We start from the raw sequence: 72,089 nt of genomic DNA on the forward strand, positions 1-72,089 counted from the left end.
ACATGTGGATATGCATGAGTGTACGTGTGCAGGTACATACACACACACCCACACACACTCCAAGAGCCCAGAGGTTTGCTTGCTATACAAATGAGGACCCTGATTTTTATGTGAAGCCTTGATTTGGAAAGTTTTTGCTTGATGTGTATTTGGAACTCTGGACAGCACAGAATAATTACTGCTTGGAAATAATTCTCAGTATATGAAAAGAGTGAATAGATAAATGAATTTAGAGCAAGATATAGATACAATATATGTAGGGCTTTGTATGCCATGTACCAATCAGAAGAAAATTTTGAGACTCGGGTAATAGTGGAAGTAAGTTTGAGGTTCACATACAGGGTCAACGGATTTTTGACCAAAAACACCCTGGAAGCCTAGTAGTAGTAGGGGAGGACACTGTCATAGGAATATATTGTAAGTTGATTTATTCTAAATCCTTTAATTTAGAAAAGCTACCTACTTGCACTGGGAAATCAGAAAAGATAAACCCCAAAACTGAATCTTGATAATGGATTTCTTCCTGGATTTGTTCTCTTTTTGGACTTTTTCCACCATTGCTAATAACAAAATAGAGTGGAACAATCAAGAGGTCATTTTTTTCCCCCTCCTTTTATCTTAGGAAATAAGAGTTTATCAACATGCAATGTCTTTTTTGAACAAAGATGAATATATGCTAGTACAAGGTTTAAAAAATAATATGCAAGCAGTTTTGTTTAAGTTACTAGGCTTGTAATTGAATTTGAGGATAATCCTTTTGTGTATATAGCATATTTGGACATTATGTTATTAGTAATTACATCACAGGCTATGATGAGTAAAAGTAAATAAATGACTTCTGAATTTTGTGTGAGTCATTAAAACAGAGATAGTCTGTACATTATATGAGTAACTTAGTCATCTAAAACTTTATGGTTCAACATAAAAACCCAATTTGTTGTGTATTATTTTAACATGAAATCACAGTTGTTAGGGTAATTCCATAATATATCCTGGCAATAGTTTTCATGCTTATGATAATATATGAGCTTGACTGTCTACTTAATCAATTGTAATTGTACTTTATTGTACATATATTTTTCTTTTCCCCACGAGATTTCTCTTGTCAAGCTATAACAGATGTATGCTCTGTGACTTACCAATGAAAACTTTGTATGAATATATTATAAATATAGTTACATTTTTCCCTAATTTTAATGAACTAGAAATAAGAATATTACCTACATAGTGTATTGCTGTTTTAACTTGTTAAATTAATTATCTACCAATTTGAAAGAAAATGAATAGGAAGTAATAATACTGAGGTTCTTTTTTCATTTCACATTTATAATAACCCATGCATTTATGTTCATAATCTTTGGAATTCTGACATTAACATGTGAATTTTTAAAATGAGTGCATTGCATTGAAGTTTTTCTCTTCCTTTTCTGAGTAACTGTGATAATGGCTGGCACCTAGATTTTGTTAAGTGTTAAGTTACTAATCCTAGCACTTTACCTACATTTACAGGTTTAATCCTCATAACTCTTCGAACTGCTTAGTGTAGCCTGTAAGCATATCAGCAGCCTTTTTCACAAGCGTTTGAGGCCTACTGGTAAGGAAATAAGAGGATTATCAGAAATGAACCGATAACCTCGATTTAACAACCTTTGAGAAAGTGAGTCATGCCAATCATCTAATGTGTGAGCTTGAAATTGTCTTTTTCCAAGGTCAGGCCCGACCAACACTTGTATTAGATTTGTGGCAGTTTCTGTAGCAACGGGCCCACCTAAGCTGTGCCCATGTTCTTGGCCTACAGAAACTTGAGGATCAAAATATATCTTGTTTTAGGCCCCATAGTTTTGGGGTAATGTTTTATATAGCAAAAGTTAAATCATATATAAATCAACCCTGATATTATATGGGCGGTAACTACACAAGGACATGGATAATGAGCATGGAAAACACTGGGGGTCATCTTGATGGTTGGCTGCCACAGTTTGTCCTCTGTTTCTTAATTATTGATAATCACTCATATGCCAAATAAACTTATTCTCTCCCAAGTTCTCAAAAACCCCCCAAAACCTTCATTATAGCAACAACTCAAAATCCACAACCTTGCCATTTAAATTAAGACCAGATAGAGATGAGGCTTCTTGGATACAAGCCCCCAGGTTCAGCTCCATGAATATTCTCTCCTTACTTAAGAAACTGTTGAGACAGGTAATCTAAGCCCTGCACATTCAACATGCAGTAGAAGGACAGAAACAGGACAACTAAGGGACAGATTTTTGTTCACAAAAGGGGAAATTGGGTGCATAAAGGAGTCCATCACAATTTTGAAATTCATTGAGCGAATTTTGGAATGTCCTTGATTAGGTCTTAAGCCCTATAAATAATTAATTCTCCATGACTCAAGACTCTTCCTTCTTTTGAGCTCTTGGTTCCACTCTGATTCAACCTTCCTTTTTTTTTTTTTTTTTTTTTTGTAATAGGCAGCGTGTGTTTGCAGCTGAAGTATATTCTTAGCAGCTTCCTGCTGATAGAATTTGGAGAGTTCAAGTCTGGATTTTATTTTGTTCTCTTACTCTCCATTTCAACATCTAAGCTGATGACATTTCTGTGAATATATCTGTCTATTAGTGTGCTGGGCTTCTGTGAATCTTGTTATAATTAATTCCATTAGACAAGGGTTTTCAGCTTCAGTCCTATTGGTATGTTGGTTTTGGACTTGATATTTCCTTGTTGTGTTTGTGGGGACACTCGTGTATTTTACAAGGTGTTTGGCAGCATACTGGCCTCACCCCCTAGGTTTGAGTAGGGCTTCTCCAAGTTATGATAAGCCAGTTTCTTGACATTGCCAAAGTTCCCTTATGGGGATGGAGGTAGAGAAAATGCCTCTCCTTAAGAATCATTTGCACTAGAGCAAAATTCTTTAAGATCATTCCTTTTTACCTTGAATCAATGGTAAGGATCAATGCCTTTAAACTACTTATGAGCTTTATCGCTATTGTTTGGGGTTGGTGAGGCACATCCTTAATCTGTTTAGGGGACCTTTTATCTGACTGAATGGTAGTTTAGACCATTCTGAGATTTAACAGAAGATTTTATTTTATTTTATTTTATTTTTATTTCATTACATAAAAAAGTAAAATTTTTTTTCCTTAGGGAAAAAAGTGGGAAAGAGGGATTCAAAATGATCTGTGATCACACTTCTTTTTGCCTCTGAGCAAAGCAAGTATGGCAAACTTACTTTTCTTTTTTTTTTTTTAAGATTTTTTATTTATTTATTTGGCAGAGAGAGAGAGATCATAAGTAGGCAGAGAGGTAGGCAGAGAGAGAGAGGGGGAAGCAGGCTCCCCGTCGAGCAGAGAGCCTGATACAGGGCTCAATTCCAGGATCCTGAGACCCTGACCCAAGCCGAAGGCAAAGGCTTAACCCACTGAGCCATCCAGCCGCCCCAAGCTTATTCTTTGATTAATGTACCTGCTTGTTCCTACGTCACTCTAGAAATCATGTCATGGCTTCGCTACTTCTTAGCAAAGAAACAAAGTTTGCCATAACACCATCCCATCTCCAGTGTATAACACCTCTAGTGAGAAGCAAGGCTCTGGACTGCTGGGGAGAGACAGGGACTGAGGAGAGAGGGAAGGAGAAGCAGAACAGTTCTGTGACCAAAGTTTGATATCTGAATTCACCACTACATCATCTTAATATAGATTAGAGAGCATCTGGATAACCAATAGTATCTTAAAGGTAAAATTGCAGAATTTTGCTGCGTACCTAGATACAAGAGAAGTAGAAGGTAACAGGTTTTAACTAGCAGCAACAAAGAAAGTTCATTACCAATTTTTTGTTTGTTTTAGTACTATTCCTTTGCAAACTCATTAAGAAAAACTGTAACTTGACAGGGCATATGATATGGAACGATCTTGTTTGGTATAGTGCTGTTCATTGAAGAGAACCAACCTCTGCAAGGATTTCAACTGGGATATAACCAGTTTACACAGTGGGAGCTCCTGGTTTGAGTGGTAGAGTCGGTGCTGTGTGAGTGACATCCTCTTCCAAACAGTAATCTCGACCCTTTCCAATTTTTTCATCCAGTATTCTGAAGAATTCTTGTTGGCTTTCAGAGATGTGTGTGTTTGCTCTGAGTTGATGAAATAAGTCTGGAATTTCTTATTAGTTTTAAGTCTCACATTTGAACTGGTACTTTTCCCCAAGTTTTCTTGGTTCCTGTGGCTGCCTTTCTGCTCCTCTTCGGCCCCATTTTTCATGTATTTGACCTCTTCCAGCAGTTTGATCATATACTCATTCCATTTTCTGGATCCTGTCAATTCTTCCCTTATCAACAACTCACTCTAACACAGGATTTTTAGACTCACACCTTGGCATCATCGCTGGATATTTTCCTCACATTGCCCTGTATGTGATCTTTGCTTAGAAGCCATTTTTTAGCTGCCTAGAGAAACAGAGAATTTTTTTTTATAGAACTACCAAGTCATGGCTCCCTTTTTTAAAATTAGCCATTCCTTTAGTTTATCTATTTTCTCTCATTTTGCTACAAACAGCAGAAAGAAACCAGGTGGCACATTAAACACGTTGGTTGGGAGTCTTAGCAAGTTAGATCATCCAGTTCATTAGAGAGATTTTCTACGTAACACAATTTCAGAAGGCAGTGTTGCTAAACTTTATTCTGTTGGATAACAAAGCTCTTCTTTCTTTCAGTTAACAGTAGTATTATGTCCCTTTACTTGAAGTTGTCATCCACAGCCTTATCAAACACCAGGAGTGTTCAAATAACAGTTTTTTCAAGGCTCTTCCATCTTGCATGACACTCTCTGCAAAGCTGTCTTCTCGGTCCATGGAAGTGCTATAATTGTGGTTTTTGTTAGGATAGCATGCCACTTCCAGGTACCCAAATATTGCTTATTTATTGCTGTATAACAAATTACCTCAAGCTTAGCAGATCAAAACAACAAACGTTTATTATGTTAAAGATTCTTTGTGTCCAGTGTTTTGGAAGCTGCTTTGCTGATTGATTGTGGCTCAGTCTAGCATGGGGCTACAATCAGGGCATTAGCTGTTGCCTCAACTATCAGCCTAAGGCTTGAGACTGGGTCCGGAGGGTCTACTTCCAACCTGACTTCCATGACTGTTGGCAGGAGGCTTCCGTTTCTTGCCACATGAGCCTCTGCATATGACTGCTCACCTGATGTCTTCCAATGGAGTGTATGATGCAAAGGGAGAATGGGCTCAAGACAGAAGCCACAGTGTTTTATAACCTATTAATTGAAGTAGCCTGTCATCACTTCTGCAGTATCCTATTTGTCCTGCAGAGCAGTGCAGAAATAGTGTGTTGGGGTATTACACAGGGAAATGAATTCTAGGAGGCTGGTATCATTGAGGGCATGGTGGAAGTTGGCTATTCAATTAGTTGAGGGGAAAAACAAATGGGAAAAAATGTTAACTCCTAAGCCTAGAATTAAACAGCATTAAATAAATAGTTGTTGAATGAATCTTCAATGAAAAAACAGCCACTGGGAATTATGTTTTAATTTTTCTTAATACTTTTAGATAAAATGCTGTTAAGTGACATATTCTAATTTTTTTCTTTGAATGATGTATATTATTCTTACTACATCCCAGGATAGTAATCATAGTAAATTTGTGAGGTATGATTTCTTTTGTAGAGAATCTGTTATTTATTTTACAAAATTAGTTATTTTGGATATCTTGCCTTTTCCAAAATTCTTTCTGACATATATTTAAATATACTCCCAGATAGTCAAACCCCTATATATTTCTTTCTGTGAACTGAATTTATCTTCTGTGGTCTAAATATTAAACATAAATTATCTGATTCATTTCCATGTGTATGTATTTTATTTCTTCAAATATATTAAATTTTTTGAAGACAATGTCTATTTTATACAAGTTGTTATTCATTCATATATTTCCAAAATAATTGAAATCAGGCTCTTGAAGAGACATCTGTATTCCCATGTTCATTATAGCATTATTTACAATAGCCAAGATATTGAAGCAACCTAGGTGCCCATCGATAGATGAATAGATAAAGAAACTGTGGTTTATACATAAGATGGAATATTATCCAGCCTTAAAAAAAGGGAATCCTATCATATATGACATTGTGGATAAACTAGCAGGACATTATGCTAAGTGAAATAAGTCAGTCTCTGAAGGACAAATTCTTCATGGTTAAATGAGGCATCTAAAATTATAAACTCATAGACACAGAGAGTATAGTGGTGGTTGCCAGAGCTTGGGGAGTTGCTGCTCAATGGATATATGGTTTCAGCTGTAAAAAATCAGTTAAGTCTTAGAGATCTGTTTGTACAACATTTTGCCTATAGTTAACAATGCTAAATTTTGTACTTAAAATATTTCAAGAGGTTAGATCTCATTTTAAGTGTTCTTATCTCTCTCTCTCTCTCTCTCTTTCTCTCTCTCACACACACACACACACACACACACACACGCACACACACAAGTATACACAATGTGCATAGACATAGAATAGATAGACAAGTTCTTGGTTCCCAGAATCTAGAAATTCAAAATGTGTTTTCTTTTTCCTTGCATCATGAAACTATTGCCAAACCAGCTCCATAAAGTGCTCACATAAAATAAAAATATTAAAGATAATTTTACAAAGAACCCTAGGATTTTTATTCAAATATACCTGTATAAAATCAAGGGAAATCTAACTAAATAAATGACTTTTGGAAGGATAGCGTAAAAAAATTCCTTAACCTCCTCCAAGAGATAAGTAACATTTAGAGACGGTTGCTCAACAAAATAATCTGACCTCCAATTCTGATGAAATGTCAGAAGAGTCCTTAAGAAAAATGCACTTTGATATAGCAAGTTTAGTGATTTTTTAAAATCAAATTTCCAGATTTGTACCAATTTACACATTCATATACTTGGAGTAAAATTGTGACTTAACACTTCTTGTCTTCTTATCAGTTGCTGCGTTGATCATAAAGTGTTGCCCATTTTTATCCAGAGATAGCTGTACTAAACCCTAACTAGGATCAAATAAAAACCAGACAACCTTGAAGGTGGATGGAACAGAATTCTCTGTAACACAGGACCATGAAAATTGGATTCGACCTAATGGACCAAGAAAACACTTACTAAAAGTAAAATGGTATTGAGATGCTGTCTCAAAGGGATTAGTTAGATTATTCAGAAGATCCATTGTGTTAGACTAACATTTCTACATTTTACCAGCATCCTCTTCCTTATTTCTCAAATAAAATTTTGTTTTATTGTGATCAATTATTATGTATGTAAAACTTGATTTAAAATGTTTCAAAGTTAATTAGAATAATGTAAAATATTGAAACTCTAGTTACTTGTACAATACAAAGAAAATATGTATAAGCTCATATATAATATAGAATTATATGTTAACTGTGTACCAGTTATTATGAGAAAGAGTCTCACTTCTTATTGTTTACCAAGTGAGACGAATTCTACTTCCCCATATATCTGAAAGCAGAACATATCTGTGTCTTTTCCTATCAGTGCACTGAACCTTGAAGCCATAATTCAATAGAAAAGGGGATAAAAATCAATGGTGCAGGTATGTGCCAAGATAATATAACTACAGAGAAGTGTAGGAAAAAGTGAATCTTTTCTGTTATTTGTAAATAACTGTCAGTTTATCACAAATTTTATTTAATCATTTTTCCCAATAAAATATTTTAGGAAATTTTTTTAACTCATAAAAAGTTTTTGGGTTTTTTTTTTTTTTGTACATTTTATATCTTACCCAATGGTTTACCTATGGAGTATCATTTAAACAATTCATAAGGTGTAAAGGAAATGGCTCATAAAAATGATGAAATGCATTTTTGTTCTGTAAGATCAAATCTGTTTGAGTAGATGCATGTTAATTAATCCACTCCCTATTCACATGGTAAACTCAAACTGAAATTATTAAATTAGTCTACCACACAACTCATTGTACTATATAACATAATAATGAAATAATTAAAGGCCATCATTTGGTACTGATCATGGACAATTTACAGGGCAAAATACATATAACAATATTTTTACTCTTTCCCTTAATAGCAATGTCAGTAACCCATAAATGGTGATTTAACAGTTCTGCAGAGGCTCATTCATGAAGAGCAGGAGTAATGTACTAATAAGAGCTTGCTCTTTTAAAAGAATGGATTAAATGGCAATGCCTATGATTATATCATAATGATTAACTTAAGTGAATATAATGAAGCATGTAGTGAATTCTTAATATCCATTTCAGAGGAAGTGGGTTACCCTAGTCTACTTTGATCTCTCTGTGTTCAAAGAGTATTCAGCTAAAAAAAAAAAAAAATGTGTGTGGTTTTCGAGATCAAAATAATCAGGCATCATGTGGAACAAAACTGAAAAGTGTAGAATAAATGTTTGCTGGCATATTTATTAAGGTCTCCATGGTAGACAGGTTTTTTTCTTCTCTAGCAATTCTTTCCCACATTTTATCTTATTGAATCATCTTTTCTGTCAAAAGGCACATTTATATACATGAAGTGAATGGACATGGAACATCTTAGCTCTTCATCTCAGCAGTTAAAATGACTGGCATGGATCACTGTGTGGCTCATTTGGTTGTGGTAGTTAGTAACCACTGCGAAGATTTTTTTTTATTAAGTTTTTAATTTTAATTCCAATATAGTTAATGTTCAGTGTTATATTAGTTTCATGTGTGCATTATAGTGATTCAATTCTATCCCTTGTACTCAGTGCTCATTATGGTGAGTGTACTCTTAATCCCTTTACCTGTTTCTCCTCATGTGTCTCCCCTCCGGTAACCCTGTTCTCTGTAGTGAAGAGTCTGTTACTTGGTTTGTCTTTTTTTTTTTTTTTCCTTTATATGTTTGTTTTGTTTCTTCAGTTGCACATATGGGTGAAATCATATGGTGTTTGTCTTTCTCTGACTGACTTATTTTGCTTAGCATAATACTCTCTAGCTCCATCCATGTTGTTTTAAATAGCAATATTTCATTCATGCCACTGTAAAGATTTTAAAGGAACAGACTGGCTGTCAGGATTGCAGCCTGATTCACTTGCTATGAAGACATAGGTTTAGTATCATACTGACTCCACTAAAAAGATATAGCACTTCTGAGGTTCATGTGATTAAATAAAATATGTGGGGATGCCTGGGTGTCTCAGTTGGTTAAGCACCCACTCTTAGTTTCTGCTCTGGTCTTGATCTCAGGGTCATGAAATTGAGCCCTGTAGTGGAGTCTGCTTAAGATTCTCTCCCTTTCCCTCTACTCCTCCCACCCCCCGCTTGCTCTCTCTCTCTCTCCCAAATAAAATAAATAAATAAAATCTTTTTAAAAATTGGGAAATATTTTGGGTGCCTGGGTGGCTCAGTGGGTTAAGCCGCTGCCTTCGGCTCAGGTCATGATCTCAGGGTCCTGGGATCGAGTCCCGCATCGGGCTCTCTGCTCAGCGGGGAGCCTGCTTCCTCCTCTCTCTCTATGCCTGCCTCTCTGCTTACTTGTAATCTCTCTCTGTCAAATAAATAAATAAAATCTTTAAAAAATTGGGAAATATGTTGAATTATGCATGGATATATAGGTTTAGTGCTCAATAAAATATTAAGGATAAATTTTATACCATTCAAAGTGTGCAGTATAATGAAAGTTTTTCTGTCCTACTTTTCTTTTTCTGTAGCTGTATCTACTTCTGGAGTGCAGATTTTCACTGCCTCAAACTTGACCACGTTTTTCATGAGCTGGCAAATTAAGTCATGCTGTTTCTAACTCCATCAATAGAAATTGTATTAGAAAATTCTCGATTATCTTTTCCTTCTCCTTTCTTCAACTTTCATATTCACTTTTACTAAATTTAAACCATCTATTCTAAAAACAGGACCAAGAAGTAAAAACACAGTCCTTTTCTAGATTGGGATTTTAAATCCAGAAGGTGAATGTATCTGTGTATTTTGTTTGGCCAACATAATGTTTAAAAAACGTCGAATGTATCAAGGGAAGGGCATGTATACTCCAGTTCGGTCTCTGTATTTACATTTCATCTGGTCCGGAAATCTTTATGTTACATCACGTGAGCTGCTGCAACTAGCCTCATTTCAAACAATGACAGTATCATAGTCATTAAATATCCAATTCAAATTTTACTCTTAACTGCCAAAGAATGTGGGAAGGCTAATTTCTGTAGCCAAGTGATTTGCTACTTAAAATAAGCATAGGATACAGATGGGAATAGAAGTAAGGTTAATTTATTTTTTTCCTACTTTGGGAAATTATATTATTTTGTAGTTGTGCAATATGTCCTTTTATAAGAAGCAAAAACAATTATGAAACAATGCCTGTACAACACAAGACTAAAACAGTACAAAAAAGAACAAAAATTGTCTTCATAACACACTAAAACCATTCCTTCTGTAGTTTACAACAGGTACAATTCTTGTGTATCTTTACAGAAATATACAGATAAATATGTATATATGTATATAAGTTATTTTTTTAAAGATTTTATTTATTTATTTGACAGAGAGAGATCACAAGTAGACGCAGAGGCAGGCAGAGGGGGGGGGGGAAGCAGGATCCTTGCTGAGCAGAGAGCCCGATGCGCAACTCAGTCCCAGGGACCTGAGATCATGACCTGAGCCGAAGGCAGCGGCCTAACCCACTGAGCCACCCAGGCGCCCTGTATATAAATTATTTTAAAGACAGTATGTTATGCATACTTGTATGCACCTCTCTTTGTCTTACTTTAACAGTGTCTTGAAGATCATTCCTTAGCAGTACAAATAGATCTAGCTTGTTTCTATTACACTGTTTAAAACAGTTTGTTACATGGCTGTACCTTGAAATAGATCTTTCTTGATTTTATAGGATTCTGCTTAGTCTCTCTTAACATTGGAATCCTCCTTGTCCTCCTTAGCCTCCCTATTCTCCTCATCGCCAATACGTTGGTTACAACCTCACAATTCTATTACCTCACTGTGACAATAAGAGAAAAGTGAGTTATTTTCATTTATTTTTATTGTAGGCTTTATCAAGATAATATACAGATAATGTTAAAAGAAATTTATTTTGCCCAAGGGAATGAAAACAAGATATTTTGCTTACTGTGTATTTTGTGTATCCGTGTCTACACACACACACACACACACACAGGGCAAAGAGATTATAAGTCCAGCAGAGTGGAATGTTTTAAGGATGCTCTCCAGAGCAAGGCTTTGATAATCCTGAGTAAATGAAGGGAGGCAAACAGCTATTACCCTTAGAGTTACAGGACAGTGCTCACTGTTTTCACAGAGGAACATCCATGTGGTATATGGTGCCTGGAGGACGTGGACAATGGAGGGAAAGTGCAGAATCTTAACAGAGATGTTGGTAACTGATAGAGTCTGCAGCAGCCTTCAGTAGTCATTAGTGCCAGGAAAATACCAGCTTTGTAGTGAGAGGAGTGTTGACACAAAAATTAGTAGTTTTAGGGACATTTATTATCAGATAAGACAGGGCTTTTAAAATTTCTACTTCAGGTAAAAATTAAAAGTTGCATTAAAGCAGATTTTTATCCTGAGAAAAATCACTTGGCTTGATCATTTTTGTTGTTCAGATGGAGGAGTAAGAAAAATTACTTTGCTGGAAAGAAAAGAGAAAGAATGTTCTGTGCCTTAGACTTATATCGAGTTTGGGAGACAAAATGAACCAATTTGAAATCTTTGCTTATTCCAGGGACATGATAGTTTCCTGTGTGTTCTTCTAGAGCTTTTAGAGTTTAAGTGTTCAATATAGGTGATAATCCATTTTTGAACTGATATATTTATAAATAGTGTGTACCAGTGATCAATGTAAGTCTTCTGCCTTGAAAGGTGAGTTATGACTTTCAATGAATGGAAAAATGTAAGTGGCCCATAGGTGAGTAGGGGGAACCATGTATTCTTATTTGCTTGGAACCGTCTTGGGCTTATGCCTGCTATTTGTGCAATATATCAACAATACCCACTTTTACTCTCTAATATGCTGCCATTTGACACTAGGTGTCAACACTACCTAGATTTACCTTTGACAGAAAGAGATGTGGAGCTGCTGATTGATATTTAGATTAAATAATAGATTGGGCTTAACAAGAATCATCTGAGGTGAAATGGTAACATCAGTATAGGGTTGTCATACCATTGTCAAAGCAAAAAATTAAAAAAAAAAAAAACAATTGAGTTAGTAGAATGGGAATCTATTACTAGTAGCATTTTTTGTGTACTTTTTGTTTGTTAACACAAATAGACTGATTTTTTTCTCTCCTGTGTGTGACTATCCTCAATTAAAAAGAAATAATAGTTTAAGCAAATAGACTTAATATCTAATAAGTCAAGTAATATTGTGATTTGCAGTGTTTAGTTAATCACAGATAGTAAGCTGAAATCAAAATCTCACTGTAGGTGAACTCAGTCCTTGGTTAAGAGTGGTCAAACTATAACCTAAGGATGTGTAACCTTGGAAAAGATCCTGAATCAATTTAAATTTTTGTGCAATGGAGATAAAAATGGTCAATGACTTATAAGTAGTTCTAATGATTATTGGGAATATTAGCGAATGTAAAATGTTTACCAGTATGTGATTTACTTATATGTGGTATAATTATAACACATATATATATACACATATATTATATGTATATACACATATATTATATATACACACATATATACACATATATTACACATATATACATATATATTACACATATATTATAATTATACATGGTATAATTATAATGATGGGACTTGCCTCTGCCATTTTTGTTTTTTTATATAAGATTTATATATTTTTTGTTTCTCTATTCCCTTAATTCTACCTCTTTTGTATTAAGTAAATATTTTCTTTTGTACTTTTATTTCTGTTGTTTAATTAACTATTTTGAAGTTATTACCTTAGTGGTTGCCCTGGGTATTAAAGTTAACATCTTAATTTAAAACCACCTAGTTTAGATAAATACCAACTTAATTTTAATGGTATGTAAAATTAGAGCAAAAACTTTGCTCTAATATAACTCTATTGCCTCCCTCTTTTTTATGTAATTATCGTACAAATTGTGTCTTTATAGATCATAAGCCCATGAATGCTATTTTATCATTATTGCTTTAAGCGGTTTTCTTTTAAAACAAGTAAGAGTTACAAGAATGCATTTATATTGTCTTATATTGACCTATGTAGTTATTTTTATTGATGGCCTATATTTGTGTGGATTTGAGCTGCTGTTTAATGGCCTTAGAGTTTAGCTTGAAGGATTCCTTTAGGTGTTTGTTGTAGGGCAAGCTGGCAAAAAGAAGCCCTCGGTTTAGTTTATCTGCAAATATCATTTTCTGTCTTCGTTTTTGAAAAATAGTTTTCCTTTATATAAAATTGTTGGCTGACCTTTTTTCTCCCAGTAATTTGAATATGCCATCTCTGATGGTTAACATTATGTGTCATTTTGAAGATGTTTTTGGATGAGAATAACCTTTAAATTGGTGAACTTTGAGTAAAGCAGATTGCCCTTCATAATCTGGATGGGCTTCATCCAGTAAGTTGAAATCCTGAAGAGAAGAAAAGACCAGTTTCCTCAAGCAAGAGAAAAATTCTCCAACAGACTGATTTCAAACTTCATCCGTACCATCAGGTCTCTAGAGTCTGGAGACTGCCAGCCCACAGTGCAGATTTTAGGCTTCTTGCCTCCATGAGTCATTTCTTGTAATTAATCTATGTTATGTATGTGTGTGTGTATTATATATACACATACATATAATATATGTATATAATATATAATACATATATACACACATATATGTGTACACACATGTATATATGTGTATATGTATATATGTATGCATCTATGCATGTATACACATATGTACATATACATATATGTATGCATGTGTGTATATGTATACACATACAAACACACACACATACATTCTGTTAGTTCTGTTTCTCTGGATAAACCTAAGCTTAATACAGATTTTGGTACTGAGAATAATGTCTCTATTTCCAGTAGTAAATAGTGTGATAGGCAATAGAAATACACAAGATATCACCATTGAATATTCTTAATCAAACTTTTATAAGAAGCATGAGTGACCATGTATATGAGTGACCATGTATATGATACTTTCAAACATTTTTTATCAAACTAGCCATTTTTTTTCATTTATTTATTTTTAGCATAGCAGTATCATTATTTTTTCACCACACCCAGTGCTCCATGCAATCTGTGCCCTCTATAATCCCTACTACCTGGTACCCCGACCTCTCACCCCCCCGCCCCTTCAAAACCCTCAGATTGTTTTTCGGAGTCCATAGTCTCTCAAACTAGCCATTTTAATGGAATTGTGTTGCTACGGATATCACCACACAAAGTGGGGAAACGAAAGGATGAGCTCAGGGATTAAAATTACCAGCTTAAGCACCGTATAAATGTGTAGAAAGCTTCTGTGTCTGCACTGAAAGATTTTCCTATAGCCACAGGGCTGAAATTGCTGAAAACGAAGCCCAGAATCTTATCTTGTAAGTAGCTGATCTACAAAGCACATTGAATTCTCAGCCTGACGGGATGTCTACTGTTTAGTTGAGAGCATTGATTGGGAAGGAATGGGATCTTGAGATGCAGAAACAGCATATGTAGAAAGACTTAGAATGAAGTTGAGAATACTGAGCCCCTACATTCTGAGGAAGCTTTGCCAATAGAAGCAGCCTCTCCACCCCTTTGTGAGGAGGTTAAGTCTACATTCCCTGAGGAAACTATAATGGCCTCCCCTGAGGCACTTGCCATATGAGACAATGCGGATTCTCCTCAGGAACCAATACCACCACCTTCTTTGCTTTTAGATATATGACTAGATTCAGCAACCATCAGGTCCCCAAAAGGAGAAGTACAAAATGTGACTGATTTATGAGAAGGGTGAAATACACTCCAAAATAACTACTGAGTTTTCTAATTTATACAGACAGAATTCTGGGGGATGTGTGTGGAAATAGATATTAAGGATGTGGCATAATGACGGAAGGAGCATAAAGTTATATGAGGCCAAATTTATCGATATGGGCCTAGTAAGCAGAGATTCTAATTCTAAATTTAATGGTGTAGATTAGGGAACTCAAAGGGGCTGGAACAGTTTGCTTGGCTTAAATAAGGACTGAAATTTGGCCCAGAATGAATGAGCTAGAAATACCAGATCTGCTGTGGTTCATTATAGAAGTGATTCAAAGGCTTTGGGATATTAAAGTGTGAGAGTGGATTTGTCATTTAAAATCTACTTACCCAACTGACAGAGTCTAGAATCATACCTTTCACCATGCCTGTAAAAACAATTTGTAAAGGAAGCCCCAGCGTCTTTGAAGAGTTCTATGATTGCTCTTTTCTGAAGGAGAGACCTTCCAGTGGGAACTGTGGTCACTGAATTGGGAAACCTAAATGCCATGGGAGTAGTTGGATCCTGGGGTGATAAGGGCCAAATGGTGGTTCTCAGTGCTTGGTTACAGTAGTAGACAACAGAGTCAAAGCAGCAACCAGAATAGTCCAATTCATGTGGAACGAGGGGATTGGTTAGTTGATCCTGGGGTTGCTAGAAATGGGATAGATAGAAAGCCTCTTAACTCTTACCTGATATATAAGCAGACAGTTCTAGATTGAGTGAACCAATCTAGAGTATGAGGAATGCCAGGAATGAGTATGAACCATAAAAACAGATAGTGATGATCCCATCAATCAATTCCTAGACTCAAGTCAGTTTGTATAGCCAGGACCCCTTGAATGAAAGGGGAATGAGAAAGAACCTTGCGTATACTGCCAGAAGTTTACTTTTAGTCCTTCTCTCAACTTTTCCCAAAGGAATTTAAGACCAGGTTAACTGTATATTGGGAGAAAGGGCTACTGGATACTGGCTCTGAAGCGCCTTCCAGGAGACACAAACATCACTGCTGTTTATACAGAATAGGAGCTTAAAGAGGTCAGGTGATCAGTGCAATGTTAGTTTAGATCCATTTCTTAGTGGGCCTGTATCCCCGAGTTCTGAAAGGCATAATTGGAGTGGAGATATTCAGCTTCTGGAGGAATCTCCAGATTGGTTCACTGACCTTTGGAATAAGGGTAGTATGACAGGGAAGGCCAGGTAGAATCCACTAGAACTGGCTCTGTCTAGAAAAATAATAAACCAAAAGCAATGTCATATTCTTGGAGGGATTACAGAGATTAGCATCACCATTTGAAGGATGTAGAGGTGGTGATTCCTACCACATCTCTGTTCTAGTTGTCTATTTGTCCTGTGTACAAGACAGATGGACTTGGAGAATAACAGGAGATTATTGTGAGATTAATCATGTGGTGACTTCAGTTGCAGCTGCTGTACCAGATGTGGTTTCATTGCTTGAGCACATTAACACTTCCTCTGATACCTGATATGCCACTATTGATTTGGCAGGTGCTTTTGTTTCCCCCCCCCCCTCCAATCCCTATTTATAAAGACCACCAGGAGCATTTACCTCTCAGCTTGCACGGCCAGTTATGTCCTTTCATTGTCCTACTTCCAGAGTATATCAACTCTCCAGACTATGTTATAATTTAGTTTGCAGAGATTTTGATCATCCTTCTATCCCACAAGGTATCATGCTGTTCTATTACATTGATGACATTATGCTGATTGAACCTAATGAGGAAGAAGTAGCAATTACTCTAGACTTACTGATAAGACTTTACGTGCCAGGAGGTTAGGAAATAAATCTGACAAAAATTCAGGAGACTTCTACCATACTGAAATTTCGAGGGTTGCAGTAATATGTGGTAAACTGGCATACTCTTTTAAGGTAGAAGTGTTAAAACTGACCCCTCCTACAACCAAAAAAGAGATGCAATGTCTAGTAGGCCTCTTTGGAGTTTAGAAGGAACATAGTACTCATCTGAATGTGTTACTCTGGCTATAAACCAAGTGTCTAAAATTAAGGCCCAGAAGAAAAGAAGGGTCTGCAGCAGGTCCAAGGCGGTCATGCTATGGGCCATATGACCCATCGGACCCAATGGTGCTTTAAGTGTGTCAGTGGCAGGTATGGGTGCTCTTTAGACTTTTTGGCAGTCTCTTATAGGTGAATCACAGTGTAGGCCTTTAGGATGTTGGAGAAAGTCCCATGATCCACAGATACTTACTCACTCTCCTTTTGAAAAACAGTTCTTGGCTTTCTGTTGGGTCCATAGTAAAAACTGAATGCTTAATCATGGGCAACTGATTACCTATGCAACCTGAGCTGTGCATCATGAACTAGGTGTTACCTACCAAGTCACAGTGTTGGGCATACACAGCAGAAATCTATCATCAAATGGAAATTGCATTTATGATATGGGGCCTGAGCAGACCTTAAAAGCACAAGTAAGGTTCATGAAGAAGTGGCCCAAAGGTACAAGTTCTTACCCTTGCCATGCTACATTTCCTCTCCCAGCCTGCACCCATAGCCTCATGGAGAGTTCTTTATGATCACCTGAAAGAAGGAAGCACTTAGGAAACAAAGGAGTCTCCATAATATGCAGGAACAATTAGAAAAGTGGACAGTTGTAGCTCTGTAGCCCCATTCTGGAACATCCTTGAAGGACAGTGATGTGGAGAAACCATTCCAGTGGGCAGAACTTTGAGTAGTGCACTTGGTTGTTTATTTTTCTCTGAAGATGAAATGCCCAGATGTGCAATTATATACTGATGTATGGACTATGGCCAGTGGTTTGATTGGATGATCAGGAATTTAGAAGAAATACAATGAAAACATTTGTGACAAGAAAGTCTGGGGAAGAGGAATGTGGATAGACTTCTCTGAATAGGGAAAATCATGAAGTTATTTATGTCTCATATCTATGCCAAAGGGTGACCTCCGTAGAGGAATATTTTAATAATCAGGTCCATAGGATGACTTCTCTGACAGCTTGTCAGCCTCTGTTTCTGCAGCCACACACGTCATTACTCCCTGGGCTCATTAACAAGGTGGCTAAGGTGGCAGGGATGTAAGTTACCCATGGGTTTATACTCACCAAAGTTGGCCTAACTGTAGTCACTGTTGAGTGCTCAACCTGCCAGAGGTAGAGACCAACATTGAGTCCCCAATATGGAACCATTTCCCAGAGTGTTCATCCAGCTACCTGGTGTTTACACTGAACCACTTTTATCTCTGAAGTGGTAGTGTTTCATTCTTATAGGAATTAACACTCTAGGTACAGAATTACCTTCTCTGTATGCAGTGTTTCTGCCCAAACTACCATTCATAGACTTATAGAATGTCTTATACACTGTCATGATATTCTACATGAGTTGCTTCTGAGCAAACAACTACCTTCACAGAAAATGAAGTATAGAAATGGGATCATGCTCTTGAATTCAATTATTTTACCATGTTCCCCACAACCCTGAAGCGGCTGGCTTATTAGAATTGTGGGATTGCCTTTTGAAGACTCAGTTACAATACCAGCTAGGTGGCAACTTTCTAGGCTGAGACAAAGTTCTAGGATGCTCTGAATCAATGCTTAATAACCAGGATGCATGGGTCCAGGAATCAAGAGGTAGATATAGGAGGTGCTCAGGTGGCTCAGTCAGTTAAGCATCTGCCTTCATCTCACATCAGGATCCCAGGGTCCTGGGATCGAGTCCCACATTGGGCTTCCTGTTCAGTGGAAAGCCTGCTTCTCCCTTTCTCTTGCCTTCCACTCCCCAGTTGGGCATGCTCTTTCTCTCTCTGTGAAATACATAAATAAAATCTTAAAAAAAAAAACACAACAGGTAGAAATAGTAGTAGTACCACTTACTATTATCCTTAGTACTCAAATAGTGAAATTTTTGATTCCTGTTCCCACAACTCTATACTTTGTGGGTCTTGAGGTCTTAGATCCAGAGGGAGGAATTGAACTGGAGATAAATACTGCCACTCAGCCATTTTAGATCCCCATGTCTTTGAATTAACATAGAAGGAAGTTACTGTGTTGGTGAGGGTGATTTATCCTGGTTATGAAGAGGAATTGGACTGTTTTTCCACAATGGAGACAAGGAAATTTGTGGAACACAGACATACTAGGGTATCTTACTATCACTGTGCTATGTGATTAGGGCAGTTCAGTTAGGACTTTTAATGGCCTAGACCCTTCAGAATGAATGCTTGGGTCACACTACCAGTAAAGAACCATGACCAACAAAACTGCTTAATAAAGTCAAGTAGCATACAGAATGGATAGTTGAAAATCATAGTTATGAATATCAGCTATGGCTATGTGACCAATGACAGAATCAAGTTCTATAATTTTCATGAGTATTTCCTCTCCATTTTATTATGACTATGTTAAAGCATATATCTTGTTTTCTTCTCTCTCTTATCCCCTTACCATGTAACAAAAGATGTATGGGCTTCATATCATAATATTTAAGTATTGTTAATTTTAAATTAATTAATTGTTATTGTTAATTTTAAATTAATTAAAATTTAAAATTTAAGTATTGTTAATTTAAAAAAGTATTTCAGTCATAGGATGTCAAGGATAAGAATTTACATCATTTAAGTATTTTGCCTTATACTGGGGAAAGGGATGATATAGTTTGGGTTGTATGCAGGGAAGTTGCACCATGTAAAATGGAAGTATAACCTCATTATTGTCTTGATTTGGAAATTAAGTATGGTTTAAAGATAAGCCAGATTGACAAGGGGTGGATTTGCAATGGCTAATTTTGTGTGTAAACTTGGAGAGTGTTTTTTGTATAGCATTAACATATAAGTCAGTGAATTTTGGGTAAAGCAGATTGCCCTCTAAGATGGGGGTAAGCCTCTTCAAATTGGCTGAAGGCCTGAATAGGTCAAAAAGACTGGCCTCCTGCTGCAAGAGAAAAATTCTCCAGCAGACCCCCTTTAGACTTACTCCACACTATGTTCTCTTCTGGGTCTCTGCCTGTCATCATTCAGTCTGGTACTGCACTATAAGCTTTCCTGGTCTTTTTTTTCTTTTCCTTTTCCTTTTTTTTTTTTTTTTTTAAGATTGCTTTATTTATTCGAGAGAGAGACAGAGACAGAGAGAAAGAGGAGCAGGGGAGATAAAGAGTCATAAGCAGACTCCATGTTGAGCATGGAGTCTCACTGACAAGGGGCTTGCTCCCACAACCCTGAGATCATGACTGGAGCAGAAACCGAGTCAGACACTTACTGTGCCACCTAGGCACCCTAAATCTCCTGGTCTTGAGCCTGCTGGTCCACACTGCAGATTTTAAACACATATGCCAGCCTCCTTATGGACTGTTGCTGTTACTGTACGTTTTCTAATGACATTCCTGATAGAATTTTTGCAAAGAGTGTGTGCTTTCTTGGTGCATAATTATTAGGGTGTATGCTTGATTAGCTTAGTGATTGGCTAATAATGAAATTTTAAAAATGCCTTAAACCTGTATGTCTCCCAGTTTTTGTTGAGGGGCTCTGTGTGTTTGGGGACATACTTTCCTCATCCCAATAGACAGTTTACAGCTTTGCTTCAGCCTTCACTTGCTTCCTGCACAGAGCCTCAATGTCAGCCAGAAAGAAAGTTTAGGATTTTCTTAAGCCATTCCTGGGTATATACACAGCTCTGGGCATGCTTTTGGAATAATAGATTCCCAGAAACTTGTTGGAACCTCATGGACAACTCATTCCCCAATTTTTCCTTTTTAGGTTTTGGCTGTTCGGGCAACCAGTAATGGAAGTTGAGGTAACTACAGTATGAAACAATTTCTCCTGATTTTGTTCATCAAGCACTCTGGTGGTAGTCTGTTCAAATAGTGACAAGATCTGTGTCAGATAAAAAAAAGCCCTGACGAAGAAACTTTACAGCAAGCTATCAGGGAACTCACAAAGTGACAGTTCTCTGGGAACCTAGCTTTTGTGAGAACTCTGGATCCTTTTTCCTCTTCCTGTGACTCCTTGGCTCCAAGTTTTCATAGTTACTCCAGTTGCTGGTCTTTAGGTATTTAAGTCTACAGTGGAGCTGAGGAGACTGGGAGGTGAGATGAAGTCAAATTAAAATGCTATGAAATTAAATTAAAATGCTAGACAGATACTTTTCTTGAATAAATATTCTCTATATTGTTGGGCTCTTGATTTCAAGAATTGTGAAATATTTGGCTTTGATACATTTTGTCAGTGTTGTTGCTTTTATTGAGGGGTGGATTTTCAGAGGTCATTTTTTCCATTCTGGAAGTCTTTCCCTTCCCCAGTCAATCATCATTTCCTTTAAATATTAACTCCAGAAATGCAGTTGTTCATCCTGCCCTCCATTTGCTAACATGATATCTAACCACTAACTTTCTTTCTATTCATATTACTGTTTGAAGCCAATTGTCACACCCACTATAAATTATCTATTTAATGTTAAAAACCTTGTTTCCCAAGATGGGATTGGGAGGGAGATGAACCATAAGTGACTCTTAATCTCACAAAACAAACTGAGGGTTGCTAGGGGGAGGGGGTGTGGGAGAGGGGAGTGGGGTTATGGACATTGGGGAGGGTATGTGCTATGGTGAGTGCTGTGAAGTGTGTAAACCTGGCGATTCACAGACCTGTACCCCTGGGGATAAAAATACATTATATGTTTATAAAAAAAAATAAATTAAAAAAAAACCAACAAAATCCTTGTTTCCTAAAATACTGATTTTATTTTATATTTCTTCACTGTAAGTGTATAGTTATTTCACTTTACTTAATGATAAAGCATTAAAAAAAAATTAGCCTCGAATCAAAGACTAACATTTTCTGACCCTACTTACCTCTCAATGCATTTTACTAATGATTGTCTCAAGACTTTGGAAGTAGAGTATGAACTTGACTTTTGATTTTGAAATTAGTAAAGTAACAGTTAGTTTGAATTAATCATGTTCTATCAGTTGTGACATAATAAGGAATATATAGATTGAATTCACCAAGTGGGCAGGTATTTAAACATTGGGCAAACATCTTGGATTCTCTGGTTCTATTTTCTGAGGACCAGTGTACGTAGTAATAGTGCAGTGAGGAAGTGAGGACCAAGGATCAAATAAGATTAGATATGAAACACAATTCAAATGTCAGTTGGTGCTATTTGCTACATGTTACATATTCTAAAAAAGATGTATAAGCAAATTTTTGATATAAACTCATTATCTCACAAATCAAATAAAACAGCCAAGAGCATTATTATAGTTTAATGGGAGAATCTCATACTGTGCCCTTAGGAAAGGGTAACTGGGATATAAGTGATGCAAAATGGTTTGCAACATATATGAAATTTTTTGTGTGTGTGCTCTCATATAGCAAGGTGGTAAGCTGCATTCACCCCTGAAAATGGAGAGTGAATGGGCAAACATTTATCAGCGTTTATATAGCCATTTTCCAAGCAAGAATGATTATGTTTCTGTATGTCAAATCTGAATATTTCAAGCCTAATTTTACTTTTAAGCAGTTTATCAGGATTCTTCATGGTCTAAGTTAAATATATTTCCAAAAATATGATACAATTTACCCTGTATCCAGTCTGGCCTTCTCTCTCACAGTAATTGAGTGCCTGCTATTTAGATGAGTATATGGCCATGAAGAATAAAGTCTAATTTACCTTTATTAATAATCTCTTTCTCTGTGGATTTATGACATGATATTTTGGTTATTATTTTATTTCCAAAGCATCCATACCCTTAGGAAAAATTATGTGATTTCTGAGAAATAGAGGATTTCCAGAAAGTAGACAGTATTTATATTACTAGAACTTCTTTGGGTAATTGCATGTTCCTTAAGATCACCAAAGAACAAAAAATTAAAGTAACAACCTACTCAACAAATATGAGTAGTTCAAGGATACTTTAGATGTAGTATGTCAACAAATTAAAGACACCTATGGCTCCTTCTTTCAAGTGGTCCACCTTTCCACATTCTTTCATTATCATGGTGCAACACTACTATCTGTCAAATTGTCAATTATCCATCATGTCACACTCCCTTTTACCCCCTTTTCTAATCCATTGCAGTTTCAATCTATGTTACCTCTTAAATAGCTATTATACCTGTTCACCTTGTACCTTCACTGCCATCAGTCTAGTCTAAATTAATACTCTTAATTTCATGAGTTACTCTAGACTCCTGAACTGATGTCTCTGCAGATGCTAGTTTCTCAATCCACTTCATTATCCTTACTGCAGGTAGTGTGGTATCTTCAAATTGCAAATTAATAATGTCATGTGCCATTGAATTCCAGAGCCTTTCTATTCTTTTTAAGGTAAGTTCTAAATCTCCTAAGATAAAGCCTAATTGTTCTGAGTTCTTGCTTGTTGCTCAAACACTGTTTCATACTGTTAACCTTTTTATTTCATGTGTCCAAAATAGTGGCATGTTGGAAAATGGCTAATGCCAGTTTCTGGGGGGAAATGATAAAATCATTTATAATATTTGATGATTTTTGTGGTGTAAAATCTGGTATTCAGCTAACATGACATCAAGAGATAACAAAGTTGCAACAGAGAGCTTGAGCAAAAGACTCAATAAAGCAGAAGGAAGGATCTGTGAACTAGAAGAAGGGAAATTTGAAATTATCTAGTCAGGGTAAAAAAAAGAAAAAGAAGGAGAGTGAAGCAAGAATATAGGTCTTATACTACATAACTACATAATGCTACAGAACTATGTAATACATAGTACTAGAGGTCCTTGTCAGAGCAACCAGCAAAGAAAAATAAATAAAAGGCATGCATTTTTGAAGGTAAGAAGTAAAATTGTTTGTGTGTGGATATGACATGATGTTAGATAAGTCCAATGACTCCACCAAAAAATGTTAGAACAAAGAAATGAATTTATTAAAATTGCAGTATATAAAATCAACATACAAAAGTCATTTATGGTTTTATATATTAATAATGAAATGTTGAAAAAACAAATTAAGAAAACAATCCTGTTTACTATAGTATCAAAAATAATAGAGTACTTAGGAATAAATTTAACCCAGGAGGTGAAAGATATATACATGAAAAAAGTATAAGACATTGATGAGAGGAGCTGAAGAAAATGGAAATAAATGGTAAAATATCCTGTGTTCATGGAACAGAAGAATTAACATTGTTAAGATGTCCAAGCTACCCAAAGCTATATGTAGATTCAATACAATCTTTACCAAGATTCTAATTCTGTTTTTTAACATAAATAGATAAAACGATTCTAAAATTTGTATAGAACCACAAAATATCCCAAGTTGCTAGAGCAATTTTGAGAAAGAACAAAGTTGAAAACGTCATACATCCTGATTTCAAACTATACTATAAATACATCAATCCAAACAGTATAATACAGGTGTAAAATTGACACATAGGCCAATGGAACAGAATCAAGAGCCCAAGAATAAATGCATGCATGCATAATCAACTAGCATTTGACATGGGAGCCAAGACTACTCACAGGGGAAAAATAGTTTCTTCAATAAATGTGTTTATTGGAATGTAATCCCATTAGAAGTCAAGGAAGTTCTGTATACATATTTCACATCATTTTGTTGTACACTTTTCTTTAACTTAATCATATTTTCTGGAGCATTTGATTAATATAGAACCCTGTCTCACCAAGCTATGCAAAGTAATGCAGCATAGATTATTTTTATTTTTTCATTTTGTTTTGTTTTTTACTGCTGAATGTCCAGTACTTAGGAAGTGTCTGATACATAGTATGCTCTCATTAAATATTTGAGGAATATGTAAACAGAATATTCACAAAGGAAAAAAAACATATAGTGCAAAATAATACATTAAATTCCTGAATTTTTAAAATTTAACTTACTAATCTTCAACAAAATATATCCAATGGAAAGAATAGCCAATCGAAAAAGGACAGTCTCTTCAACAGGTGGTGTTGGGAAAATTGGACAGCCACATGTGGAAGAATGAAACTGGATGGCTTTCTTACACCATACACAAAGTTAAACTCAAAATGGATGAAAGACCTAAATGTGAGACAGTAATCCATCAAAATCCTAAAGAAGAACACAGGCAGCAACCTCTTTGACCTCAGCTGCAGCAACTTCTTGGTAGACACATTACCACAGCAAGGGAAATAAAAGCAAAAATGAACTATTAGGACTTCATCAAGATGAAAACCTTTTGTACAGCAAAGGAAATAGTTGACAAAACTGAAAGACAGCCTACAGAATGTAGAAGATATTTGCAAATGATGTATCAGATAAGGGGCTAGTATCCAAAATCTATAAAGAACTTATCAAGATCAGCACTCAAAAAACAAGTAATCTGGTCAAGAAATGGGCACAACACATGAACAGGCATTTCTCCAAAGAAGCCATAAAAATGGTTAACAGACACATGAAAAATGCTGAACATCACTCAGCATCAGGGAAATACAAATCAAAACCACAATGAGATACCACCTCACACCAGTCACAATGAGTAGAAAATACATTTCTTTGATACTTTGCCTAGCATGGAAAAAAATTCAAGTTGCTACTATTAATGAGTGTCCAAATTCTCCTAAGCCAGACAGGAACTTTTAGAGTGATAAGACTCTCCCCATCATATACGTGATAAACACTATGAATTGGCTTACTTAATATCCATTCTATCCTTTTAGTTACTATAGTTACTAAAATTACATTTTTCAATCTCTACAATAGGAGCTCTGTGTATAAATTGCTTTCCTCTCATAAGATATATGATATGAGTTTTGGAATGCAGAGTTGAGGTGGAGGCCATCTATGTTGATGTTTCAAGCAAGGATATGAAATATGGGTCCTGAGAGGCAGTTTCAGTGGCCAGACTCTGTATTTTTAGATCTACTTACCAGCTCATGATTATGTAATACAGCCATAGCAGCACAAGTAGCTGGAGGTACCTGACCTTCAGATTACAGCTTTTGTGATGTTTCCCTGAACAGTGTAGTCCTGGAGTGACCACTAAATTCAGCCCATCCAGCAAATCTGCACGAATTTAAAATCTTCATGTTAAATTACTGATTGGTACATATGGAGGGATTTCTCTTCCCTTTTATGAACATTAAGTGGCTCATACTCAGACATTCCCATTTCTGCTCATGTACATTTATTAATAATCATTTGTTTGCCAACAATAATAATAAGCTAAATTTTGAATTGACCAAAACTGGAATGGTAATGACTTCAATATGAACAATAACTTGCTACATCTCACATTTATGCATGTATTTCTTTGTTGGATTTTTGTTTGGTTTGGTTTGGTTTTTCTCCCTCATTGCAGAGCTTCGTTTTCTGCTCCTAGACTGCATGTCTTAATAAAAAAAAAATAAATAAATAATTTTTAAAAAAGGTGATATGTCCCAGTGTGGCATATCTTGTGTTTGACTCTTAATCAGATGGAGACTGGATTTTTTTTGGTTCTGATTCCAAAGTCATAGTTAACAAATTACTTGAATCTCTATTAGAGTCCAATCAAAACTGGCCAGTGGGACAAGGTACATGGAAGAAAATAACTGTTCTGTGTCTAACATAATAGTGTGTATCTGGGTAAAGATCTGTTTCTAGAACACCGAAAAGTATTATAAGCTTGGTCGCTTCTCCTGATATTGTTCATTCACCATAACTACAGCAGAATAACTATAATTTACTCTAACATATTTTCTCCATTCTAAATTGCATGTTTAACAATAGCAATACTTTTGAAATTGGGACGTCTTAAAATAATGCCAAAAAACTTAGCCGAAACAGTTTTCCAATGTGGCAGTAACATTTTATGTTCCCACCTGCAGTGTTTTTGAGTTTCAGCTGATCCATATGCTCACCAATGTAATAGTCTTTTTTTGTCTTTTTTCTTTTTAGCTATTTGGTGGGTGTATAGTGATGTTGCCTTGTGTTCTGATAATAGCTAGTGTGGAGCATCTTTGCATATACCTTTTGACCATTTGACTAACTTGAATATAAATATTTGTCCAGTTATTGCTTAAAATATTTCCATAACATTAAACTGAGGCAGAATTGGAAAGTAAAGTTATTGCTCATCCATTAGCTTGTTTACAAATATGTGATGAAGTCATTAAAGGCTATAGAAATTGTCATTTTTCTCAAAATTATAGGACATAGCATTTTGAAAGCTAAGAATGATAAATCTCACTGATAGTGTGTTGTGGAGAACTATCCCACTTTTGAAATTCATCTGTCAGAAAATGTCCTCTATGAATTCAGTGGATTAAATATATGATCATGAGACTTAAATTGTCAAATTGTGCAATCGTCAGTCACAAAGGTTTTCTGATAAAATTTCCCTACTATCTGGGAAAACTATTTTTTAAGTCAGTTTTTTTTTTTTAAGGTCAGTTTCTCTTGTGCCCTTCCCCACTATTTACTCTTAGCTGATAAACACTCTTCATAGTTTATGAAAAAAATCAGAAACAATAATTTGATCACTGTCAATGGGAAAGTATACGAGTGACCTAAATTATTTTAACATTTATGGACTTCTGTTCTATATTGCTACAGTTTTCTCCTGACAAGAACATTCAAGGACTTTGAAAACCAAATATTTATCCTTCATCTTGTAATTAGGAGTAAATCCCTCTGTTCCTGTTAAAGACTGCTCTTCAGTTGTCTTCCACTTTTCTGCATGATTAATTATTCTATATTAGATTATTACAAAAAGTACACTGGAATATCTTATCATCCATCATTAGAAATCTTAATTTTACCATACTCTCCATTTATTTATTTATTTTTTCTCACTCTCTCAACTTCTACTTACTAAAATCACCTCTGTGAAGCTTATATCCTCTAAAGCCCATCACCAAGTGAATTTGCCCTTGAGAATATCAACAGTAATCTCCATTTGCCATTTATACAGATATCACTGGCTCCTCACCTTACTCAGCTATTCACAATATTCCACACAATGGACTTCCTTCTTGATACACTTTTCTTTTTTTGACTTCTATAATACCTGATGGGTTTTTTTGTTGTTTTTTTTTAATTTTTTATTTTTTATAAACATATATTTTAACCCCAGGGGTATAGGTCTGTGAATCACCAGGTTTACACACTTCATAGCACTCACCAAAGCACATACCCTCCCCAATGTCCATAATCCCACCCCCTTCTCCCCAACCCCCTCCCCCCCAGCAACCCTCAGTTTGTTGTGTGAGATTAAAAGTCACTTATGGTTTGTCTCCCTCCCAATCCCATCTTGTTTCATTGATTCTTCTCGTACCCACTTAAGCCCCCATGTTGCATCGCCACTTCCTCATATCAGGGAGATCATATGATAGTTGTCTTTCTCTGCTTGACTTATTTCGCTAAGCATGATACGCTCTAGTTCCATCCATGTTGTCGCAAATGGCAAGATTTCATTTCTTTTTGATTGCCGTTTTGTGTTAAGTGTCCCTTATATGACCCCTAAATATTTGCACCTCATGGCTTTCTCCTGGGTTTTTTCCCCTCCTATTTATAAAATCTCCTTAAACTTTCTCATTCAATTCAGTGAGCTTAATATTTCCTACACAATCCTGACTCTGTAATTTATCTCCCTAGACCTGTCCTTCCGTTTGAGCTTTGGACTTCTAGATTCAGTGGCCTAAATTTTAGCTCTGAGTACTTAATTATGCTTGTCTAACACAGAATTATTGCATTCATGTGCTTTCTCCGCTAAATGTTTCTCCCTGGGTCTTCTTCATTTAGTAAGTAAGGCCCTGTAATCCACCTTGGTGAAACAAGCAAACCAAAAAATCCCCAGGAATCATCTCTTTCCTCTTTTTCCCTTTAAAACCTTATAACTAATTCATCACCATATGTTTTCAGTCTTACTTCCAAAATTGTCCCTTGAATTTTCTTTTACTTCTTAGTTTCTTGTGATAAACTTTGTCCATATTATCATTTTCCCTGCCTTTGGGCGACTAGAAATTTTTCTTAATTGATTTCCTTCTCTATTCTCTCCGTCTACAGTCAGTTCTCTAATATGGAAGTAGAGAGATTCTAAATCCTGTTTTATCACTTATCAGCTTAAAATCCTCCAGTTGTTTCACATTGCCATTAGAATAAAATGAGAAATCCATTCTTCTGATATGCTAAAAATGTCTTCTGCCTACCCCACCTACTTCTTCTCTTATTACCCTTTATTCACTTTGATTCAGCAATACAAGCATTCTGATAGGTCCAGTAATTCAGTAAACCATTCTCTCCTTAAGCTTATGCTATTTCTATTTCTTCTGCCTGCAGTAACTTCTTACACTCTCATAGTTGCCCATTTCTCCTTCAAATCTCCATCAAGCTTACATGTCTTTCTTACAAAGACCTTCTCTGACCTTGTTAAAGAAAGTTGTTTTCTCCAGGGTACTGTTCACAATCTATAACTGTTTAGTTGTTTATTTTTCATATTCTCTCGAAATCTGTAAGTAACCTAAAGGCAGGGGCCTGCTCTTTTTTCTGTTGTTTTCCCTAGGCTAAGCATTATATTAGGGCAAGCATACATTTTTTTTTAAAGATTTTATTTATTTATTTGACAGACAGAGAGATCACAAGTAGGCAGAGAGTCAGGCAGAGAGAGAGGGGGAAGCAGGTTCCCCGCCGAACAGACAGCCAGATTCGGGACTCGATCCCAGGACCCTGGGATCATGACCTGAACCGAAGGCAGAGGCCTTAACCCACTGAGCCACCCAGGTGCCCCAGGGCAAGCACACATTTTTGAATGGTGTACTGTCTTCTGTTTTATATGTGTTTAAAATACATTTAAAGAAATTTAGTAAAATAGCAGACTAATATTAAATTTCCTAAAATGTATAATACTTTGCTTATGACAATCATAATTTCATATTATTTGTTAAAATGTATTAGATAATGAATATGCAAAGGGTTTTTTGATGTATTGTTTTAGCATGTAGAACAGACTTTTAATTTAATTGAATTTTAGAGAACTGTAGATTAAGAGTAATTATAAGGGCAGAGAGCCTCATCTATACACAGTATAAGTGATGAGACTTAGGGCTCTGAGACACTATCATACTAATATGAGACTTGGTGGGCCTTGGGAATGGTGACTCTATTTTGTACAAGAGAACAATGTAAATAACATATGGCTAGATGGTGGTTTCTGTTGGATTAAAGATAGCTGCAAATTCACTTTTTCTGTAAAGAGATTTAGGTCTACTCCATTGAGTATAGAAAGGCATAGTGATTGCTTTGACCAGTAAAAGCAATAAAAGGTGTAGGTGACTGTGTACCAAATTCTTGTATCTAGATATTAAGAGGCTGGAAGCTTCCACTTGCTGTCTCTTAGAATACTCACTCTTAGAGCTCAGCCACCAGTTTCTAAAGAAGTCCAGTCATCCGTGTGGAGAGACCAACGTGGAAGAAACATGGCCACTGTAAACAGCCCTGAATGAGATCCCAATAACATCTCAGCACCAGCTTGCTAACTGTGGATGCACCATCTTGGGAGTAGATCATTCAGGTCCATTTGAGCCTCCCCTAGTGATTGCTTCAGTGATGGGATGCCCTGAGAAGAGCCTGCCCTATTTCAGATTTTTGAGGTGAATAAAACATTCTTTTTTTTTTTTTCAAGTCAATATATTTACAGGTGGTTTGTACTGTAGTAAGAAATAACCAGAATGATAGAAAACTGGATTGTTATACCATCATAAAGATTTTTAGCAGATATCTATTAGTAATTTTAAGAATCCATTTGTATGTATATGTATATATATGTCCCCAGATAGTTTTGATCTCAAAATATATGCTTCAATGAGAAAGTAATAATTTATTCAATATATAAAAATATAAAACAGGTTTGTACTAGGCAGTGTACTAGGGAATTGGCAGAAGATGAATGCGATATTATCCAAAGCAATAATATTTCATTTCGTTATTGCTAGTATAAAAGCATAAGCAGTTCTTTAGAAAGAAAGGCCCATCTGTAAATGATGAATGACGAGTGATGCTAATTTGTTCATCTCCTGATGTATCAGGATCAACTGTTGTTAAAATTGTGCAAAATGCGATTCTGCTTATACCCCAACAATCACAAAAAAGGTGCTGATTGATATCAAAGCCTGTGTATATCTTAAGCATAGAGTTCTTGGCACTATTACATGAAGTCTCCATTTTTTAGCAATAGTGTTATTGGTATGACTGGTAAAGACCCAAAGGAATTAAAATTTACCTACAAAATATCTCCTTTAAGAATAATTAGTGTGAGGGCGCCTGGGCGGCTCAAGCAACTACCTTGAGCTCAGGTCATGATCCCAAAGTCCCTGGGATCGAGTCCCACATCGGGCTCCCAGCTCCATAGGAAGTTGCTTCTCCATCTGACATTCTCTTTCTCTCAAATAAATAAATAAAGTCCTTAAAAAAAAATAGTGTGTTTTCGGGGCACCTGAGTGGCTCAGTGGGTTAAAAAATAGTGTGTTTTCAGCTCTTAAAAGCAAAATATTACCGGATCTACAGTTTTCATCAAATATATTCCTGAATTTCTCTTTTTACTGTTGGAAATATACACTTCTCAATATAGTAAAACATGGATTTCATTCATTTTCTTGATCCCTTTGGTGGCATATAGTAATATTTTATTGATTTCTTTAAAAATAAGTGTTAGAAAAAATGTAGCCAAATGTTATACAGTGCAATAATCTTGGTTCCTCTGAACAAGAATTCTGGTTTAAAAGTTTGAAATAACCATTCTATATGAGTACCAATAAAATTCATGGAAATATTACTTAAAAGTTAATGATGACCCCAAGGAAACCATTGCATATTATTTGTGAAAGTTAGTTTACAAATATCGAGCCTACAGCTAGTAACTAGATGAGATTTGTGACAGTATGTGACCTTTAACAAGTAAAAAGGGAAGGAAAAAAAAAACTCAAACCCTCTGCCTTTCTCTCTGTGTGTGTGTGAAACATATAAACACCCAGTATGAGTATGAAGTAGTTATTATCCAAAGGCTTATAGTCACATTCTTATTTGGGTGAATGGATATTTTATCCATCTTATATTGCAAAATCAGAATGTTTTTCAGAAGCAATTTTCATGGATTTACTACATAACCTATATTTACTGAGATTTTTCCTATTACTCAGTAATGAGCTAGTTAGAACCTCAAGTTGTGGCAAAGAGATAATTATTTTGGGGGAATATAGACTTTCTCAGATTTTATAAAATGACCTAACTAACTCTTCTCCCAAGTAACTGCTGTATCTACCTACTTGAAGGCTATGGTGATAAAGGATTGTGGGGAAAGGTTATCTGTGCTATGAAGAATAAGCCTAGTGACTTTACCCAACCCCTTGAGAGTTCACCCTTTAACTCTTTCCAGAATCAAGATTATTGAGTGCTTCTCAAAGATACTTACTCATAAATAACATGATTCTTTCTTTCTTCCTTTCTTCCTTTCTCTCTCTCTCTCTCTCTCTCTCTTTTTTTTTAAAGAGAGAACAGGAGTGGGAGTGGGGAGGGGCAGAGGAAGAGGGAGAATTTAAACAGGCTTCACACCTAGCACAGAACCTGACTTGGGGCTTGATCTCACAATGCTGAGACCATGACCCGAACCAAAATTGAGAGTTGGTCACTTAACCAGCGAACCTACTCAGGTACCCCAAATGATTACTTTTGAGTTAAAATCACGCAGACTTTTCCATAACTTCCTTGCTGAGCTATGGCTTTATTAATCATGATCTAGATGAAATTGAGACTCAAATATGTACCCACTATATTTATCCCAGAGAAAGTTGTCTCCTGATCATCCAGGGAGCCCCAATATTGCAGGTTAGACTAGCTTTCTACAGATAATGCACGATCATTGAGCACATGAAAAAAATGCCTCCTTCAACCTCCAGTTCAGTTTTATTCTCTTCTGAGGAAGAGGGGAAGGCATGGACTATGGGGTTGCTCAGGCTATCACCAGTTGAGGAGATGTTCTACTCTAAGAGCAATCTTTGGGACAAAGATAAGGGTTGAGAGAGAGAGGCAGCTATTCATATCTGAGAGGTGTGCAGAAACAGAAGGTAGTGATAATAGAAACTTTATTTTATAAGGATTTTTTTAGAATAATATAAAACAGACTATGAGGGATGCTTAAACAAAGATGGCATTCCATGAATACTAGTTGTTAGTTATTTTACCCTTTTATGTGTAGATTCTGTTGACCATATTATTCTGCTTACTACAGATGTAATTTTATTAAAAATATTCTGTGATAGTGATTTTCTTGAGTAGGTGTGCAGTCTGCCATGAAAATATCAGACTTCACTTAGAGATGTATTTGAAGGACTTCTAATTGTAAATATCATATACAAGGTAATACTAAAGAATGTTTTAAAATAATTTAATGTTATAAAATATTTGATAAGCTAGTGCTATGTGTCTTTACTACATGTACAATATTGTATCCATACTTTTGTTTCAACTTGTTAAATTTGCATATGTAACAATGGAGTATTGATTATGATGATGAAAATTCTGATTTTAAAAGACTTCAGAAAATGTTCTTTTTATTAAACAAAGTTGGGGCAGTATATTAGTTAGCAAGGCTGCCATTCCAAAGAGACTCAATAGTACTGTGGTTCCACAAGACAGAATTTTATTTCTCCCTCATGTAAGAGTCCAAAGGTGAACAAGTGCTCTGGGGTGAATTGGTAGCTTTGACCCACATAGTCATTCCGGCATCCAGACTGGGCGAATGTTTTTCCATCTTCCATCTTCTTTGTGGCTTCTATGTCTGAGCAAATAACTAGTTTCTCTAGTTATTACCACTTCCTGGAGTAGGAAAAAAAAAATGAGAAGATAATCACTTCCCATATACAAATATGAACCTAAATATGTACATGTTATTTCTGCTCACATTCTGTTGTTCAAAACTTAGTCATAGGGCTACAGCTAGTGGAAGAGAAGCTGGAAAAATGTAGATTATAGCAGGACTGTCAAGTGTCCAACTAAAACTCAAAGGCAGGAGATTTTTATTTCCAAATGGAAGAAGGGAGAAATGTTTTCTAATATAAATCCTATGGGGTAGACTGACTGCTTAACCTACACTGTATACTGACTGTAGGACACCACAAATATTTTAATGATTTACTTAGGTTTCTGGATGAAAATCTTTCTAGAGCACTAATCAGTAGCTTGTAAGAGATATTTGGTATTGAACACTCTTGCCCGCTTCCAGATGAAGGAATTTCACTTTATCAGAAGTTATAGGTATCTATACAATGTATGATAATCAGAGAACTAACAGGTTTCTGTCCGACTTAAAAAATCAACTTTTTGTTTATCAGGATTTATGCCATCATAGCTTTCAAAAAGAGCAAGAATTCATTATATAACCATAGTGCTTCCTATTACACTTATCAGAGCAAACATGTAACAAGGAGTGACTATTAATGACAAAAGTTTTCTGAGAAACACTTAAGATGAGGGACTGGATCATGAGAGGTTTTCAACAAATTTTCCTCACGGCATTCAGGAAAATCAGTAAATTATAGAGACATCTGTTTAAAGGAGAGTCTAATATTTAGACTGAAGCAAAGGAAAATGCTTGTCTTAAGAGATTCCCAAGGAACACTATGTAATATTTCAAATATTTCTCAACTACTCTGTCTGTAAATAGATCACTCAGGGACTCAAGTCCTTTATGTTTGCTGATCTGATAGAAAGGGCATGGCTCTTTCTGTCTGGCTTCCACTTAACCTAAGGTGCAGGGAGGGCCCTGTTCCCTCTCCTGATGCTGAAACTCTCTCGATTGCAGACCAGGAGCTTGTAGTCATTCTGTGTTCTTCTCATTGTCCTTCCTGTTCCTGCCTTGATAGCACCTGGTGTGAGGCTTGTAACTGATCCCCGATTTCATAAATTGTTTGAAAGGCTATCAAAATTTGGATTAAAAAGCTTTACTACAAGAGTGAGAAAATCGGTGGTGGTTTTTTAAGCTTGAAAGACTTTTTCATTTTTATCTGTTCTGTAAGTGTGTGTGTGTGTGTGTGTGTGTAGAAATTGTGACTGGGGTATAAAGATTGAGAGGGTTAGTCCATCGAGTTCTATTTCTGTAATCAAAATTCCCATACATGATTTTTTCCCATGGCTATTCTGAAGATGAAATGATATAATTCATGTGTACAGAGGTCCTTGTAAATTGTTCAGTGTCATTTAGATTTCAGATTTATTATGTTAATTTATAATGAATTATGAAATCAGTGAGGCTTAAATCAAATAGATCAGTAGAAGGTGGTATATGGTGTATGTTAATTAAATGATACTGGGAAATATTAGCAAATTTAAAACTTTGAGTCAGGGACTGAATTTATTGCTTTGAAAAAAATTTAGCCACTGTCTTTAATTGCATTTTTTGCCATATGCTGATGGGACATATTTGCTCTTTTTAATTTGTGTCCCAAGCAATTTTGTGTGTTATCTTACAGACCAGATTTGGAAACTTTTTTTTTTAAGCAGAATTGTTTATGTTTATTTATAGTTGCTGAGTTAGAAGTGACAAACTTTCATAATGAGTTTTATTTTATTTAAAATAAGTCTGTAATGTAGTCAGTTGCATGGCAGCAGAAGATATTCATATCTATATTATGTTTGTATGAAATATTTATTTCAAAGTCCGAGTATGCTACTTTTGCAGAACCTAGAAGCTAAAGGACCATGGAATATGGTTGTAGGTTAGTCATCTGCGTGACTTAAATTCCCTCATGGATATATATTTCATGATAGCATGCTTTGAATGCTTCATCGACAAAGGAAATAATTCCTTTACTCATATCAGTGCCCATAAACTCTTGTTTCTATGTTTGAATGAAAGAATACACATCAAACCATTGATTCGTATGTATTTAAGTGGAAGCAAACCTGCATGAATTGCATGACTTTTTTCATTGCCTATAGTAATTTATTTACAATGATAATTATAACTAGTCTCAGGCAAGACTCTGCCACTCTTTAATGAGTCATGGGTAGTCTTGGAGAGCTGTGTAAAGTAACAAAACATTGCCTAAGACAGTTTGGAATGATAGTCATGTGTAGATTCCAAATAAAAAAGGCCTCTTATGTGGCAATTAGGTAAGAGTAAACATTATCCTTCTCCCACTTATTGAAGTTTTTCTCAGGAGAGATGTGCATTGCCCTGAATTCATTTCCCAGGGGAAGGCTGACTATGATGCTTGTAATGTTTCTCTCCCACTGCAAATGGCCCATCAGGCCTATTGCCTATACTTGTCACATTGATATGCTTCTCTCTGAGAGCCAGGACCTTGCATCACATTAAGAGGAATGTGTTGAGTCACAAACAGCATCTTGGCCCTCATTAGAGGTTGAAGTTCAAAAACAAATTTAGGGATGCCTGGGCAGCTCAGTTCATCTGCCCTTGGCTCAGGTCATGATCTCAGGGTTCTGGGATGAGCCCCATCTGGGGCTCCCTGCTTAGCAGGGAGCCTGCTTCTCCCTCTCCCGATCCTTTTCCCTCTGCCCCTCTGTCCTGCTCACTCCCTCTTTCTCTGTCTCAAATAAATAAAATATTTTTTAAAAAACCCAAATTTAAATTCTCTACATCTGTGGCCATGCTGCATTATTTTTTTAAATGAGAGGATTTTACCAGAGTCAGCAATTAGAAAAACACAGGTACGTCAAGAATACACAGTATTTATTTATTTATTTATTTATTTATTTATTTTTCATTTTATTTTATTTTATTTTTTTTTTTAACTTTTTATTTTTTATAAACATATATTTTTATCCCCAGGGGTACAGGTCTGTGAATCACCAGGTTTACACACTTCACAGCACTCACCAAAGCACATACCCTCCCCAATGTCCATAATCCCACCCCCTTCTCCCAAACCCCCTCCCCCCAGCAACCCTCAGTTTGTTTTGTGAGATTAAGAGTCACTTATGGTTTGTCTCCCTCCCAATCCCATCTTGTTTCATTTATTCTTCTCCTACCCACTTAAGCCTCCATGTTGCATCACCACTTCCTCATATCAGGGAGATCATATGATAGTTGTCTTTCTCGGCTTGACTTATTTCGCTAAGCATGATACGCTCTAGTTCCATCCATGTTGTCGCAAATGGCAAGATTTCATTTCTTTTGATGGCTGCATAGTATTCCATTGTGTATATATACCACATCTTCTTGATCCATTCATCTGTGGATGGACATCTAGGTTCTTTCCATAGTTTGGCTATTGTGGACATTGCTGCTATAAACATTCGGGTGCATGTGCCCCTTTGGATCACAACATTTGTATCTTTAGGGTAAATACCCAATAGTGCAATTGCTGGGTCATAGGGCAGTTCTATTTTCAACATTCTGAGGAACCTCCATGCTGTTTTCCAGAGTGGCTTCACCAGCTTGCATTCCCACCAACAGTGTAGGAGGGTTCCCCTTTCTCCACATCCTCGCCAGCATCTGTCATTTCCTGACTTGTTGATTTTAGCCATTCTGACTGGTGTGAGGTGATATCTCATTGTGGTTTTGATTTGTATTTCCCTGATGCCGAGTGATATGGAGCACTTTTTCATGTGTCTTTTGGCCATCTGGATGTCTTCTTTGCAGAAATGTCTGTTCATGTCCTCTGCCCATTTCTTGATTGGATTATTTGTTCTTTGGGTGTTGAATTTGCTAAGTTCTTTATAGATTCTGGACACTAGTCCTTTATCTGATATGTCGTTTGCAAATATCTTCTCCCATTCTGTCAGTTGTCTTTTGATTTTGTTAACTGTTTCCTTTGCTGTGCAAAAGCTTTTGATCTTGATGAAATCCCAATAGTTCATTTTTGCCCTTGCTTCCCTTGCCTTTTGCGTTGTTCCTAGGAAGATGTTGCTGCCGCAGAGGTCGAAGAGGTTGCTGCCTGTGTTCTCCTCAAGGATTTTGATGGATTCCTTTCGCACATTGAGGTCCTTCATCCATTTTGAGTCTATTTTTGTGTGTGGTGTAAGGAAATGGTCCAATTTCATTTTTCTACATGTGGCTGTCCAATTTTCCCAGCACCATTTATTGAAGAGGCTGTCTTTTTTCCATTGGACATTCTTTCCTGCTTTGTCGAAGATGAGTTGACCATAGATTTGAGGGTCTATTTCTGGGCTCTCTATTCTGTTCCATTGATCTATGTGTCTGTTTTTGTGCCAGTACCATGCTGTCTTGATGATGACAGCTTTGTAATAGAGCTTGAAGTCCAGAATTGTGATGCCACCAACGTTGGCTTTCTTTTTCAATATCCCTTTGGCTATTCGAGGTCTTTTCTGGTTCCATATAAATTTTAGCATTATTTGTTCCATTTCTTTGAAAAAGATGGATGGTACTTTGATAGGAATTGCATTAAATGTGTAGATTGCTTTAGGTAGCATAGACATTTTCACAATATTTATTCTTCCAATCCAGGAGCATGGAACATTTTTCCATTTCTTTGTGTCTTCCTCAATTTCTTTCATGAGTACTTTATAGTTTTCTGAGTATAGATTCTGTGTCTCTTTGGTTAGGTTTATTCCTAGGTATCTTATGGTTTTGGATGCAATTGTAAATGGGATTAACTCCTTAATATCTCTTTCTTCTGTCTTGCTGTTGGTGTAGAGAAATGCAACTGATTTCTGTGCATTGATTTTATATCCTGACACTTTACTGAATTCCTGTATAAGTTCTAGCAGTTTTGGAGTGGAGTCTTTTGGGTTTTCCACATATAGTATCATATCATCTGCGAAGAGTGATAATTTGACTTCTTCTTTGCCGATTTGGATGCCTTTAATTTCCTTTTGTTGTCTGATTGCTGAGGCTAGGACCTCTAGTACTATGTTGAATAGCAGTGGTGATAATGGACATCCCTGCCGTGTTCCTGACCTTAGTGGAAAAGCTTTCAGTTTTTCTCCATTGAGAATGATATTTGCGGTGGGTTTTTCATAGATGGCTTTGATGATATTGAGGTATGTGCCCTCTATCCCTACACTTTGAAGAGTTTTGATCAGGAAGGGATGCTGTACTTTGTCAAATGCTTTTTCAGCATCCATTGAAAGTATCATATGGTTCTTGTTCTTTCTTTTATTGATGTGTTGTATCACATTGACTGATTTGCGGATGTTGAACCAACCTTGCAGCCCTGGAATAAATCCCACTTGGTCGTGGTGAATAATCCTTTTAATGTACTGTTGAATCCTATTGGCTAGTATTTTGTTGAGTATTTTCGCATCTGTGTTCATCAAGGATATCGGTCTATAGCTCTCTTTTTTGGTGGGATCCTTTTCTGGTTTTGGGATCAAGGTGATGCTGGCCTCATAAAATGAGTTTGGAAGTTTTCCTTATTTTTTGGAACAGTTTCAGGAGAATAGGAATTAGTTCTTCTTTAAATGTTTGGTAGAATTCCCCCGGGAAGCCATCTGGCCCTGGGCTTTTGTTTGTTTGGAGATTTTTAATGACTGTTTCAATCTCCTTACTGGTTATGGGTCTGTTCAGGCTTTCTGTTTCTTCCTGGTTCAGCTGTGGTAGTTTATATGTCTCTAGGAGTGCATCCATTTCTTCCAGATTGTCAGAATTATTGGCGTAGAGTTGTTCATAGTATGTTCTTATAATAGTTTATATTTCTTTGGTGTTAGTTGTGATCTCTCCTCTTTCATTCATGATTTTATTTATTTGGGTCCTTTCTCTTTTCTTTTTGATAAGTCTGGCCTGGGGTTGATCAATTTTATTAATTCTTTCAAAGAGCCAGCTCCTAGTTTCGTTGATTTGCTCTATTGTTTTTTTGGTTTCTATTTCATTGATTTCTGCTCTGATCTTTATGATTTCTCTTCTCCTGCTGGGCTTACGGTTTCTTTCTTGTTCTTTCTCCAGCTCCTTTAGGTGTAGGGTTAGGTTGTGTACCTGAGACCTTTCTTGTTTCTAGAGAAAGGCTTGCACCGCTATATATTTTCCTCTCAGGACTGCCTTTGTTGTGTCCCACAGATTTTGAACCGTTGTATTTTCATTATCATTTGTTTCCATGATTTTTTTCAATTCTTCTTTAATTTCCCGGTTGACCCATTCATTCTTTAGAAGGATGCTGTTTAGTCTCCATGTATTTGGGTTCTTTCCAAACTTCCTTTTGTGGTTGAGTTCTAGCTTTAGAGCATTGTGGTCTGAAAATATGCAGGGAATGATCCCAATCTTTTGATACCGGTCGAGTCCTGATTTAGGACCAAGGATGTGATCTATTCTGGAGAATGTTCCATGTGCACTAGAGAAGAATGTGTATTCTGTTGCTTTGGGATGAAATGTTCTGAATATATCTGTGATGTCCATCTGGTCCAGTGTGTCGTTTAAGGCCTTTATTTCCTTGCTGATCTTTTGCGTGGATGACCTGTCCATTTCAGTGAGGGGAGTGTTAAAGTCCCCTACTATTATTGTATTGTTGTTGATGTGTTTCTTTGATTTTGTTATTAATTGGTTTATATAGTTGGCTGCTCCCACGTTGGGGGCATAGATATTTAAAATTGTTAAATCTTCTTGTTGGACAGACCCTTGAGTATGATGACCCTTCCTCATCTCTTATTATAGTCTTTGGCTTAAAACCTAATTGATCTGATATAAGGATTGCCACTCCTGCTTTCTTCTGATGTCCATTAGCATGGTAAATTCTTTTCCACCCCCTAACTTTAAATCTGGAGGTGTCTTCGGGCTTAAAATGAGTTTCTTGGAGGCAACATATAGATGGGTTTTGTTTTTTTATCCATTCTGATACCCTGTGTCTTTTGACAGGGGCATTTAGCCCATTCACATTCAGGGTAACTATTGAGAGATATGAATTTAGTGCCATTGTATTGCCTGTAAGGTGACTGTTATTGTATATGGTCTCTGTTCCTTTCTGATCTACCACTTGTAGGCTCTCTCTTTGCTTAGAGGACCCCTTTCAATATTTCCTGTAGAGCTGGTTTGGTATTTGCAAATTCTTTCAGTTGTTGTTTGTCCTGGAAGCTTTTAATCTCTCCTTCTATTTTCAATGATAGCCTAGCTGGATATAGTATTCTGGGCTGCATGTTTTTCTCGTTTAGTGCTCTAAAAATATCATGCCAGCTCTTTCTGCCTGCCAGGTCTCTGTGGATAAGTCAGCTGCCAATCTAATATTTTTACCATTGTATGTTACAGACTTCTTTTCCCGGGCTGCTTTCAGGATTTTCTCTTTGTCACTGAGACTTGTAAATTTTACTATTAGGTGACGGGGTGTGGGCCTATTCTTATTGATTTTGAGGGGCGTTCTCTGAACCTCCTGAATTTTGATGCTTGTTCCCTTTGCCATATTGGGGAAATTCTCCCCAATAATTCTCTCTAGTATACCTTCTGCTCCCCTCTCTCTTTCTTCTTCTTCTGGAATCCCAATTATTCTAATGTTGTTTCGTCTTATGGTGTCATTTAATTCTCGAATTCTCCCCTCGTGGTCCAGTAGCTGTTTGTCCCTCTTTTGCTCAGCTTCTTTATTCTCTGTCATTTGGTCTTCTATATCACTAATTCTTTCTTCTGCCTCATTTATCCTAGCAGTTAGAGCCTCCATTTTTGATTGCACCTCATTAATAGCTTTTTTGATTTCAACTTGGTTAGATTTTAGTTCTTTTATTTCTCCAGAAAGGGCTTTTATATCTCTCGAGAGGGTTTCTCTAATATCTTCCATGCCTTTTTCGAGCCCGGCTAGAACCTTGAGAATTGTCATTCTGAACTCTAGATCTGACATATTACCGATGTCTGTATTGATTAGGTCCTTAGCCTTCGGTACTGCCTCTTGTTCTTTTTTTTGCGTTGAATTTTTACGTCTTGTCATTTTGGCCAGATAAGAGTAAATGAAGGGGCAAGTAAAATACTAAAAGGGTGGCAACAACCCCAGGAAAATATGCTTTAACTAAATTAGAAGAGATCCAAAATCGTGAGTGGGGAGAAAGGGGATAAAAAGAGGTTCAAAAAGAAAGAAAGAAAAAAAAAGAAAAGAAAAAAAAATTTTTTTAAAAAAAGAAAACACCTGAGAAAAATGTAAAAAAGAAAAAATATATATATTAGATAAACTAGTAAAAAATCGTTAAAAAAGAAAAAGGTAACAGTTAAAAAAAAAATTTTACCCGAAGGCGAGAAGAAAAAGAAAAAAAAAAAATGAAAAAGAAAAAATTAAATTAACTGCAAGACTAAAAAAAAATCACAGGAAAAAAGCCATGAGTTCCGTGCTTGGCTTTCTCCTCCTCTGGAATTCTGCTGCTCTCCTTGGTATTGAAACCGCACTCCTTGGTAGGTGAACTTGGTCTCCGCTGGATTTCTTGTTGATCTTCTGGGGGAGGGGCCTGTTGTAGTGATTCTCAAGTGTCTTTGCCCCAGGCGGAATTACACCTCCCTTACCCGGGGCCGGGGTGAGTAATCCGCTCGGGTTTGCTTTCAGGAGCTTTTGTTCCCTGAGTGCTTTCCGTAGAGTTCCGGAGGACGGGAACACAAATGGCGGCCTCCTGGTCTCCGGCCCGGAGGAGCCGAGAGCCCAGGGCCCCACTCCTCAGTGCGCCCTCAGAGAACAGCGCCCAGTTACTCCCGTCTGCCTGACCTCCGGCCGCGCTCCGAGCTCACCGAGCCTGCGATTGGTTCAAGGTAACACCGAGCTGCGAGCTTACTGTCGGCTCTGTTTCTGTAGCCGGCTTTCCCGTTCCAATACCCGCAAGCTCTGCGACACTCAGACACCCCCGATCCTTCTGTGATCCTACGGGACCTGAGGCCACGCTGACCCCGCGTGGGCTTCGCCCCGGTTTAGCCTCTGGAGCAATGTCCCTCAGCGGAACAGACTTTTAAAAGTCCTGATTTTGTGCGCGGTTGCTCCGCCGCTTGCCAGGAGCCGGCCCCTCCCCCCGGGGTCTATCTTCCCGTCGCTTTGGATTTACTTCTCCGCCGGTCCTACCTTTCAGAAAGTGGTTGTTTTTGTTTCCAGAATTGCTGTTCTTCTTCTCTTCGGTCTGCTCATGGATTTTCAGGTGTTTGCAATCTTTAGATAAGCTATCTAGCTGATCTCCGGCTAGCTGAAGCAGTCTCAGCTTGCTACTTCTCCGCCATCTTGACTACACAGTATTTATTTATTTACTTGAGATTTTATTTATTTGACAGAAAGAGACACAGTGAGAGAGGGGAACACCAGCAGGGGTAGTGGGAGAGGGGAAAAAAGGGCTTCCTGCCTAGCAGGGAGCCCGATGCAGGGCTAGATCCCGGACCCTGGGATCATGACCTGAGCTGAAGGCAGACACTTAATGACTGAGCTACCCAGATGCCCCTATTTATTTATTATTTTTTACGATTTTATTTTTTTATTTGACAGAGAGACACAGTGAGAGAGGGAACATAGCAGAGGGAATGGGAGAGGGAGAAGCAGACTCTCCACGGAGCTGGGAGCCTGATGGGGAGCTCGACGCCCGGCTCCATCCCAGGACCTTGGGATCATGACCTGCGGAAGGCAGATGCTTAAGGACTGAACCACCCAGGCACCCCATACACCGTATTTAGATAACAAACCTAAAGGCACATATTCTTTAACAAAGACTTTTTTTTTTCTTCACGGATAGAATTTGCAGGAGAAGCCTGGTCAGTTTGCATCTTCTTTTCTTTGTCTCAGAAGAAAAACTGACTAGCATGTAATTAAAGGTATTGTTTAGTGTGTAAATACACACTTAATGTAGAAAGTTACATTTATAGGGAAATGGTAAGAGCTGGGCTCTAAGAAAAGTTTTAGCAAGGCAGTTCTTTATACATCCGAGACTGTGCTAACAATTGCTCCCATGAGGGAGATTTTATTTCCCTCTGGCCACTCTCCCAGTATCAGCTGCTTCGTCCTGCAGCCATGTTCTGCATGCTGGCACATTTTTCATTCGGAAGCATGAGGCAGCGACCAGCACAATAGGCCCATATGTGCAGCGACTTAGTGCAGAGGAAAGCTCTCTACCCAACATTGTCAGGGATGCTTGACTATTTCCTTGCAGGGATGTCAAGTTTGAGATCTTGGTTTGCTGTTAATGTCCCCCTTTTTGGCCTTCTCTGGTCAGTATTATATTACCCAGCATAAACATACCTGATGCTAGCTCATTATCTAAATGGCATTGGACTTTGTGGATAACTCTGCATTTATCTACAGAACTCTAAACTTCCCATTTTGTAGCAAAGTTCATCCCCCATTTCCAGAGGGAGGTAGTTTGAAAGTGATAGCTCATTATCATTCACTCTGTAAGTGTTCTATTACCCCAAAATATTGTGGCGATAATGTGAGTATTCGTTCATTAGTTCTTTTATTCAGTAGTATTTAAGAACCTACAATAGTCAGTGAACTGTGTAAGATGCTTTTTATGAATGCAATGAATCAGAGTCACCATCTTTTGAAAACTTAAATTTGAATAATTCGAATAAAAATACAAAAGAATAAATAAATGCCAATACAGCTGAAAGAGATTATGCATTTTACTAATTCAAACTGAATATTTTTTTTTAAAGATTTTATTTATTATTGGACAGAGAGAGATCACAAGGAGGCAGAGAGGCAGGCAGAGAGAGAGGAGGAAGCAGGCTCCCCGCTGAGCAGAGAGCCAATGCGGGACTGGATCCCAGGACCTTGGGATCCTGACCTGAGCCGAAGGCAGAGGCCCAACCCACTGAGCCACCCAGGCGCCCCCAAACTGAATATTTTATGGCACGTTTAATGCATCAAAAATGACAGACTCTTTAGAATAGTAAATAATTGGCATGAATCGTCTTGCTCAATGCAAAGACCATATACTAACTTTGTGTTTGAGGTTTTGTGGTGGTGGTTTTCCTTGGAGTTTTTGTATTGTCATTCTGTTCATTATTCTGCACAATATAAAAATTTATTTAAAATTTTATTTAAAATTTTATTTAAAATTCTCTTAAATGTTAAGTGCTTAAAAATTGGACACTGGAAAATGTAACATAGTAATGTAGCTTTCATTCTTGGCTAGTATGATGCTATCTCCAGATACCAGCTCATTCCTCCAGATACCAGCTAAGTTGTTTGATGTTTGATGTTGCCTCTCATTTTCTTTTTCACCCATGAACCACATTTGGATGTCTTTTTGTTTTTGTCTCAAAAATTATGAACCAAAAAATGGAGCTTGATTTCATTCCTACTGTTTCTCATTTTTTCCTGACTGTGAATCTCAGTTTTACAAGGTTAGGATTCTGGAGAGCTTGCTTTCTGACAGTCCTGGGTTCTTTGAGGTTGACATCTAAATATTTGCTCTGAGTTTTATAAAAAATTTGATTAAGGATTAGTGTGTGCTTACTCATGATTCTGCATTCTTTAGTCAGCGTTACCTAAAATGCAAATGCTAAATGCCCATGTGAAATATGCACACTGCTTTTTCTAAACATACACACACAAACTCTCACACTCTGCTAGCTTTGGAATTAAAAAGTTCATAAAATATTTATTAAAATGTTAATAAATTACAATAAAATAGAATGACATCAGATTCTGTAGAGTTGTCTATAAATGTTAGAAATATATAATATTCATGTTTCAGTAAGCTATGAAATTAGTTTTTAAAAAATGGGTCTGATTGAAAGAAATGTACCTGAAGGAAATAAAATTTGGGTGCCTGAAAAGTTGGGTGCACACTAAATTCACTTTTAAATGCACACACACACACACACACATACATTCTAGAGTAGATACCAATTCTCTAAACTCATTCTTTCAGTACTTCTTATATTAAATTTGCTTAAAATAAGATTCACATACAAAAATAATGAGATAAAGTTAAATCAATTCTTTGTATTTGTTTGTTAATCTTGGGCAAGTCAAAGAACTTCACTGAGCCTTGATATTATTTTCACCTTGTAGAAAATATAATTGTATTTGATGGCAAGGTAGCTTTTAGCTAAAATAAATAAATAAGTAAATATCTATATTACTTTTTAAAAAATATATATTTTATTTATTTATTTGACAGAAAGCAAGAGAAAGAGCACAAGCTGGGGGAATGGCAGGGGGAGAAGCAGGTTCTCCACTGAACAGAGAGCCCCATGTCAGGCTTCATCCCAGGACTATGGGATTGTGACCTGAGCCGCAGGCAAACACTTAACCAACTGAGGCATCCAGGTGTTCTTATATTACTTTAATTGTATGAAAATATTAACTCTAAGGGTGAATTGGCTCAGTCAGTAGAGCATGCAACTCTTAATCTCAGGATCATGAATTTAAGCCCCAGGTTGGGTGTAGAGATTACTTAAAAATCAAACAAAAAAAAAGAAAATATTAACTCTAAATAATAAATTCTTTTTTCTATTTAAATAGTAATCAAAAAAATAGTAACCATGCCTTCATCTCTGGCATTAAAAAGAAAGGAGTAATCTTCTTGAATGTCAGATTTTTTCCTCATATTTAATTGAATATATTGATTTAGAAAAGTAACATTTGAGAATGAAGGAGTTCTGAATTAATAATGTAAGAAGACAAACTATGTACAAATATTATTTCAAAAGGCTTATATTTGATTTTAGCACCAAATATTGTGGTATTTTATGGCTCCAATACTAATTTCAGTGATGTGTTGAGAAGTTCAATTATCTAATAACAAGTTATATTCACACATATATAGCTGTTGCACACAGACACCATACATACAGTTAAAAACACAAAATTAAAGTACATAAATCAATGTCAAAATCCTCCCCAATTATTTATTTGTTTTTTAAAGAAATAAAGAAGACAAATTTGGAAACTGAAGCATCAATCAGAACTCTGTTAAACCTGAAACTTACGGATTTTGAGATAAAGTTTTCATATCCCGTCAGTCATTAAATCAAGTGTCCATGGAAACTACTATGCTTTAATACCCTAGATACTCTATTCATTTAATCTGCATGATCAGAATAATTTAATCATGCTTCTTTCTGCATATTGGTTTTCTCTGGAAACAGTGTAAAACTACATAATCATCTTCCTCAGATTGTGAGGCAAACTTTTAACTCCACCTGTATCAAAGATTTTCTGTTATCTGTTGTGTAAAAACTCCTTCCCCAAAACAAAGGTCCTCACATTTTATTTCTTTTTCTGCCAACTAAAGTTTGCATTTAATACTAAATATTTTTGAATGAATGAATCCATTACTTTTTCCTTTGCTCTTAAAGTCTTTATACAGAAATATTTAGGCCAACTTTTCTGGGGGGATTCTAGATATTCAGGATATATACATATATGAACTGCTATCACTCTAGTTGTTATTATTAACAGGAATAAAGGCTGATATCATTTTATTGTTTAAATAGTAAGTGAGTGCTTATTACTACTCTTTGTTTAAAAGATAGATCCAGGGACGCCTGGGTGGCTCAGTTGGTTGAGCAGCTGCCTTCGGCTCAGGTCATGATCCCAGCGTCCTGGGATCGAGTCCCACATCGGGCTCCTTGCTCCGCAGGGAGCCTGCTTCTCCCTCTGACTCTGCCTGCCATTCTGTCTGCCTGTGCTCCCTCTCGCTCGCTCTCTCTCTGACAAATAAATAAATAAAATCTTAAAAAAAAAAATAAAAAAAATAAAAGATAGATCCAACTGTGTGGAAAGTTTCATAATTTAATGGTAATGTCCCATTAAGAAACAATAATGCACACACATTATATATAATTATAATTATATATGATAATTATTTAACCTATATCAATTCCTAATATATATCTAGCTTACCTGAGTTATAAAATTTGCATGATGTTTAATTCACAAAACAAAAGATATCTTAGACTATGAACCAGTGGCAATTAAAAGAAAAATCTAGGATCTGATTAATTAATTAATCTAGGATCTGATAAAGGATCTATTACATTCAGGTAAGAGGGTGTTGCCAAATTGGATAGAAGCAAGAAGATGAAAGCTAAGTTTATTAAATGTAATCAGCAAAATACATTAAAGTTTTCCTGGGCATGGAACATTATATATAGTCTGTGTGCCTTCATCTACTTATTTAAAATTTTACTCAGGAGGAATGGATACATTTTGTCATGGGAGGCATAGCTATCAAGTTCCACAATGGCTACATTTACTGAATGATCCATTTTATGGTAGGCAAAGCAAGAATGCAAAAAGAAAAAAACATGAAATCATGTAAAAATAAGAAAAATAGCATATGTTAATCTTAATCTTTTTTTTTTTTTTTAATTTATTTGATGGACAGAGATTACAAGTAGACAAGAAAGGCAGGCAGGGAGAGAGAGGAGGAAGCAGGCTCTACACGGAGCAGAGAGCCGGATATGGGGCTCCATCCCAGGACTCTGGGATCATGACCTAAGCCGAAAGCAGAGGCTTTAACCCACTGAGCCAAAATGGAAGGAGAAATCCATGAATTGGGAAAATTAATCAGTTCATCTTGGGGTGGGAAAAAAAAATACCCTACAAGAGAATGATTAGCATTGCTCTTTGTGTACAAGTAAAGAAATTTTTGAGGGAGAGCAGTATACAGTGTTTTAACTTTATTTGTCACAAAACAATAATCTGCTTATTGGTATTAAATATAGAAGAAAGACACAAGTTGTATAATGTAAATCTCAAAATGGGTGGGTGAAATAAAGGTATAACTTTCACTTTATGGGAGATTAAAAAAAAATGCCATAGTAGTGAAGAATTCTTGGTGTTCCTCTTAATTTCCTTAATTTCCTAATGAATTCCACAAATGTAAAAAAAAAGTACTTTTCATTTTTATTTATTTATTTTTATTTTTTTTAAAAGATTTTATTTATTTAACAGACAGAGATCACAAGTAGGCAGAGAGGCAGGCAGAGAGAGAGAGAGAGAGGGAAGCAGGCTTCCTGCGGAGCAGAGAGCCTGATGCGGGGCTCGATCCCAGGACCCTGAGATCATGACCTGAGCCGAAGGCAGCAGCCCAAACCACTGAGCCACCCAGGCGCCCCTACTTTTCATTTTTAATTTCATGTTGTAAAGCACACAATTTTTACTTGTGCAAAGTAGATGTATTTCACATTTTATTTTTAGAAATATAATAAATACTCAAAAGACAATCATTTGTAGGTAACGATTATTGTTAAAAAAAATCAGCACCACTCTAAAATTGTATAATAGTACATGTATTATGGTAATTGAGGTATTTTGAGATAAAATAAAAATAAAAATTTGAGATTTGAGTTTCTTAAAATTTATATTATGTCAAAACATATAAACAATTATGTTTTTTACAATTTTATTAAAATATGTCAATATTCTCAAATACCTTACAAGGATAGTGATTTTTTTTCTTTCCCAAAAGCAGTGAATTCTCATATGCCTAACATAAGTCAGTCAATAATTGTCTGAGAATGCTGACTCAGAAGTGGGAGTTCTCATTTCGGTCATACTCTATCATTTTCAGATCTTCTGGAACATTTTTTATAATGTCAGTGATGGGCATATGGCCTTCTAGTTCTTTCAGCACAGTTCTTTAGGGAAATAGTTCAGCCAGGAATCTTGAAAGTTTGTTGGAAGCAAAGTCTAAGAAAGTAGTCAAAAAATTAAAAATACTCTGGCCCAGCAATCCCATTCTGGTGAAAAATTAAAGTACTAGTTAAGTATGGATGTTTAGCACTTATTTTCTTTTGATATTGTAACAAATTACTACAAGTTTAGTGGCTTAAGACAACACAAATTTATCATCTTACAGTTCTGGAGGACAGAAGCCTGAAGGAGATATCACTGGGTTAAATCAAGGTATGTTGGCAGAACTGCATTATCTTTTGGAGGTCCTAAGGAAGAATTCCTTTCTCTACTTGTCCAACTCCTCCTAGTCTCCCACATTCCATAGTTCCTAGACCCTTCTCCATCTTCAAAGACAGCATTGTTGCTGAAAAACAAGCCTTCCTCCAAGTATAAATACAGTTCTCTGCAATCCAGTCTGAAAAAATTGTCTCTGATGGGAAATATTTCCTAGATGTGTACAATATTGAGAACAATGGATCTGAAGTCAAAAAACCTTGGCGTGGATCTTAGTTCTTCTACCTGATAGCTATACAAGACATAAGACAAGTTCTTACCCTCTTGTGGCAGATTTTAAAAAATGGCAGAAACTTTCTTAACACTCCTCAAAGGCATGAGATCTATTTCCTTTTTCCTTCAATCTGGGATAGCCAACAACTGACTAATAGAGCACAGTGTAAGTGACACCATGCGCATTCTAAGCATTGCCTGTGGAACTTCTGCCTTGATCTGTTTTGGAAAGCAGCTAACAGGTGAAGTGTGACCTCCTGAGGCTACCATGTAGTAAAAAGCCCAGAAATCCCTAAGACTCCATAATAAAATTGTTAGAATAAAGGAATTTAGCAAAGTTATAGGATACAAAAATAAACATGTAAAAAGCAATTGTGTTTTTATACACAGATAACAAGGTATCTGAAAAGGAAATTAAGAAAACAATAGTAGTAGAAGGAATACAATAACAATAAAAACTATCACCATAACCTCAAGAATAAAATGCTTAGAAATAGACCTAACCAAGGAGGGGAAAGATTTGTACACTGAAAATCATAAAGCACTGATAAAAGAAATTAAAGCGGACACAAATAAATGGAAAGATACTTCATGTTCATAGATTAGAAGAATTAATATTCTTAAAATGTGCATGCTGCCTAAAGTGATCTACAGATTCAATGTATACCTACCAAAATCCCACTGGCACTCTTTATAGAAATAAAATAATTCTAAAATCATAGGAAACCACCAAAGAGTCCAAATATTCAGTGCAATCTTGAGAAAGAACCGAACTGGAGATATCACACAGCCTGATTTCAAAATATATTACAAAGCTACAGTAATCAGAGTGGTATGGTACTAGCATGAAAAATAGACACAGAGACTAATGGAAAACAATAGCCCAGAAAGACTGCACATATATGATCAATTGATCCTTCTAATAAATGGTCTCTGTCTTTCCAATAAATGGTATAATCATATGCAAAAGAATGAACTCTTAATTTATATCTTGGACCCTTACATCATTATTCTCTTTATTCAATATCTCCTTTTTAGTGGGATCCCTAGAATCTTTCCAGAAACCTTGAATATTTTTGAATTCTTACTTACCTTGAAAAAAAAAAAAGGAAAGGAGAGTAATTTTTAACCACAAATTTCACGCAGCTACTACCCAGCTTTTATGCAGACCTTTATAACCAGCTACTGAAAATAGTCAGTGTTCACTGTAACTTTTTCCACAAACACTCTACTCATCCTCTATGATTTCCCATCATAACCTTACAGAACACTGCTTTTTTTGTGACCATCTGTAACTGTCTCTTTGTTTTTTCATGCCCTGTTTTATTTTTCATTTCACTTGAATTCTCATCAGTATGTTACAATGTTGATCTCCTGCTTCTTTCCAAAATGTGATCTTTCTTTGATTTCTATGACACCACTGACTCCTGGATTTTCTCCAGAGATTTGGTAAATCTATTATGTCCCATCCTTTATTTTTTCATTAAATATTGGGACTATGTCATCAGCAAGCCCAGGTTCTCATATCTCCTTATACCTTCTCCCTGACTCTGTTTCTTCATTTATGTACACAGTCCCAAATACTATTACTGTGTCAGTGACTTCCAGATTCCTTGCTACAACTTTTGACTCTTATTTTTAGCAGTATGCCCCATCTCACCTCTTGAAATTGTTATTTAGTTGTTTCTTATTCAACAGCATATCAAATGTATCCCAAACCACTTCATAATCTTTCTCTCTTGATAGACTCTCTCCTATGTTACTCATCCCATTAAAGGGCATCATGATATATCCAGTCATTTTTAAAAAATAAAATGTTTATTCATTCATAAGCAAGGCTATCCAAAGCTATGCATAGCGAGAGTTAAAGAATGAACCTTTTTCCTTCATGGACTCCCTGAAACTAAAGCTATAACCTGGAGTGAGGAAAATAAGACTACTTGGTAAATAATAATTTTGGTAAAATCTTAGTACCTCTGATTTAATACTGGAAAGTATTTTTCTCTATTTTTAATTGGAGAACAATTGACATACAATATTCTGTTAGTTTCAGGTGTACATTATAGTGATTCAATATTTCTGTACATTACAAAATGATCCCCATGATATCTAGTTACCATCTGTCACCATACAAAAAGTTATGGCAGCATTATTAGCTATATTCCCTATGTTGTACATTACATTACCATAATTTAATTATTTTACAACTTGAAGCTGGTACTTCTTAATTCCCTTCAGCTGTTTTGCCCACCTCCAAACTCCTCCCCATTCTGATAATCAACAGTTTGTTTCCTGTATCTATGAGTCTGTTTCTGTTTTGTTTGTTCATTTATTTTGTTTTTTAGATTCCACGTGTAAATGAAATCATATAGTGTTTGTCTCTCTTTGTCTGACTTATTTCACTTACTGCATAATGCCCTCTAGTTTATCCACACTGTCTCATATAGCAAGGTTTAATTCTTTTTGTATGGCTTTGTAATATTCTGTTGCTTATATACAACATCTTCTTTATCCATCATCTTTTGATGGGCACTTGGGCTGCTTCCCTATCTTGGCTACTCTAAATGATGGGTCAGGGGTGCATATCTCTTTGTTGACAAATTTAACACATCGTAGTTGTGGAGTTTATGGTATATTTCAATATAACTTTGAACTTTGTTTGGGTTTCACCAAGGAGGTTACATAAGAATTCATATAAATCATGAAATAATAAATTATGGAAACTATTTCTCATATATATATATGCTTCAAGGCTGATGAAAACATATAAGTTTTCAAATGGCTTGTTTGACTATGTTTTGTATATGGTATTTAAGAAAGGAATAGGATCACTATAATTTTAAAGAAGGCTACTTAATCTGACTTTTCCGAGATAGGGGATACATCTCTCCAGAGTGACAATTCTAAAATGACCTTTAAAAAATGACATCTTTGGAACTAGAATTTATAGGGATGAGACTGGTGTGACATTTTATTGGCAACCCAGTGTTGGAAGAAAAGAACATAAGTACAAAGCATGATGCACATTTAATTAGAAGGTGGAGGTGAGGTAAAAGTAATGGATGCAGGCACACACAAATGCTTGACAGGATTTCCATTGACTGTCGTTAAATATTTGAACTTTGTAATGTTGTGAGAGGAACAGAATCATAAAATGATAATAATGTATTTATCTGAGATTGCCCTTATATATTTTTATATAATTAACTATTTAAAGACATACTACTTCTGAGGCACCTGGGTGGCTCTGTGGGTTAAATCCTCTGCCTTCAGCTCAGGTCACCATCCAGGGTCCTGGGATCGAGCCCCGCATTGGGCTCTCTGCTCAACATCTACTCCACGGGGAGCCAGGTTCCCCCTCTCTGCCTGCCTCTCTGCCTACTTGTGATTTCTGTCAAATAAATAAATAAAATCTTAAAAAAAATACTTACTACTTCCATTAGTAAAAAACAACAAAAAAGAAAAATATATATATTTCAGTGTTATGGAATTGGCTGTGAAATGCATTTACTGTTTCAGTTCCAGATTTTTTTTTTCCCAAAGATTTTATTTATTTATTTGACAGAGAGAAATCACAAGTAGAGGGAGAGGCAGGCAGAGAGAAAGAGAGGGAAGCAGGCTCCCTGCTGAGCAGAGAGCCCAATGCGGGACTTGATCCCAGGACCCTGAGATCATGACCCGAGCCGAGGCAGTGGCTTAACCTACGGAGCCAGCCAGGCGCCCCTCAGTTCCAGATTTTGATCAAGCAGGAACGTGGTAGCAAAAGTGCTCTCAAGAATTAGCCCACATGTGTTCAACTATGGATTCTGACACTTACAAACCATGTAACACTGAGAAAACTGTGTAGCATCTCTTTCCTCATTTGATAGTGTAAGAGTATCTGTATACATTCATATAGATGCTTGTAACAGTGCCTTATACAGAATAGGCACTCACTAAGTGTACAGAATATTTTACTAACCTATTCTACTATTTAGTAGCAATAAAAAAACTATGTATGGTCTTTCTGAGAAACATATTTTATTTACTTATTTTTTACTTCAAGCTTAGTCTCAGTGGATTGTATACTTGTGATTAGAATATATAAATTCATGAAAAAAGTTAAAGAAAACAAAGCAAAATGAAAAACCTGTCACTCCATAAAAAGAAGTAAAAACTAAATAAGCTAAAAAAAAGTCAAATCTTTGAAACTCAAAAAAGAACATAAATTTCAAAGTATCCTAAATAAAACTCAAGACATTAGAGATCTACAGCTGTTCTTTTACTAACAACGCAGGAGAATAGGAATCTGCTATAGATGGGGAAAAGGAAAATAAAAAATAGTTCAACAATACACAAACATTTAGTATTTTCTTATAGGCTGTCAAGATGAATTAGAGTTCCAAAAGCCCAGTCTACAACTACCTGCCACCTCTTTCTTAGGAGTATTTTTCAAGTACATAGGAGGTATATGCAGAAAGCAGGAAGTAGGAGAGTGCTAGAGAAGGGAATGGAAAGGAGCAGAACTGGAGAGATAACATGACTCCCCAGTGACCCTTCCACTCACCCCCTCACAGGAGAACTGGAGTATGAAACAGAAAGATTGCTCAGTGTTTGAAAGACTGGGTTATAATGCACAAAGAGATCTGCCATGTCTCACCATTGCTTAAATCTCAACAACTGCTGAAGAGAAAGAATTGAACCCATTTTCAAAAGAGTTATAACAAGTGGTTACATTAGGGTACACAAGAGGGAAAGAAGGTAACTAGGGATTATTCTTAATTCTCAGAAGCCACTCTCATTCCTTGGCTAGTGGCTCCCTCTGTCTTCAAGTCAGCAACTGAAGACAGAATCCTCTTACTGCAAATCTTTTACTTTCTGCAGGAGAAATCACTTTATTTTTTAAAGGGCTTACCTGATCAGGTCAAGCCTATAGAAGATAATCTTCCCATTTTAGAATCAAAAGATTAGGGACCTTAATTATATCTGCACTATTTCTTTTGCAAACTAAGTAATCTAAGGAGTAACATGTGAAGGTGATGGGAGCTATCTTAGAATTCTGCCTTACACAACTGGGTCCTTACTTCAGATATATGCTTTCCTTAATCTTAAGAGTAATTTGGTACAACTGATAAAACCACAGGGATTTTTTAAAGATTTTATTTATTTATTTATTTATTTATTTGAGAAAGCAATGAGCATAAGCAGATGGGGATGGGGTGGGGAAGAGGGATAGAGGAAGAGGGAGAAATAGATTCTCTGCTCAGCAGGGAGCCCAACACTGGGCTTATTCCCAGGACTGTGAGATCATGACCTGAGCTGAAGGCAGAGGCTTAACCACCTGAGCTACCCACGTACCCCAAAACTATAGTTTTAAAACTTCAAAGAAGTGGATGAATTTGGCAGCATGTTCTTTCCTCTACCCCTGTCCCTAATCCCAGGTCATCAAGAGCAGATTCAGCCTCACTAATATCTTGATTTCAGAGAGATTCTACTGACATACATTTAACTTCTTACCTACAGGACCGTGATTTAAACACCATCTTTGTGTTAATTAGTTATAGAGCAATAGAAGGCAATAAAGAAAAAGAAGTACCCTGCTAGCTAAAAAGTGTTACACAAATATAACAAAATATTGCAAAATATTGCAGTATTTTGAATTTTTAGTGAAGGAAGACTAGTATTTTCTTTACACAGAATGGAATTTTAAAAATTAAATCATTAATTTTTACATTATTGGTGTCTTACTGCTTTGATACCAGGAGCTTTATAGTATTTTTACTGTTATAATTTATAGAATAAAATTAATCCTTTATATTATATAGTGTTATAAGTTTTGACAAACATACACTGTCATGTAACCACCACCACAAGCAAAGATATAAAACAGTTCAATTGCCTCAAGTGGTTCTCTTGGTTTTTTTTTTTTTTTTAAGATTTTATTTATTATTTGACAGACAGAGATTACAAGCAGGCAGAGAGGCAGAAGTGGAGTTGGGGGGAAGCAGGCTCCATGCTGAGCAGAGAGTTGCATTTGGATTTGGGGCTGAATCCCAGGACCCTGGATCATGACCTGAGCTGAAGGCAGATGCTTAACTGACTGAGGGACACAGGCACTCTTGGGTTGGGTTTGTTTTTTGTTTTTTGTTTGTTTGTTTGTTTGTTTTGTTTTTCAGCATAACAGTGTTCATTGTTTTTTAACCACACCCAGTGCGCCATGCAATCTGTGCCCTCTCCAATACCCACCACCCAGTTCTCCCAACCTCCCCGCCGCCCCGCCTCTTCAAAACCCTCAGATTGTTTTTCAGAGTCCATAGTCTCTCATGGTTCACCTCCCTTCCAATTTCCCTCAACTCCCTTCTCTTCTCCACCTCCCCTTGTCCTCCATGCTATTTGTTATGCTCCACAAGTAAGTGAAACCATATGATAATTCATCGCTTTCCCCCATCTCCAGATTCTGAAACTACTGATCTGTTTTCTATTCCTCTAGTTTTACTTTTCCAGAATGACAGATAAATGGAATCATGCATTATAAAGCCTTTTGAGTCTAGCTTCTTTCAATTAGCCATTTACATTTGAGACTCACCCATTCTGTTGTGTGTATTCTTAGTTCATTAGATTTATTGCTGAATAGTGCTGAATAGCATTCTATTGTCTGAGTATACTGGTTTGTTTATCCATTCATCAGCTGAAGGACGTTTGGGTTATTTCCATTTTTAGTGATTATGAATAAAGGTGCTATAAACATTTTTGTAAGGGTTATTATGTGTAATTAAGTTTTCATTTCTCATGGCCAACTACCTGCAAGTGCAGTCGCTGAGATGTATGGAAGGAGTATGTTTACCTTTATGAGAAACTGGCAAACTGTGTTACAAAATGGCAGCGTCTCTTTGCAGTGGCACCAGGAACGTGGAGTCTTGTTGCTAGGGATCCTCTTCAGTACTTTGCCCATTCATTCAACATGTTTGCCTAATTTAAAACTGTTTTATTATGAAGTATGGAGAGTCCTTTGTATATTACAGGTCTAAGTCCACTGTAGATATCCTATTTTCAACTAGTCTGTGGCTTGCCTTTTCATTATTTTTACGATATATTTCACTGTAAATTGGTGTCTGAAGGGGAAAAAAATACATTAACTTTCAAGTATCTACTTGATCTTACCTCTGATCATCAAATGTTGATGAAATCTTATCTTTTTTCTCTTATATGGGTTTGTGCTCTTGTTGTACCTAAGAAACCTTTACTTAATCAAAAGTCTGAACACTCTTTCCTATGTTTTCTCCTATAAAGTTTTACAATTTAGAGTTAGATCTACAATCCATTCTGAGTTACTTTTTGTGCAGTATATGATGTATGATCAAAGTGTAATTTTATATACATGTGTATCCATTTGATCAAGCACTATTTGTTGAAAGAGCTGTTATTTCTTCATTGAGTTGCCTTTACATCTTTTGCAAGTATCAGCTGACCATGGGTATGCAGGTCAGTTGCTGGGCACTCTAGCATTCCATTAGTCTCTGTGTCCATCTCTTGCCAGCATTACTCTGTCATGATTACTGTAGATTTATGATAATTCTTGAGGACAGGTAGTGAGTGTTCTTTAACTTTGTTCCTTTTCAAACTGTTAAACCAGTTAAATAGGACAGCTATTCTATTTTATCTTTCCATGAAAATTTTGGACTCCACTTATGAATGCTTTTTTACATGGTGATATTAACATTCTTCCATCAAATGGTGGGATTTAATTTTGAATCTTGGAGGACCTTTATAACTAAAACCAATAGAATGACACTTTTTAATTTTTTAAGGCTAGATTATAAAAGGATACCTGACTCCCAAACAATTCTCTTTCTTTTTATCTTGTGTAGCTTTCCATGTAACATAATTTCCAATTTGGGAGAAAGAACAGGTCACATGTGGTCATGTGTGGGTGTCCTGCCTAACAATCTTAGCCAAGCACCAGGTAACAGTCAACATCCTCTGGTTGATGGATTTGGTGTTGCGCCACATTTGTATTTCTAGATCAGAATTTTCTGCAGCCTGAGCTCCCATCTTATATATTTGTTGTGGGATGAATACTTTCACATTTGACAACTTAAAATCACTAAGCTTAAAGTTTAATTCATTATGTTTACCCCTCTATCTGCCATTTTTTTTTTTTTTTAGCTCCAGAACTTCTCTAGTCATAACAGTCAATTAAATGTTTCCTGAAACTAAATATGTATCAAGACTTTTCCTTCCTCCTTCATTACTGTGGAGATTGCATGGTGTCAGGCCTTCATCATCTCTAGCGTAGATTTTATTATTGTTCTGTCTTGAGTCTCCAGCTTTGGTTTAGGTTTATCTTTCTCAATCCACTTTTCTTTCTGAAGTTAGAGGAGTCCTAAAGCACAATTTTTTTCATGATACCCCTTTCTTTAAAGTTCTTTATAAGCTCAATATCTACAAAAGATATTTCAAAACCTTTGTATTAAACATTATTTTTACAGAATATTCCCCCCCCTAACCTGATATCTTCTCTTTATCTCCAAAATCTGAGTTCTAAATTTGTGAATCCAAATATAAAGTAGGGTCCTCATGGCAAAAATTACTTAATTCCCCCAAACATATACTAAGTAAAGCTTTTTGATAAGTGGGTCATTGATGATTTCAGTATGCCAATTTTTTAAAATGATATTTTTAGATGACAAAATAAATAATATTTAATGTACTTGAGAAATTTAACATTAAAACATTTTTATAGTATAAAGTTACATTTTGAGCTTACTTCCAAGGTGATTGGGAATATCGAATCAACTACACATATTCTCAAGAATCTGAGGTGCACAATTGACGGGTTGTATTAAATTGAGCGACCATAACAAAATACCATGGACTAGGTGGCTTTGGCAACAGAATTTTAGTTTCTCACAGTTCTAGAGCTAGAAGTATAAAGTCCAGTTTCCAGTCAGTTCAGATTAGGGTGAGGGCTCTCTTCTTGGCTTGCAGATGGCCATATTCTTTCCATGTCCTCACTTGACCTTTCTTGAGCCCTCTTATGTTTTGTTCTTACAGGGACACTAATTTTATCATAGTAAGGGGCCACTCATGTGACCCAGTTTAACCTTAATTACTTCTTTTTTTTTTATATAATTTTTTATTTTTTTATAAACATATATTTTTATCCCCAGGGGTACAGGTCTGTGAATCACCAGGTTTACACACTTCACAGCACTCACCAAAGCACATACCCTCCCCAATGTCCATAATCCCACCCCCTTCTCCCAAACCCCCTCCCCCCAGCAACCCTCAGTTTGTTTTGTGAGATTAAGAGTCACTTATGGTTTGTCTCCCTCCCAATCCCATCTTGTTTCATTTCTTCTTCTCGTACCCACTTAAGCACCCATTCTTTAGAGGTCCTGTCTCCAAATGTAGCCACACTGGGTGTTAGGGCTCCAGTATATAAATTTTGGAATGGACACAAACATTAACTCCATAACACAGGTCTTATTATTTTTTTTTAAAGGGTGACTGAAAAGGTTATCTAATATAAATCTCTTTTCTTTCTTTGTATCACTATGATTCCTGCTTCTAAAGACCTTGCTTTTCACTCTTTCTTTTCACTTTTTTTGATTATGGCAAAATCTACTGGATCAACTGTTAATAGTATGAATATATTTTTTGAATCCCTAAAACACTAGAACAACTATTCTTAATGTAGAGGATTTTGTAATGTGTCAGGCTTCTTTCTATATACAACTATATACTTTGTATAGACTATTCTACAAAACCATGTGTAGTTTTTCTCCTTATTTAAGATAATGTGTTTATGACCCACTAAATAGGCTTAATTAGTATGCCAAACCTTTGAGGTTATATACTACTGATTTGTTTAAACAAAGTTCTTGACCTAGTAAATAGTTTTTTCAATAAGTATAGCTCTACCATTTGTTTTAATATCTATCTAATATCATGTATGCTAATTAAGAAGATTGGATGTTTTAATTATTTGAGTATAAGTTAGTCTTGGCATTCAAGTAATATTAATAGAGTATGGCATTTTTAAAAATTAAATGACTGTCATATCTAAAAATAAAATAACAATAATGTTTAAAAGTAGTATTCTAGAGGCACCTGGATGGCTCAGTGTGTTGGGCCTCTGCCTTCAGCTGAGGTCATGGTTTTGGGGTCCTGGGATTGAGCCCCACTTTGGGCTCTCTGCTCAGTGGGGAGCTGGCTTCCCCCTCTCTCTCTTTGCCTCCCTCTCTGCTTTGCTGTGATCTCTATCAAATAAACAAATAAAATCTTAAAAAAAATTAGTATTCTAGGCCTGCTTTTTTAAAATATATGTATATGTTGTTATATCTTGTTTTTACTAACTCATGGTAAATTCAGTTAATGTGATTTTACTTTTAAACATGTTCCCTGGTAAATTCTACATTGGGAATTTTATCTTATTAATGAGTATTAGTTAAGACTTGTTTATTTTTTTATGTAAATTAGTTGAAACCCTGGAAATTATGTAAACTGATAGCTTTATAAAACATGTTACTGCCTTCTGAAACAAGTAGTAACCGTGATCTCTTTCACTTTTGGATAAATTGGTATCTGAAGGGGAAAAAAAAATACATTATCATTTCAAGTATCTACTTGATCTTATATCTGAGGTCAGTTTGTGTCATTTTGTTCTTTCTGTAATTAAAACAATAGCACTTCATGCACAATTTACTACCATACTGTAGAATTATACTGAAACTAATTGCAGTTTTTGCTTGAGTAATTTTTTCTTCTTTGCTTGAATAATTTTTAATTATAATAAAACTATTAAAATAAAAGGCCATAGTAAAGTTTTATATGTCAAATGTATGTCTTTGAGCAGTCCTATCTTTTCTTTTCCTTTCTTTTTAAGATTTTATTTATTTATTTGACAGAGAGAGAGAGAGAAGTCACAAGTAGGCAGAGAGGCAGGCAGAGAGAGAGGGGGGAAGCAGGCTCCCTGCTGAGCAGAGAGCCCAATGTGGGGCTCCATCCCAGGACCCTGAGATCATGACGTGAGCTGAAGGCAGAGGTTTAATTAACCCACTAAGCAACCCAGGCACCCTACACCTATCTTTTCTAATGTTACTACAGAAGTTTTACCAAATGTTTAGAATTCAAGTAGGCAGGAACATGACTTGCTATTTTTAATTGCTGGCCACTTAAAACAAGATGACAATAAATTGCTTTTTGGGACACCTGGGTGGCTCAGTTGGTTAAGCCGCTGCCTTCAGCTCAGGTCATGATCCCAGGGTCCTGGGATCGAGTCCCACATCGGGCTCCTTGCTCAGCGGGGAGCCTGCTTCTCTCTCTGCCCTCTGCCTGCCTCTCTGCCTGCTTGTGTTCTCCCTCTCTCTCTCTCTCTCTAACAAATAAATAAAATCTTTAAAAAAATAAATTGCTTTTTAATTTTTGTTACAGTAAAATATAGGAGGCATTTTTTTTAATTTTTTATTTTTTATAAACATATATTTTTATCCCCAGGGGTACAGGTCTGTGAATCACCAGGTTTACACACTTCACAGCACTCACCATGGATGGAACTAGAGCGTATCATGCTTAGGAGGCATTTTTAATGTACATTTTTTATGAATAAATTTTAAATAATTTATCTTATAATTATGTTTATAGGTATTGATTCAAGTTTGAATTTAAATTACTTTAGTGACTTTGTCCTAAACTGGTAAGTTGCAGATAATCCTTTATCACCAAATAATCCCTTAAAAAATTCCTAAAGGGGTGCCTGGGTGGCTCAGTTGTTAAGTGTCTGCCTTCGGCTCGGGTCGTGATCCCGGGGTCGCAGGATTGAGCCCCACATCGGGCTCCTTGCTTGGCAGGAAGCCTGTTTCTCCCTCTCTCATTCCCCCTGCTTGTGTTCTCTCTCTCGCTGTGTCCCTCTCTCTGACAAATAAATAAAATCTTTAAAAAAAAACCCTAAAAATTCTAAATACTTAATATTTCTGAAGTCTCTAGTTGAGTGAATTTTAAGATCTATTTAACAATAGGGAGAAAAAAAGATTGTAGCAAATAAAGGTTTTAATGTATCAGGTAGCAAATTTTCTGCTATTGGGTTTCAATCTGTCAAGTTTTCTCTTGCTATCATCTGTAAGTTTATTTCTATAAATATTTTTGGTACTATTTACTGTCTATTCATAACAAACATAAAACAACATATAAATTATATTATTATGTGATGTGATTGAACTTTTAAAAACCCTCAGGAAGGAAAGCAAATCTTTTTATTCTTGAAGTAACCCAGTCTTTCAGAAAGACTAAAAACAAGTTCCTATTCATAATATATTCATCTTCTATATTTTCTTTTGGTGTTTTTTTTTCAAGGAGAGTTTCTCTATCAAAGCAATGAATGAGCTCATCTATAGGTATATTAACATTTTTTTTTTTTTTTAGTTAGTTCTTGCCTTGTCATTGTACAACTATCATCGTTGGTTTCTAGAGGGTTCTGTTTTTTTTTTTTTTCCATTTATTTTGCTTTTTATTCTCTTCCTAACAGCATTAATTTTTTTCTCCATTCTCTCAAAAGCAACCACTCTCATGTGGTTGATGTGGGTCCTTGAATTAATGTGTATCCCTTTGTCATTTTTGTATACTATGCATTATATAAATTATATTATTTTTGAATGTTCTTAGTGTATAAGAGGAGATATTCTGCTGCTGTTTTTTGTTTTTTTACTGAACAAGCAGTGTTAACTGCTGGTATTGCCACGTGCATCTAGCTCATTGTTTTAATCATCTGAGAAGGTTCCATGGCATATATAGATCACATTGCACTTATATCCTGTGCTAGTGGTGGACACCTAGTTTTTCTCCGTCTTCCTATCACAAAAGCAATGCAACAATGAACAACTGAATGTGTATCCTATTAGAGACCTGTCAAGCATTTTGCAGGATTTTATTCCCAGGAGAAGGATTGGTATTATAGGATATAGAAATGATCAATTTGCCCAAGCACTTTAAGCTATTTTCTGCAAGACTGACCTGTTTGTTCCTATTTCTTCTGCTTTGTTCCAATAATTAGCATTATAAACTTTGAAACTTTTTTACTAATTTCTTGAGTCAGATCTGGTACCTACATTGATTTAGTTTTAGTTTCTCATATTACTAATGAATATGAGCACCTCTTTTTGTACAGTTACCCATTTCAGCTTTCTTTCTGTTGATTATCTGTTTATATCCCTTGTGTATTTTTTCCAGTTTTCTTTTGTTGTTGATTTTAGAATTTCTGGTCTCTTTTAAAAAGTTTTCAGTGTTGCAAATACTTTGTTCAATCTTTCATTTGCCAGGGCCCTTCCTCAACCAAATTTGACCTAATAAAATTAATGACATTAACTGTCAAAGAAAGAAAAAAATAACTGAATCTGGGGAGTAGGGAAAGCTGTTAAAAACAATTTTTACTCAGGAACTATTGCAATAGAGGTAAAGACACTTCAATATAGAACTGGATTCAATGTAGAATTAGGCTCAGTTTTGAATACAAAAAGAAAAAGTGGAGATTTATTGCCACGCAGCAGGGTAGGGAATTGGTGGGTGAAAAATTATGAAAAGGAAACATCAGGCATAAGAGGAGTTTCTAGCTAAACAGAGCTCACAAGCCGTGCCTGAGTGGCTCAGTTGGTTAAGTTTGCCTCTGCTCAAGTCATGACTCTTGGGTCCTGGGATCTAGTTCTGCTGTGGGCTCCCTGCATATGAGGAGAGAGCCTGCTTCCCCCTCTTCCTCTGCTGCTCTCCCTGCTTGTGCTCTCAGGCACTCACTCTCTCTGTCAAATAAATAAATAAAATCTTAAGAAAAAATTAACAGAGCTCACAGGGTCTTGCTGAAAGTAGGTCAGGCTGACTATCACCCAGAGGATGCTGAGGGATGAGGAATTTGATCAGATACTGAGGGCAATCAGATATTAAGGGGGAGGATTCTTGCTAAACTGACTTAGCAAGAATTTTGCAAAATTGGGGCAATGCAAAAACAGAAAAGGAAGTCCAAGGTAGGGTCTAATAGTGCAGAGAACTCATTGAAGTTTGAAGTTTGGTCAAGGACAGAATCTGTCAGTACCAATGTTTTCACATTTTTGAGTAATGTTTTGAGGATTAGTTTTCATTTTAGGCTATAAATATATTCCCCAATATTTCCTTTCATTAGAATTTAACTTTACATTTTTTTAATCCATTTGGACCAGTAGGATAGAGAAATATAATTCTTCATATTGATGGATCTTCTAAAAGCAAAAAATACCACAAAACAAAACAAAGCGGTTAAACAGTCTTTATCCTTTTTTTGGTAAGATTTTATTTATTTATTTGACAGACAATGATCACAAGTAGGCAGAGAGGCAGGCAGAGAGAAACAGGAGGAAACAGTCTCCGCATGAGCCAAGAGTACTATGTGGGGCTGGATCCCAGGACCCTGGGATCATGACATGAGCCAAAGGCAGAGGCATAACCCACTGAGCCACCCAGGTGCCCCTAGACAGTTCATTTATCATTATTAATTTACAATATAATTTTGGTCATATATCAAGTTTTGGTCATATATCAAGTTCCTTTCTATGCGCAATTGTCTCTCTTTTATTGTTTCATTTCTTATTGCTATACCAGTATCATTTTTTTTTTTAAAAGATTTTATTTATTTGTCAGAGAGAGAGAGCGAGAGAGAGCGAGCACAGGCAGACAGAGTGGCAGGCAGAGGCAGAGGGAGAAGCAGGCTCCCCTCCGAGCAAGGAGCCTGATGTGGGACTCGATCCCAGGATGCTGGGATCATGACCTGAGCCGAAGGCAGCTGCTTAACCAACTGAGCCACCCAGGCGTCCCACCAGTATCATATTTTTAAAGTTACAATTTATTTTTAGTATATCATTATATTTGATAAACAAACTCTACTATTTAACTTCCTTTTCAAAAAGATTTAAATACATTTAATTCTTTTTTTAAAAGATTTTATTTATTTATTTGAGAGAGAGCATGAGAGAGGAGAAGGTCAGAAGGAGAAGCAGTCTCCTCAAGGAACTGGGAGTTGGATTCAGGACTTGATCCTGGTCCTCCGGGATCACAACCCAAGCCGAAGGCAGCTGCTCAACCAACTGAGCCACCCAGGCACCCCTAAATAATTTAATTCTTAAACAATTTTTAAAATTAAATCTAGTTCAGTTTGACTCATGGAGTATATACTCTTCTGTGCCTGTTTTTTTCTACTCCAAGAACTGTTTTGGGGATTCATCTAGTATTGATAGACATAGTTGAAGTTCCTTCATTCACATTTTTATATAGTATTTCATTGTGAGAATATGTCATAATTCATTTATTCATTTTATTCATGTAAATTTGGGTGGTTTCTATTTTAACTGTTATAAATACTGCTACTATGGGTGCCTGGGTGGCTCAGGTCATGATCCCGGGTCCTGGGATTGAGTCCCGCATCAGGCTCTCTGCTTGATGGGGAGCCAGCTTCCCCCCACCCTCTGCCTGCCTCTCTGCCTACTTGTAATCTCTGTCTGTCAAATAAATAAATAAAATCTTCAAAAACATACATAAATAAATAAATACATACATACATACTGCTACTGTGAATCTTTTAATATATGTTTGTGTGTGTGTGAATATATGCATACATTTTTGTTGGTTGAATACCTAGCCACGGAATTGTTGGTACCATATATATGCATATTTTTAGGTATGTTAGATAATATTGAACACTTTTTACCTATTTGTAGATCCACCAGAAAAATAGAAAATTTTCATTTCTTCCTCATTTTGCTGACATCTGATAGGTTCTGCCTGGATGTTGCTTTTGGTATCTCACTGTGGTTTTCATTGTCAATACCTCAAACACCGATAATGTTGAGGACGTTTTCATATGTTTAATTATTCTTGGGATGTCCTCCTTTTTTCTAAAGTGTCATTTGTAGGATTTTGTCCAGTTAGGGGATGGCAGTGGTTCTGTGTTCTATTACTTATTTAAGTGCTTTGTTGGAGTAATATATTGTACGTATCTTTTCCCAATTGGTAGCTTTTCTTTTCAGTCCCTTAGAAGTATCTTCTGATGAATGATCATTGTTATTTTTGATCTAGTCAATTTTGATATGGGAAAGGAATGGAAATATATCACTTGTGTATATATTAAACTTCTAATTATGACTAATAATGATTGTGGATTTGGTACAATGAGTACATTATTTATGTGATACAGGGATTATTTACTGCTGTTTTAATAATGCGTTTATCAGTTTATATGAAGATTTAGTAAATTGTTGAAGTTAGACCATTGATAAGTGTGTAAAAATAAAGGTATTAGCCTATTTGCTTACAACATGAATTTTGAAAAATAGTTTTAGGAAGCTCAAAAATGAGTATTTTTTAGAACTTTCTTCTTTTTTGTTATAAAACTGGGATTTCAGTTTGAACCTAAGCTGAATTTACATTTGATTACATGTCTTGCCCTGTCTTAAATGAGTTCCAGATGAGGTAGATATATATTTTGGTAGCCATACAACATGCTCCTTACCAGAAAGCAGCAGCAGGTAATTAAACATAATAATATACCCAGTGATTTCTAAATACCACTGTTGAATTGCATTATTATTTTCTTTTTCTGTGTTATGGTATGCTGTAGGGGAAATCAGATTTCTAAAATGAATCTATATAATTCATTTTCCAGTCATTGAAAAAAAATCTGTTTTTGGTTATTTTAATTTTAATTCAAACTGCCTTCAGAATCCAGTAGGATATAATGTGAATGAAACTATTGAAGATATTCATTTAGCCATGAATTCAAGTTATGCTCTCTCCTTCTATCTTTTTGAGCCTACCAACCAAATTCATCCCTCCCCACGGTACATATTTATTTTACATGTGTTGTAAACCTTGGCAGGTGAGTAGGAATGTTATATTCTAGTATATAGTTATAGGACCTCCATATATAAAAATAGTGGATTATAACATTCATAAAATTAAAAAAGAAGCCAAAACTATGTTAAAAATAAATCTGATAATTGCATGTTGCTAGAATGATATAAGCCAGAAAACATGAATTATTGAGCCATAATTTAATCTTTTTGTCATAGTGAGTATATAAAAATAAAATACAATTTTATGTTTTATGATATTGCTAGGATTCCCTGATAGAAATATAGTTCCATAATTCAGAATAACCTGTTACTTAGACCATGTTTAATTTTATTATACATATAAAGACATTATTATAATAAGAAGTGTTCTCAAAGTCAGACAGGAAAAAGCAGTGTATCATCATTCATATGTCATCATTCATTTTTCAGTGAGAAGAAAGTATACCTTAGTAGATTAGTCACTAAATCAAAAAATGAGAAAAACCATACAATATAACCCTCTACTTTATGAATAATAAAACTTAGACTTAGATTTTTCTCATAAAATAAACTCCCAAGATTAACCAAGAAAAGACAGACATAAAAGTCAACTTCTGTCTCATTCCTTTTGATGCAGGTGTAAGAGGTGAGGATGTGGGTATAAATTACTTCAAGAAGCAGGGATATTTCGAGGTGCTAGAATTCACATTAAATGAACTGAAATATTTAAAGCAGATTTATAAGTAACTCTACAATCTTGAGAAAATATTTGCTGATTCAACCTAGTTACAGAAAATACTTTTTGAAATATCCATATTGGTATTAGTTAAAAGGGTAGCAAATATATTTTCCCAGTAAAGTTAACAAAGTCCATTAACTGACTAATATTTGCCAGCACTTGCAAATTAGCAGACTGCTACTGATTTGATTAAGTTTTAATGTAATGGGTTATTTTATAAATGATCACTGACTTTATTAAAAATAATGAAGAATATTAGCAACTCTGAGGAATTTGTCATTTATTCTTGAAATTTTGACTAAAATATTTTTAAAAGACAATGAAGTAAGTAAAGATTTAATTTTTAAAAGACCCACATGATTAATCATAATTTCATTTTACTTTTCCAGTTTGATGTCCTGATATGGTACTTCACATTAATAAGAACTATTTAAAGTTGGTATGGATTAAAAGTAAATACTCCTTGAATTCACATTAAGGAATGGTTGAACAACAGAAGAGTAACTGTTGCTTTTGACATGAAGTTGTCTTTAAATGTTATAAAATAACACAGTTATTAAAACTGAGGATATTATAACAGTCTAGCATAAAAGATATTATAACAGTCTAGGAAATGTGATTTTCCTGAAATGTATCTTAAAAGATTTAAATTTAAAATAACAAGCTAAAACACAATGTTTACTACTATATATACTAGTTATTGGTTTATAAGAAAATAGACATCTTGTTTCAATAATGGATTGATTTGTAGTGAAAATTGGCTTACAGTGAGTAGGGATATTAGAAAAGTCTGGGAGCACCTGGTTGGTGCATTTGGTTAAGCATCTGACATTTGGTTTCTGGCTCAAGTGGTGATCTCAGAGTTATGACATCCAGCCCCACGTCTGGCTCCACACTCAGCACAGAGTCTGCTTGAGATTCTCCCTCCTTCCCTCTGCTCCTCCCTCTTGTACTTGCTGTCTCTCTCTCTAAAATAAATAAATGAATCTTTAAAAAAAAAGTCTGAAATTCCAAGATTATGAGGTGGTTTGCACTTAGTTTAATAATTAGAGTATATTACTTCTTTAGTAGTGTGGACTACGTATTTCAAACTCAAAATATCAAAACAAAAGATGCCATTTCAATGGTCATATTCTTTTCACCATAGAATGAGGCAATATTTGATATTTTTTGTGGTGTACAAATTTAGCTATTCTGGTCATTTTTCTAATCCTTTACTAAAGATCAATTTACATCCCTTCCACCACTGCTTCTATTTGTTATACTGTCCTTGCTGTAAGTTTTGTTAGTATAGTTGACTTCTGAGTAACATGGGTTTGAACCACATGGGTCCATTTATACATGGATTTTCTTTTCAGTAAGTATAGCATAATATTATAAATGTATTTTCTCCTCCTTATGATTTTCTTAATATTATATTTCATCTAGCTTATTTTATTATAGGAATAATAATATATAACACATATAACATGCAAAATACTTTAACTTTATCCATATGGCCTCCAGACAAGGACTATTAGTTAACTTTTGGGGTAGTCAGAAGTTATATGCAGATTTTCAACTGTGTGATGTCAAGGGTCAATAGTTGGTCAACTGTAATTCATTTAATGGTTATTCTCTCTCCATCTCTCTTTCCTCCCCCATCCCTTTGTCCCCCTCTCCCTGCCTTTGTCTCCATCTTTATCTATCAGTTTAAAATTTTGTAGTCAATACTAAATATATAAGTCAGTCTCTGGGAGGGGCTACTGATGATGACTTTAGATCCTCATGCTCTAAGTTGTTCTCTATTGGAGTGTAAAACCAGAACAAAGCAACAAGAAAAGTTCTACCACATTTTCCGCAATTTTCTTTTGTTTCTCTTTTGGTTGGTTGTCAGTGAGCCATAAGTTATATGACTTAAAAGATATTTTGTGAAAACATATTTCCTCACAAGTTTATAAAAAACGTTTTCTTAAGTTTGACTAAGAACATCATGTACAAATGTATAAAATAAAGACATTAATCACTGATGACACTGGAAAGATCAATGTAATACTTTATATTTCAGGAAAAGTGCTATTTTAATTATATATTATTCAAAATATTTGAGAAGAAAGGCAAAAACTATTTATGTTTATTCCCAATATGATAGTGAAAAAAGCTAAATTGGCAAAAAGGGTTAAAAACAAAACAAAACAGAAAAGTGCCAAAGAATGAACCCTCAGAGTTAGCCAAATAAATAGAGTAATGTCTTCAGAAGTAGGAGTAGTCATAAATGCTTCATAAACTGTTTTGCATGCACAGATATGCTCTATGTTTTGTATTTTGGTCCTTGGAAAATAAGGAAATAAAAGCTTTGGTATCAGTAAAAGTATGAGTTGTCTCATGTTTATAATTTCAGTTCAGTATATATAAAGTTAAGGAACTAATAAATTATGGAAATGAGCAAAAATATACATTAACAAATCCTTGTGTTTCTTCTTAAAGAATGGTAGAAAATATTTTTCTTATAAAAAATATTGAGTTCCAAAACTAATTCTTTTGTATAGTAAATGTAAGCCATTATATTAATTTTAAAAGAAGAACTTATGCATATAGATTTAATTAGAAAGAAATCAGATAATCTTAGAGGTAGCATTGGAGTTTACCTTAAGTTTCTCCTAAAATGACCTAATCTCAGATTCATTAACAAGAGTATTCAGCTATTTAACAAGAGTATTCAGCTAAGGCTAGTATGGTGATCATTTGTAGGATTTGCTTGTCTAAGGTTAGAATTATGTCAACATGGAGTCAGTCAAGTGGAGGGGAAAGGGAGAAAGTGATGGCTTTTTCTTTTTCTTTTCTTTTCTTTCTTTCTTTCTTTCTTTTTTTTTTTTTTTTTTAAGATTTTATTTATTTGTTTGACAGAGAGAGAGGGAACAGAAGCAGGGGAAGTGGGAGAGGGAGAAGCAGGTTTCCCACAGAGCCTGCAGGGAGCCGGATGTGGAAATCAATCCTAGGATCCTGCCAAAGGCAGACTTAATGTCTGAGCCACCCAGGCGTCCACAATGGCTTTTTCTGATGGTAGCTAAAACTCATGGAACCCTTAGAGAATTACACTGCGGCACATTGTTGTCTGTTTCTTTTCCTGTTGCTTCTGATAAATAAACACATTCGTGCTTTGAAATTTGCTTAAAACTCATGAAAAGTTTGGATTATCTTTAGTCTAAACTGTTAATATCTCCATCTATGTTGTGTTTAAAATGTGCTAACTGCTGTCATTCTTAACATTCTTAACATCTTAACAAAAATGTCTGAACACTTTATGGCACACTTCATTGATTTGTGTAGACCTAAATATATATTTGATATCATTTTCTTTCTGCATGGAAGAAGTTCTTATACCATTTCTCATCATGCAGATCTAATGGTGTGACATTTTTTCCTGCTTTTTCTTAAAAAGTCTGTATTTTGTTTTCATTTTTGACATTTTCACTGGACATAGAATTCTAAGTTGATTGTTGGAAAAGATGAAGAGGACATGACTGCTAGTTGACCCTTTAGTTGGACCCCGTCAATCAGAAACTCCTCCCTCCAACTCCAGAACCACTGTACTTTTAAAAACTCATAATATATAAATAAGAAAATGACTAGACTGAAGACAGTTTTTTCTGGACTGAAAATTTGAGAGATCTCTCATAGATAAGGTGTTGAAGAGCTATATCCCTAAGGTACGAAAAACATCATTTTTGAAGAAGGCTGCTTGTCTGGAGATGGGCAGAGGAACTATCCTCCCATTAATGTCTGGTTGACAGATAAGGGTGGTAAAGTCAGGACAGTTTAAAGGACTGCAGGTGGACATACACAAGACCTTTCTCTTATGTGTGTGATTTGTGCAGAGTAAGTACTATGAAGAGGTCTTAGATTACCCTTCTGCATAAATGACCTCAGTAACCTGAAAATCAGATTTGGTAAAGAGGCACTGGATCCTAAATATCTATGGAAATAAGCAGAAAAGTAAAGTAAAATGCTTTGTACTACTAATACTAATATGATATTATTTCCAAATGAGACTGGTAAGACTCTTCAGTTTTAAGCTGTTTTCTTTTTTTAATTTTTGCTGTTGTTTTTTGTTTGATTTTTTTTTTTCATTGCTACTCCACCTGCATCTCCCATACCATTTTCCTGACTGGCATATACTATGAAAGATAGGAGCATAGACATACACAGAAATCACAGATAGTATGTTAGAAATCACTTTTAAAAAACATGATGTCCTAGTTCCATCCATGTTGTCGCAAATGGCAAGATTTCATTTCTTTTGATGGCTGTATAGTATTCCATTGTGTATATATACCACATCTTCTTGATCCATTCATCTGTTGATGGACATCTAGGTTCTTTCCATAGTTTGGCTATTGTGGACATTGCTGCTATAAACATTCGGGTGCATGTGCCCCTTTGGATCACTACATTTGTATCTTTAGGGTAAATACCCAATAGTGCAATTGCTGGGTCATAGGGCAGTTCTATTTGCAACATTTTGAGGAAGTGGTGATGCAACATGGAGGCTTAAGTGGGTAGGAGAAGAATAAATGAAACAAGATGGGATTGGGAGGGAGACAAACCATAAGTGACTCTTAATCTCACAAAACAAACTGA

The sequence above is a fragment of the Mustela nivalis genome, assembly GCF_964662115.1.
Source record: "Mustela nivalis genome assembly, chromosome: 15".
In the NCBI taxonomy this organism is placed as follows: domain Eukaryota; kingdom Metazoa; phylum Chordata; class Mammalia; order Carnivora; family Mustelidae; genus Mustela; species Mustela nivalis.